Source organism: Arachis hypogaea, chromosome 12 (assembly GCF_003086295.3).
Source record: "Arachis hypogaea cultivar Tifrunner chromosome 12, arahy.Tifrunner.gnm2.J5K5, whole genome shotgun sequence".
In the NCBI taxonomy this organism is placed as follows: domain Eukaryota; kingdom Viridiplantae; phylum Streptophyta; class Magnoliopsida; order Fabales; family Fabaceae; genus Arachis; species Arachis hypogaea.
Genome location: NC_092047.1, coordinates 101,056,581 through 101,117,528, shown reverse-complemented (window position 1 = coordinate 101,117,528; position 60,948 = coordinate 101,056,581). Strand labels below are relative to the sequence as shown.

General features: G+C 34.6%; 5 protein-coding genes, 1 long non-coding RNA gene and 1 pseudogene across 17 annotated transcripts; 3 read left to right on the top strand and 4 right to left on the bottom strand.

Moving 5' to 3' along the window:
• Nucleotides 1-4,844: 4,844 nt before the first annotated feature.
• LOC112727909 (disease resistance protein RPP2A) lies at nt 4,845-13,016 on the top strand. Its single transcript, XM_072209576.1, is given in 9 exon segments — nt 4,845-5,502; nt 6,131-7,172; nt 7,493-7,950; nt 8,255-9,359; nt 9,606-9,884; nt 10,234-11,031; nt 11,489-11,950; nt 12,389-12,480; nt 12,786-13,016. Coding segments are annotated over 8 exon segments (4,647 nt in total). The 5' UTR covers nt 4,845-5,044; the 3' UTR covers nt 12,434-12,480; nt 12,786-13,016.
• A 98-nt stretch (nt 13,017-13,114) lies between these two features.
• Nucleotides 13,115-14,348, bottom strand: LOC112727910 (uncharacterized). The gene is made up of 2 exons (XR_003166037.2): nt 14,140-14,348; nt 13,115-13,838 (listed from the first exon to the last, which is right to left on the bottom strand). It is a non-coding gene; the product is annotated as an uncharacterized lncRNA (long non-coding RNA).
• Nucleotides 14,349-15,816: 1,468 nt separating this feature from the next.
• LOC112727908 (pentatricopeptide repeat-containing protein At2g17525, mitochondrial-like) lies at nt 15,817-17,962 on the top strand (annotated as a pseudogene).
• A 3,630-nt stretch (nt 17,963-21,592) lies between these two features.
• Nucleotides 21,593-27,878, bottom strand: LOC112727907 (uncharacterized). 10 transcript variants are annotated; one of them, XM_072209571.1, is made up of 6 exons: nt 27,512-27,872; nt 26,891-27,427; nt 25,243-25,313; nt 24,753-24,796; nt 24,569-24,663; nt 21,593-24,473 (listed from the first exon to the last, which is right to left on the bottom strand). In XM_072209571.1, the coding sequence occupies exon 6, from the start codon at nt 24,387-24,389 to the stop codon at nt 21,714-21,716; it is 2,676 nt and encodes an 891-aa protein (XP_072065672.1). In that variant the 5' UTR covers nt 24,390-24,473; nt 24,569-24,663; nt 24,753-24,796; nt 25,243-25,313; nt 26,891-27,427; nt 27,512-27,872; the 3' UTR covers nt 21,593-21,713. The 10 variants fall into 10 exon arrangements, with proteins under 10 accessions (XP_072065672.1, XP_025633622.1, XP_072065671.1 ...); XM_025777837.2 differs by having other exon boundaries at nt 21,593-24,444; XM_072209570.1 differs by having other exon boundaries at nt 21,593-24,444; nt 26,891-27,174; nt 27,512-27,782.
• Nucleotides 27,879-34,418: 6,540 nt separating this feature from the next.
• LOC112727906 (uncharacterized) lies at nt 34,419-45,201 on the bottom strand. Of its 3 annotated transcripts, none has more exons than XR_011868793.1 (19): nt 44,770-45,125; nt 44,081-44,308; nt 42,012-42,150; nt 41,345-41,496; nt 40,948-41,031; nt 40,778-40,840; nt 40,406-40,537; nt 40,051-40,257; nt 38,971-39,090; nt 38,516-38,565; nt 37,867-38,026; nt 37,314-37,451; nt 36,581-36,703; nt 36,391-36,489; nt 36,044-36,142; nt 35,884-35,973; nt 35,687-35,768; nt 35,217-35,347; nt 34,419-35,134 (listed from the first exon to the last, which is right to left on the bottom strand). XR_011868793.1 is itself a non-coding variant. In XM_029290794.2 (19 exons), exons 3-19 carry the CDS (start codon nt 43,049-43,051, stop codon nt 34,988-34,990), a joined length of 1,938 nt encoding a protein of 645 aa, XP_029146627.1. In that variant the 5' UTR covers nt 43,052-43,103; nt 44,081-44,308; nt 44,770-45,093; the 3' UTR covers nt 34,419-34,987. The 3 variants fall into 3 exon arrangements, 2 of the variants coding, with proteins under 2 accessions (XP_029146627.1, XP_025633618.1); XM_029290794.2 differs by lacking the exon at nt 36,044-36,142 and adding an exon at nt 43,031-43,103 and having other exon boundaries at nt 44,770-45,093; XM_025777833.3 differs by lacking the exon at nt 36,044-36,142 and having other exon boundaries at nt 44,770-45,201.
• A 6,659-nt stretch (nt 45,202-51,860) lies between these two features.
• Nucleotides 51,861-54,821, bottom strand: LOC112730364 (uncharacterized). Its single transcript, XM_025780451.1, has one exon. It carries the CDS (start codon nt 54,819-54,821, stop codon nt 51,861-51,863), a length of 2,961 nt encoding a protein of 986 aa, XP_025636236.1.
• Nucleotides 54,822-56,433: 1,612 nt separating this feature from the next.
• Nucleotides 56,434-56,919, top strand: LOC140176820 (uncharacterized). The gene has a single exon (XM_072208372.1). It carries the CDS (start codon nt 56,434-56,436, stop codon nt 56,917-56,919), a length of 486 nt encoding a protein of 161 aa, XP_072064473.1.
• The last annotated feature ends 4,029 nt before the right edge of the window (nt 56,920-60,948 follow it).

Sequence of the window (60,948 nt, the reverse complement as noted above, 5' to 3'; positions counted from 1 at the left end):
AAGGCTTCTATTCCTTCTTTCAACTACCACATTTTGTTGAGGTGTTCTAGGACATGAGAAATTATGAGCAATTCCAAAATCATCACAGAATTTTTCAAAATTTTGATTTTCAAATTCCTTTCCGTGATCACTTCTTAAGTGGAAAATTTTCAAATCTTTTTCATTTTGAATTCTTTTGCAAAGAGTTGAAAAAACATGGAAAGCATCATTCTTATGAGCTAGGAAAAGTACCCAACCGAATCTAGAGTAGTCATCCACCACAACCAAACCATAATGTTTACCTCCTAAACTTTGAGTTCTTGTTGGACCAAAAAGATCAATATGCAACATTTCTAATGGCCTTTTGGTGGAAATTCCATCTTTAGGTTTAAAAGAGGATTTTACTTGTTTGCCTAGTTGACAAGCATCACAAGTAATATCCTTATCAAATTTAATGTTGGGAATTCCTCTCACCAAGTTCTTTTTAACAAGTTTAGAAATTTGGTACATGCTTGCATGACCCAATTTCTTATGCCATAGCCATTTTTCAGATTCAAGTGAAGTGAAGCATGTTACTTTTTGATCTTTTAAATCCTCAAGAGTCAATCCATACACATTGTTACATCTTTTGGCTTCAAACAATATTTCACCAGATTTTTTACAAATAACTAAGCAATCCAATTTTCTAAAAATAACTTCATACCCAAGATCACATAATTGGCTAATGCTTAGTAAATTGTGTTTCAAACCATCAACAAGAAGAACATCATTTATAAAAGAAGAAAAACTTTTACCAACTTTTCCAATGGCCACTATTTTTCCTTTTCCATTATTACCGAAAGTGACAAACCCTCCATCATATTTATCAAGCTTGATGAAGAAGGTTGTTTTTCCGGTCATATGCCTAGAGCACCCGCTGTCCATATACCACATATTGTCCTTTTGCTTAGATGCTAGGCAAACCTACAAAATAAGCTCAAGTGACCTTAGGTATCCAAATCTTTTTGGATCCTTTCACATTAAACCATCTTCTTTGTCCCAATCCATTATAATAAAAAACAATTTTACAAACTTTGTTTCCAATCATTCTTTCACCAAAGAAACATTGAATGGGAAAGTGGCCATTCCGGTCACATAATCTACAAAATCTATGAGTAGCTGTTTTCTCAAAGCTTGTTGGGTTTTGAAACCTTACATCATTTGAAGATGATGCTATGTTTGCAAAATAAGGTTTTTCAACAAATTTTGTAGCTTTATGAAATTCCAACTCAGCTTTGTCATAAAGAGGTTTTTGACTAGCCAATAGTTGATTTAAATTTTCTGAACTTTGAGCAAATGTGGCTAAATCTTCTTTAAGTCTTTTTACCTCTTTGAGCAGCTTTTCATTTTCTTCAAAACAGTTAAGATATGCAACCACAGAATGTTGTTTTTCACACCTTTTTATTTCTGCTTTCAACCGCTTGTTTTCTTCAACAAGATCAATAGTGGTTTCATATTTTCTCAATTTTTCTTTTAGAAAATCATTTTCAACTTTAAGAATTTCAATTTGAGACTCAAGATTTTGGTTTTCAAGCAAGAAGCATCTTATTTTTTCAGAAAGATGATCAATCATGAGATGAAGATCTTCAGTGTCAGGGTTATAAAATACTACCTGCTCAACATGATCAGCCATAAGACAAGTTTGAGACTTGGTTTCTGATTCTTCATCTTCATCCGAATTGTTCTCCAAGTCTTCCCATGAGGCCATCAGTCCTTTCTTCTTTTCCTTCTTTGGCTTCTCCTCCTTCTTCAGTTTAGGGCAATCAAATTTGAAGTGCCCAACCTCTTTGCAGTTGTAGCAGATCACAGTGCTGGAATCTTTCCTTAGTTTCCTTGAACCGCTTCCTTTGCTCCTTTCCGTTAGCTTCACCATTTTCCTGATTTTTTTTGCAAACAAAACAAATTCATTTTTAGAAGAATAATCACTGGATTCATCATCCAGGGGGTCAGTAACAGATTTGAGAGCTATTCCTTTTCTTTTAGTATCTTTTTTCAAATATGTATTTTCAAATGCAAGTAAATTTTCTCTCAGATCATCATATGTCATGGAATCATGCACACTACTCTCAGATATTACTATTGCCTTAATTTTCCACTCTTTTGTGAGACTTATCAAAATTCTCCTCCCAAGCACAGATTCAGAATATGTGATTCCCATAGCATCCAAGCCAGTGATGATGACATTGAATCTTTTGAACAACTCGTCTATAGATTCTCCTTCCTTCATTGAGAACATTTCATACTCTCTGTTTAGTATGTCTATTCTGGTCTTCTTCACTAGAGTTGTGCCTTCATGAGTGACTTGTAATTTGTCCCAGATTTTCTTTGCTGTTGTACATCTTGATACCCGTTGGTATTTCTCGAAGCTGATTGCACAGTTAAACAAGTTGACAGCTTTGGCGTTGAGCTCCACCTTTTTTCTGTCTTCTTCGGTCCAGCTGGCTTCACCCTTGAGTGAAACCACAGCATCGGCTCCTGTAGTGGTTGGAAATTGAGGACCTTCTAAGATAATTTTTCAGAGTCTGTAATCTACTGATTGGACAAAAATCTTCATTCTTTCCTTCCAATAAGTGTAGTTCTTTCCATTAAAGAGAGGAGGTCTGTTGCTTGACTGCCCTTCCGTCAGAGTGTAGGTCACCAGGTTAGAACCACTGTTTTCTGTCATCAGGATCTTTTCTCCAAGCTGCAAAGCTTGATCCCTTTGAGACCAAGCTCTGATACCAATTGATGGTTTATCAGTGGCTAAGAGAAGGGGGTTGAATCTTAGCCACTGATAAACCATCAAATACTTATCAACAGCATCAAGTGAACTTCAATAATTCACAAATGAACCGAAATTAATTCAAATTTTAACTTTAAATAAACTAAAAATTAAACCAAAATTATTTAGTGATGTCACCAGAAAAAATTAAAACCAATAAATATGTTAGCAAAATGTTGGTGTTGTTGGTGATGATGATAACGAAAGAGAAAAATAACGAAAAAGAAAAAGAAAAAAAATACGCAGCATGAGGAAAGAAAAAGAAGAAGAACAACGGTCTTTCATATTAGAGCACAAAGAGTAACGTTGGAGATTTTGAGCACGTGTACACGCTCTTTTAATGAGAGTAATTTTTGTTGGTGTTGGGTCTATTTGGTTGAATTTGGATGATAATAAAATTTGGATGTGTAGCAGACGGTACTAATAATCTATTCTTAATATATAAAAGTAGATACATAAGTTTATCCATATTACTTTTAAGACATTTTTCTTCTCCTACTAATGCCATGTCAGCAACATCGCTTACTTGGCAAAATTTTAGAATCAACCACTCAGTTTTTGCCAAATCATCTATTATTTCCAAATCAGCAAAAAAAATATACAAAAAATAATACAATAATTACCATCGGCAATAATTAGAAATTAATAGCGTCTAACCAAATTTGTAACTTACAAAGACATTAAATCCATATTTCTATATTTAATACAATAAATTTATAATTCTAATAATTAATTTATTAATTTCTATAAATTACTCATTCAATATAATAAACATCCATATTACATATGTCATAATAATATTATTAATCATGATAAATTTTACGTTACAAATATTCAAAATCCATACTATTTGAACTACTCATATAAGTTTCTTATTATTATTCCTTCAAATAACATCAAATTTAGCACAAAAAATTTATTTTCGAACTACACACCATCTCAAACTTACTCAATGGAAATAATTATGTTGAATGTGAAAAGTGTAAGAAGAAAGCATATGAAAAAGGAGATAACTACATTTGTGGCACATATAATCAAACACCACACTATCCAACAATAAGGTAATTCTATATATTTTTCATAATCTCATCTATTAAATTATTAGTTACTAACTCAATACTTATTTTAGGTTCGAAATTCAATTAAAGGTTTCAGATCAAAGTGGTACAACAACTTTTGTACTATTTGATGGCGAAGCAAAAAAATTGTTGGGTACAACTGTTTCAAATCTAATGACACTCCAGAAAAGTAATGATATTGAAATACCATCCCAGTTGAAAAATTTGTGCAACTTCACTTATATTTGAAGTCAATGTAAATGATTTTAATCTTAAAAAATGTTCTAAACAATACACTCTTATCAAAACATTTGTTCCAACAAAAAATATTGAACCTTAACACTCATTACAATAAATAAAACAGGTAATACTAAAAAAAACACTTATTTTAATTATTTTAGACATCATTTTTATTTCTAATTTAAATTATTCATTGATTATAGGAACTAACTTCGCCAACACTAATATCATTAAATGAAGATCACATACCCATCAAGAGATTAACGAAAAAGAAAACTATATAAATTCAAGACACATATTTGGAAAAAGAACATACTTACAAAGATGGAACAAACAACACAATAAAAAGTGCATATAACTCAACAATTCATAAAGAACATGTCTTTACAAGAACCTACACAGAAAGAAAAAAGTAACAACTCTAACAACAACCAATAAAAAAAAAAGAACGAGCACCACATAAGAAGATTAAGTTCATCAACTAAAACAAATACAAAAATTAAATCACTAAATAAAAATATCATTTTATACATACAACTCTAATATCTAAATTTTTTGTATTACAAATTATTTTAATAAAATATCTTTTAAATTTAATTTTAATTTACACATTTAATTTAATTCTATAAAATATAACAAATTTTAATATTTATTATATACTATCATTAATTTACCTCTCATTCTAGTAATAATAAATAATGCATACGTACATAATGCGTACATGTAATATTAATGTGTTATAGAGACAGCATCGCATTCCCAAGTCCGAACCGTGTCATAGTGAGTACTGAGTAGTGACTTCTATCATTGACTTGATTTGCTTCACAAAGAAGGTATCAAATCCCGGTTTACTTCTTCTCTAACTTCCTACGAACTGACAAAAGATCTTCCAGCCTCCTCCATAAGCCTCCTAAGCCTCAGCTTGTATATGTTTGAGTGAGAGCATCACTTTTAACCAGTCGCTGCTATGTCTTCCCAAAACCAAGAATATGATGCGTACATTAGTTCCGGATTGCAGTTCCTTCATCCTTTTATTTCAGGTCTCTATGATGCACTCAAAAGTGTTGGACTGCATGTTTTAGCAGACGGCACCGAGCCCAAGACTAATAAACTTTTATTATCTGGCGCAATCGAACGATGCAGAGTTTCTATCATAGTTTTCACAATAGCTTATGCTGAATCAACCTTGTACTTGCAAGAACTCGTGAAAATAATGGAGTGTCATCGGAGGAAAGATCAGAAGGTTGTGCCCGTGTTCTATTGCTTAGATCCCTCCCAAGTATGCAATCTGAGCGGTTATTTTGGGGAGATTTTGTCGCGAACTCTGCAAGGAATCTCAAGGGATGAACACAGGATGTTGAGTTATGAGGCCGCCCTTCTTCAACAAGCTGCTTCCATTTTACCCAGGTTTCTTCCAGATATCTGGTAATTAAATTCTCCCATGTTTTTTAATGCTCTGATCTTTATTCTTGATGAGCCATGACCTTTTGAGTATCTTTGGCTTGTTGGAGACTAGAGTGGAACGTGATTTTGTCATTCAATTCTTATCCTGTTCCTCTGATAAATGTGCATATTGATCAATGTTTGTGAAGGTTCCAGAGACTGAGAGGGTTTGAAGAGAGTTGGGAGAGAAAACAAAGATACAGAGAACGAGTAAAACCAGCAATACCACGTGACTAACAAAATTTATTATTTTTTTGTTAACATTTGACTAATTATAGACTAAATTCTAAACCCAAAAATCTAATTGTATAAAAAATTAAAAATAAAGTGTTGGCCCAAAGTATCGGCTAATATTGATAAAAAATGTTGGCTCCTAACATTTTTCATCTGTTGTTGACGATGACTATTGATGAAAAGTGATTGATACAAGTTAGGTACTTAGTATTTATAGAGGGATTAGGGTGCTGCTAACTAACTTAACAATGGCATAACTACCTAACAGCATAGTGACAGCTATCAATATTTCTAACAAACTTTCTAACTTAACCAATATCCCTAATCATTTGTATTATTGGTTAATGATTATGCTTTATATTTATATTTTTTTCAGGAATAACAGAAAAGTTATGAGCGATATAGTTGGACATGTTACATCCTTGATAGATTCAGCGAAATTATTCATTGCGAAGCATCCGGTGGGAGTAGACTCTCGTGTGCAAGATTTGATTCAACTCTTAAACAATCAGAAAGCAGATGGTGTCCTCATAATAGCAATATGGGGAATGGCGGGAATAGGTAAAACTACAATTGCCAAAGCCCTCTACAATCAAATTAGCCACAATTTCGAGGCGAGGACATTTGTCCCAGACATCCAGGATAGCATGGCGGATTATACAAGGAGGCGGCTTCATTTCATTTTGAGAGACCCATATGAAACACAAGCGCATAACTTTGACTCAACAAGAAAGTTATGGTGGGAAGGACTTCGTTGCTTAAAGGTACTTCTTATAGTTGATAATGTGAGAAGTGACCTAGAGCTGGGGTTTTTGGCAGTAACTCGTGAAAGTTTTGGTCCAGGGAGTATAATAATCATCACGACAAGAGCTAAACACGATCGACTTCATGAGATTGGAGTTAATCATATATATAGAGTGAAAGAAATGGACTACAACGAATGTGTTGAGCTTTTTAGTTGGAGCGCATTCAACAAAGCCACTCCTGAAAGAAGTTTTTCTGGTCTTATTAATTATGCAATTGAATATTCTGATGGACTGCCACTGGCTCTTGTGTGTGTTGGCTCTGCTGTATCTGAAAAAAGTATACAAGAGTGGGAGAATGTATTGGACAGCTTCAAAAGATTCCCCTTTGAAGATGTATGGCAGGTTTTAAAAGAAAACATATTTTCTGTTGGATCTGAAGAAAAGAAAATATTTCTTGAACTAGCTTATTTGAGTCATCTCTTTATTGGAGTGGACCGAAATGATATATGTCAGATATTACAAGGAGCTGGACATCACGATGCATCGAGAGCAATTAAAGGGATTGAAGAGCATAGTCTTGTGTGGTTTGACAAGGACAAGCTTCGCATGAATCGTTTACTACAAGTCATCGGAAGAGAAATGTATATGAAGGAATCATCGATTGAGCCTCAGGTTTGTAGGATGTTATGGTTTATGAGCACATAAATATAAATTGATTTATAGTTGCCATTTGTTTTTGAAACTCTTTTTGGAACATAACAAAGAAAGAAAAAGAATTGCAACTCCCTTAATCCTGGTGCGTACTGAAAATCAGCCACGAATCAGCCACCCGTTTTACCAAAATAAATTCATTAATAATAAAAATAAATTTTTTAATATAATAAATTGTTAAAAAACTTTTAATTCAGTTTATAGTGTATGCTGCATAGATTTAATACTTCTCCGAAAGTTAGTTCAGTGTGTTTTATTTTCACATTTAAAAACTTATGCAGCAAAGGCCATATGATGTATTCTTGAGCTTTCGAGGCAAAGAAACTCGCTCAAAGTTCATCTCACATCTTTATGCCTCTCTTGAAAATGCTGGTATCTATGTTTTCAAGGATGAAAACGGGCTAGCAAGAGGGGAAACTCTCTCAATCTCGCTTCTGAAAGCAATTGAAGAGTCTAAAACTTCTATCATTATTTTGTCACCAAATTATGCATTTTCAAGATGATGCTTGCAAGAGTTGGAACACATCATGCTCTGTTGTAAAAACAAAACTCAAAAGGTGCTGCCAGTATTTTACCATATAGATCCCTCGGAAGTGCGAAATCAAACTGGTAAGTTTGGACAAGCTTTTGATAACCTTATGAAAAGATATCCGGATAAAATAAATGGCAAGGAGCAGAGTTGGAGGAAAGCGCTCCGTGAAGTCGGGTGCATTGCAGGGTTTGTCATCCGAAAATCCAGGTAAATTAATTAATATACTTTACATTTTGGAGAAATCTCTATTCAACAGATGTTTAAATATGTAAAGTTTTTTTTAGCAAGTTTGTATAAATTCTAAATTTTGGAATTGCATATCAAAATTCTTTTTCTTTAACTTCTATATAAATGCCTATGAAATTCTTACTGATATAATTCAACTTAATTTTGTCTAACTAGCATGTTATTTACTTTAAGCAACATTATACTTACAATGAAACTAAAACAACTTGAGAAAGTTGTAAATCTTCTCCTACTGTCTGTATAATCTCTAGTACCTATGGTGCAGGAATGAAAGTGAGGATATTAAGAACATTGTTGAACATATTACTCATATGCTGGACATGAAGGAACTGTTTGTTGCTAATCATCCGGTAGGAGTTGAATCTCGTGTTGAAGAGGTGATTGAACTGTTAAAAGACCAGCAGCAAGAAAATCCTCTCCTACTTGGTATATGGGGCATGGGAGGGAGTGGTAAAACAACCATTAGCAAAGTGATTTATAATAAACTTTTCCGCAAGTTTGAAGGTCGGTGTTTCCTCCTAAATATAAGAGAAGTTTGGGATCAAGATAATGGAATTCTTTATTTACAACAGCAACTTCTTTCTTCTATCTTCAAGACAACGAAAATAAAGGTAGAAAACATTGAATCTGGAAAGTCAATATTGGAAAAAAGACTTGGCCAGAAAAAGATTCTTCTTGTACTTGATGATGTGGACAAATTGGAGCAGCTAAATTCTTTAGCTGCAAGCCGTAAATGGTTCTGTCCTGGTAGCATAATAATCATCACAACAAGAGACGAGCATCTTCTACGTTGTCTTAGAATTGACAAGTTATATAGTATGAAAGAGTTAAATGACAAAGAATCCATTGAACTTTTTAGCTGGCATGCATTCAAAGAACCATGTCCAAAAGAAGAGTTTGCTTCACTTGCTAATGAAGTTGTTTCATATTGTGAGAGATTGCCACTGGCTCTTGAGGTAATTGGGTCACATCTGTTTAATAGGAAAGTATATGAATGGAGGAGTGTTTTGAATAAACTCAAAACTATTCCAAACAATGATGTAAATAAGAAGCTTAAAATAAGTTTTGATGGTCTAAGTGATGATAGGGATAGAGAAATATTTCTTGATGTAGCATTTTTCTTTATTGGAATGGACAAAAATGATGTAATTGATATATTAAATGGCTGCGGGCATTAAGCTGAAATTGGAATGAATGTTCTTATGGAACGATGCCTTATTACTGTGGACACCAAGGGAAAACTTGGCATGCATGGTTTGCTGCGAGACATGGGAAGAGAAATTATTCGCGAGAGTTTGCCAATGAAACCTGAGGAACGTAGTAGGTTGTGGAATCCAGATGAAGTGCTTAATGTATTATCAAAAGACATGGTAAGAATTTCAAGTATGTTTTCAAATTCATACAACAACAATGATATATTGTGGAAACTTTTGTTTCATCCTTTTCAATTATATTTTCAAACAAGGGAGTGGAACTTCAATTATATTCTATTCTCTTGAATTTTTATGATTCTACCTGATTGGAGTTTTAGTTATTTGACTCTTTTTTTTCAATTTTTTAGTGCTCTTTTAGCTACCCTTAATCCAATTTTACTTTTTGGTTCCTATAATTTATAGGGAACAAAAGCTATTGAGGGACTTGCTTTGAACCTACCAAAGTCACTGAATCCAACCCACTTAAAGACAGAAGCATTTAAGGAGATGAAGAGACTCAGATTGCTTCAGTTTGCGAATGTGCAACTTGTTGGAGACTTTAAATTTCTTTCGACAGATCTTCGATGGTTGTGCTGGCATGAATGTCCTCCAGAATATACAATTGCAAACTTTTATCAGGGAAATTTAGTTGCCATTGACTTCAAATATAGCAAACTCAACCTAGTATGGAAGAAGGGTCAGGTATAAATTCTGAGTTTTATTTGCTTTTGTGGTTGAACATAGCAAACCTCAAACAAAGAAAACTTCAAGAACAAGTGAGAAAAACAAAGCTCATGATCTTTTTAGACATGTTGAAAGATTGGAGAGCTTTGCATTTTTATAGGTGTTTGTGTTGTGTTTTGTTTTTTTATATGGGAACCCTATTCCCCCACCTTTTCTGTATTTCTGTTTTCTCATATTAATGAAATTCTTATAAAAAAAGTATATACCTATTAACAAATTTCTAAAAACAATTCAAGTGAATTTTCATATATTCAAATCTAGTTTTTTTTTTTTAGTTCTTGAATTCATCTCCTTAAAATTCTTGCAGATGATGAAGAATCTAAAAATTCTCAATCTTAGTCATTCTCAACACTTGACACAAACTCCTGACTTTTCAAATATGCCCAATCTTGAAAAGTTAATACTCAAATATTGCCCAAAGTTGACTTCGGTTTCTCATACCATTGAACATCTCAAGCAAGTTCTTCTAATCAATTTGAAAGGGTGTTCAAGGCTTCGTGTACTTCCAAGAAGCATCTACAAGCTGAGATCTCTCAAAACTCTCATTCTCTCAGAATGTTCATTGATTGATAAGCTAGAGGAAGACATAGAACAGATGGAATCATTGGCAACTTTGATGGCAGATAAAACTGCCATAACACAAGTGCCTCATGCACTACTAAGATTAAAGAGCATTGTGTATATTTCTTTGTGCGACTTTGAAGGATTATCGCGCAATGTATTTCCTTCAATCATTTGGTCATGGACCTCTCCAACAAATAATTTCTCACCCCAAGTGCAAACACTTTTGGACTTGTCAAATCTTGTTTCCTTAGTAGTCCCAAAAAGAAATTCTCAAGGCCTATCATCCATTATCAGAGACCTTCCACAGGTTCAGAATGTTAGGATGGAGTGTGGCTCACAACTCCAAATAACAGGAGATGTAGCTTCAGATACTTGTAACGTCACAAACTGCAATGAAATGATAGTGTCATCATGTGCATCATCAGTTGGTTGTTGCAGTGAAGGTGATGTTGCTGAATTAGAAAATTCCTTGAATTCAATTTTAATCCAAATGGGAATGAATTGTTCTGTCACAAAGGCACTCAGAGAGAATATTTTGCAGGTTTGTCTATATCATTGTTCTATCATTTTATTCTTTGTTTTTTGTAACTCTTGAGATAGAAATATGCTAAAATAGTTGTATATCATCAAAATAGTTTATAATTTCTTTCCTTTTTTATAATTCTTTTAGGTATTTCAAAATATTGTTGGAAATGCTGACCATTGAAATTCATACATGCTAAAGCTATTGGATCACCTTTTAAGATCCATGAATTTATGGGTCTTTAATTATAAATGAGTAAACCACCACTAGAATTGTATCTCAAAGATTTTCGATGCCACAAGAAACTTTTTCTTTTGTTATTTTATAGCCTATTTTGTCAACATCAAAATCCTTAGGATACTATTTTGATGTTTTGCTCATACAAATATATATTATTCACTTATTCAAAGTTAACTCATGAAAGTTACAACTAATACTTAAACTTTGAATACTAAAGTATGTTTTGATTATGCAGAAATTTAATGCCAGAGTACCTGGAGAATGTTTGCTTCCTGGCAATAAGAATCCTGATTGGTTAACATTCAGTGGAGAAGGTTCTTCTGTAATTTTCGATGTCCCTCATGTGAATGGATGCAAGTTAAAAACAATGATGTTGTGTGTCTCCTACTCTTCATCTCCAAACATCAAAGCATCTGAAGGCCATATTATTAAAAATCTGTTTATCATAAATCTCACAAAGACCACTCATTATCTCTACGATGGAGATACATTGGCTTCACTTAGAGAAGAGGAATGGCATAAAGTGATTTCAAACCTTGAAGCTGGAGACAAAGTACAGATTGTTGTTGTTGCTAGGGTAGGAATCATAGTGAAGAAGATAGTGGTTTATCTCATATATGGTGAACCAATTGATATTGTTTGTGGTTATGATATGGTAGCAGATGGAAATGTCACTGTTCATGGTGGAGATGAAAAAGTAAGTGATAATTCTCTAGGTATCTAGAAACGTTATTTTAAAACATGAAATTTATGTCCATATTATGTTGCAGGCTGATTTTGATAGAGCTTTTAATATCTGTTTTATATTTGACTCCTATACTTTATGTTACTATCTTTAAGTTTATCAGGAGTGGTTCTACTATTTTGAACTTCAAATTAAGTGCTATGAAATTATCAACTTTTAGAAAGTTTTTCTTGTTTAGAAATGTAAAAGCACATTTCTTCCTTTTGCCACCTTATATAGTGTGCTATTACTCATCTATACTATAAAGCAAGTATGCAATTATTGAAACTTCATATTCAATCACACATTAGTTCTCTCCTCTTTTACTTTCTCTCCATTTGTATGCTTACTTTTTGTTCATTTTCTCTGCTGATCTGTCTATAAAACTAATGTTTATATATATTTTTTCAGAAAAATTCGAAGTCACTTGGAAAACGAAAACTCCAGAGAGTGTGATCACCAAAGAGTATTGTGTGACTTGTCAATTTGAGTTGAAATTGTGGGTAAGTGTAGTAGGCTAAGAAAAGTAAAATTTAATTTGTTGCCTAGATCTAATTATAAGTTTTCCTTCTAACCTCAGATATCATTTTTTAAAAAACTTCTGCACATACTTTTCCCCGAACAATGTTTCAATGCACGACACTCTTAAAGGTTTTAGAAAATTTTATGCTTATTGATTTCTATTAAATCTATATCATTAAATGGTTTTAATTTATCAGGCACCAAGTTAATAATTCATGTAAGTCATTCACTTTTTCTGGTACCCAACTTTACACAAACTGTTTATGTAATGTGAAATTGATGACAGGGATGTAAGTATTGGCTCCAGAGAGGATGCAACAAGAGGTGCAGATGACTTTTAGGATGCTATTAAGTAGTAGAATACATTTTAATGATAGAATCAAAAGATCTTATTCAAGTCATGTCTGATTAATAATCTAAACTTTTCCACCCAAGAAGATTGAGTTCTACATACTAATGAGTATAAAGGAGATTGTTTATATCTATGTATAGCATTTTACTATTCATGTTTAGATTATGATCCGAGGCTCTATAAATAAGGTATATAGTTCAAAAACCCTTGCAAAAAAGAAAAAAAAAAAAACTTTTCTTCTTGGTTGAAAGCTCTAAGTAGTCTCTGTAAACTTATAATATATGAATGAATCATTTTAGTTGACAAATTGTGAATCTTGAGCCAAATTAGTTCTCACTAAAGGTAATATGATGGAAAACATTTGAACCTTTGAAGTACTAATAATATAACCTATAGTTGACAATGTCACCTGCTTAAAATTAAAATTACATTAATCAGCTCTTTCTGTTGGTATTTCTTTTTTTAGGTGTACAACAAATTAAAAAAAAAATTGATAGATATATAATCTATCTTAAGTCTTGTGATAACAAATATGTTGCACTTGATGCTCAGGCTCTAACCATCTTATATAACCTCTCTGCTGTTTTAAAGCATCATATCCAGCTAGTTACATAGTTACCTGATATCTGAATTGTACTTAGCTGAATCTCCCAGTTCCTCTGATTAATCTCATGATGGAACCCATCTGGCTCTATCTGATGCCTTGAAAGATCCCATTTTCATAATAGTTGTTCTCACCTTATTTTTAGAAACATTTTTAAGAAGATTTCTACAACCAATTAGGGGAGTTGCTGCTCTGCCAAGACTTGTAAATCAATCGGTTCAATTGATGAGAATAATTGTTGGAAGAAAAGATTGGCTTCTCTCCCTAAATCTTCAGATTCGGTAGACCAGGATCCATCTTAAACAGACCACCTCTAACCTCATGAGGGTATAAGACACCATTAAAAATTTAAAATCACCAATTGCCAGACAAGGAGGCATAACCTGTAATGATAAGGGAAAAAAAGGAGAGTAAGATGTTGCCATAAATGCTCTCTTACTTGAGGGATTGGATTTCCATTACTGGTTGGACATAACTACTTCAATGTAACGGAATCAAATTCAACAATAATTGCTTGAAAAAAAGAATCAATGAAGTGGACAGAGAGCTTAGTTGCAGTTGTCAGAAACCAAATTCCACACTTTTTGGAACAAACTATGGGTTTCTAAAACCATAAATATAGACTGTTTATATCTCCTAATTAGCTCTTTATTGAAATGAGAGATAAATTCATCAAACTTCTACCTTTTTTGTTCCAAAATGGTTTGCTCCATTGTCTCCTTGTTGACCTTGTTATCCTGATGTCCATGTTCTCATTGTTGCTATGTTTGGCTTCATCAAATTGGTCGCTTTTAGCATTGTCCACGCTTCCATTTGCATAAATAGCCAGGTCAACAAATTCATCACCTTCCTCAATTGTGTCACAGTCCAAAATGAGCTATGACCGACACTCTAGGAAAATAATTTCATAGCAATATAGACTCAAATATAAGTTGAATAAAAAAATTACAAATATTTTACAAATTCTAAAATAAATAATTATACATTTCTAACAAAAATTAAGATAATTAAGAATAGTTAGATCCTGCTTGTAACATATAGAAGGTTTAATATTATTTTAATGTAGGTTTAATACTAATTGAAATTTTTCTATTACGTATTTTTAGAAATTGATAATTGATTGTTGTCATGTATTTTATATTAATTTAGGTTTAATACTTGTTAATAGATTCTTTTATATAAAATAGAGAAAATTTCACTTCCTTCTCCTACAAGATGCTAAAATGACACTTTTTTTCCCTCTATTTATAAAATATACATTCTCCTCCCTTATAACTTTTAAAAAACTTTCTCTTTAATCCAATTTAAATTTTTTATGTTAACTAATGTTAACTTTATCCATTTTTTAAGAAAAAATAAATTATTTTTTTAAAAAATACCCTTTAACAAAAATTATAATTTTTTCTCATTAAATTTTGCTTACTAAAATATCTTTTAATAAATTATTTTTTTATTGATTAAATTATATTTTTATCAAAATATTTTTTAAAAAATTTAATAATTAAATTATTTTTTTTTAAGCTATCTTTCAATAATTTTTTAATTATTAAATTATGATTTTACCAAAATTTTTGTTAACAATTTTTTTATATTTTACTATTAATTTTTTTATATCAATATATATTATTTTAAGATTATTTTTCAATATCAATATATATTAATTGTTATACATATTAACAATGGTAAGATTTTTTTATTTAATGTTAAAATAATATATATTGATATGAAAAAATTAATAGTAAAATATAAAAAATTATTAACAAAAATTTTGGTAAAAAATCATAATTTAATAGTTAAAACTTAAAAAATTATTGAAGGATATCTTAGAAAAATATAATTTAATTATTAAAATTTTTATAAAATATTTTAGTAAAAATATAATTTAATTAATAAAAAATAATTTATTAAATAGTATTTTGGTAAGTAATATTTATTAATAAAAAAATTAAATTTTTGTTAAAGAATATTTTTGTAAAAAATAATTTTTTTTAAAAAAATAGATAAAGTTAACATTAGTTAACACGATAAAATTTAAAATAGATTAAAGATAAAATTTTTTAAAAGTTACAAAAGAGGAAAATGTACCTTTTATAAATAGTGAAAAAAAATGTTATTTTAACATTTTGCAGAAGATGAGAGTGGAATTTTTTCTTTTATTTATGTAGGATCGATTTTATTGATTCAATAAATAATTTATCAATTGAACTAATAAACTAAGAATCTGACCGATTTTTAAACACCGATTTGATTCTGACAACTATAATAATTAGTTCATTACAACATGAACATGGTACAATCTTGGATCTAACACTTTAGGCCATTGCCTAAATGGGATTTTCATGGACCAAGTTAAAAGTTAAAACCATTATAATCAAATCAAAGTTACTATCTTTACATAACCCATTTCCAGAAACAGATTCATTTACTTGAAAGGTAAAACCTTTTGTGAATTTTGTTGGCCCTTTCAAATAATGCCGCCCCCAAAGCTCTACAACGCATTGCAAAACTCTATATTATCCAAATCTTTCACTCTCATGCGTTTTCTCACCTTCCAAATTCGTTCACTTTCATCAACTTCTTCTGCTTCTGCTCCTGCTACCCCATCACAGGACCATGTCTGCCACCTAATTCTTGAACAGAAATCCACTTCCAAGGCCATTGAAACTTTCAGATGGGCCTCCTCGCTACCCAACTTCACCCACTCTCAATCCACATACCGTGCCTTGATCCATAAGCTATGTACTTTCCGCCGTTTCGACAACGTTAAGCAACTGCTCGACGAAATGCCTGACTCAATCGGCATCCCTCCTGGCGATGAAATCTTCGTCACAATTGTCCGGGGGTTCGGCCGTGCCAGCATGACTCGTGCAGTCATCAAGGTCCTGGACTTGGTGTACAAGTTTCATAGCAGCCCTTCCTTGAAGATATACAACTCCATTCTTGATGTCCTTGTGAAGGAGGACATTGACATAGCTAGGGAGTTTTATAGGAAGAGTATGATGGAGTCGGGGGTAGTCGGGGATGATTATACTTTTGGGATCTTGATGAAAGGGCTCTGCTTGACCAATAGGATTGGTGAGGGCTTTAAGCTCTTGCAGATGATAAAGTCTAGCAGAGGGGTCACACCAAACACTCTGATTTACAACACCTTGCTTCATGCACTTTGTAGAAATGGAAAGTTGGGAGGGCTAGAAGCTTGATGTATGAGATGGTGGAACCGAATGATGTCACGTTTAACATTTTAATATCCGGGTATTGCAAAGAGGAGAATTTAGTTCAGGCTTTAGTGATGCTGGAGAAGAGCTTTGCCATGGATTTTGTTCCTGATATTGTCTCCGTGACTAAGGTTGTGGAAGGTCTTTGCAAGGCCGGCCGTGTAACGGAGGCTGCTGAGGTTTTGGACAGAGTTGAGTGCATGGGGGCTTCACTTGATGTTGTGGCTTATAACACCTTGATAAAGGGGTTTTGTGGAGTAGGAAAAGTAAAAGTTGGGATTCATTTCCTGAAGCAAATGGAGAGTAGAGGCTCTCTTCCAAATGTAGACACCTATAACATACTCATATCTGGTTTTTGTTATTCTGGGATGTTAGATTTGGCCTTGGATCTTTTTAATGACATGAAAACAGATGGGATCAGATGGAACTTTGCTACATTCGACACGATAATTAGAGGGTTGTGTTCAAAAGGAAGAATCGATGAAGGTTTTTCAATTTTGGAGCTGATGGAGGAAAGCAAAGAAGGCTCGGGAGGGCACATTAGTCCTTATAATAGCATAATATATGGTCTATTCAAGCAGAACCGTTTTGATGAAGCAGTTGAATTTCTAACAAAGTTAGGAAAGATGTTTCCAAGAGCTGTTGACAGAAGCATGACGATTTTCGAACATTGTAAGCAGGGGAGTATTGACGATGCAAAGAGGGTCTATGATCAGATGATTGATGAAGGTGGAGTTCCAAGTATTCTAGTTTATGATTGCCTAGTTCACAGATTATCTGAAAACAGTTGCGTCCGAGAAGCAGTTGAGCTGATGAATGAAATGATTGCCAATAACTGCTTTCCAGTTCCATCTACATTTAATGCAATCATTGCAGGTTTTTGCAGACAAGAAAAAGTTGAAAGTGCATTGAAGTTCATGGAAGATATCACTGCAAGAGAGTGTGAAACCAATGCAGAAACTTATGGTCCTTTGATTAATGTTACATGTAAGAAGGGTGATCTTCAGAAAGCCTTGCAACTCTTCCTAGAAATGGTAGAAAAAGGCATCATTCCTAACTATTTTATTTGGAATTCACTGCTATTGAATCTAAGCCAAGAAAATTATTTCAAAAATAAGAATATGATCAACATACATGACCTACTATAGTACTATTTGTTTTGTTTCCTCTAGTGGTTTAAAATTATTGCATCATTTTTTATGCAATCAATAGCATTTTTTATTACTAGTTTTGATGTTATCGAGATGCATTTTTATCTAGATCCGTAATACTTTTAATGTCACAAAATGCAATGAAATTGTAGTAACATCAGGTGCATCAAATATCTCAAGAGGGAGTACCTCATCAATACATGGTTGTTTTAGTGAAGGTGACATTATTGAATCAGAAAATTCCTTGAATTCAATTTTAATCCAAAAGGGAATGAATTGTTCAGTCACAGAGGTACTTAGAGAGAATATTTGCAGGTTTGTCTCTCTATTTATTCTATCAACTTGTTCACCTGATTAAAACTAAACTGTGTATAACACTTAAAATTCCAAAACTAAAGAATGTTTCCATTATGCAGAAATTTAGTGCCAGAGTAACTCGAGATTGTTTTCTTCCTGGCAATAGGAATCCTGATTGGTTAACATTCGTCGGTGAAGATTCTTTTGTAACTTTCCATGTCCCTCAAGTGAATGGGTGGAAGTTAAAGACAATGTTGTTATGAATAGTCTATTCTTCTTCCCCAAACAATGTACCATCACAAGGCCCTATTGTCGAAAATCTGTTTATCATAAATCACACGAAGACCATCCCTTATGTCTACGATGGAGATACACTGGCTTCACTTAGAGATGAGGAATGGCAGAAAGTAATATCAAACCTTGAAGCTGGTGACAAAGTGCAGATTGTTGTTGCTGGGTTAGGATTCACAATGAAGAAGACCAGTTTATCTCATATATGCTGAACAAGTTGACCAAACCAGAGAGCAACAAGGTGAAGGTATTGTTTCTGGTGATAATATGGTAGCAGATGCAAATTTCACTGTTCATGGTGGAGATGAAAAAGTAAGTGCTAATAGTCTAAGTATCTATAAACATTATTTTGAAATATAAAATTTATTTATGTCCATGTTATCTTGCAGGCTGAATTTGATAGAGCTTTTAAAGCAAAATTGCACTTCATAGACCTGATTAATATATGTTTTCTATTTGACTCCTATACTCTATGTATGCTATCAGTTACTACCTGTAAGTTTATCTTGGAGTGTTGCTACTATTTTGCACCAAATTAACTGCTACTATTTTAGGATGCTATTAAGTAGCGCTTTAATGGGAGAATAAAATAAATCTTGCTCAAGCCATCTCTGATTAATAGTCTAAACTTTTCCACCCAATGAAGATTAAATTCTGCATAATAAGGACTACAAAGGAGACACTGCAGATCTCTGATCTTTATAGCATTTTACTATTCTGTGTTTAAATTATGTTTGATGCTTTCTATATAATGAGAATGAGACCCGCGGACTCAAATAAATAACAGTAGCGATTAATAAATATTATAAAATAAATTAAAATACATAATTATGAATATGAATAGAAAAATATTTTTTGAAATAATAAAAATTTAATCACAAAAATATACATCGTAAATCTATAATTATTTATATAGTGTCTAAGATTATCTTTACCAAAATGCTATATATACATAATTAGTCATTAAATTTACATATAAATATTTGTATAAAGATGTGATTGATCTTGGTTATAGCTAACGGATCACTTGGTATTTTGAGCATTTTTCTATTCCCCTCCTATCTTCAAAAGGTGCTTAAAGATGTAAATTTTTTGTGCATGTTTGTTAAAATCTAAACTTAGCAAATGCATACTAAAATTCATTTTCTTTAATTCATTCCTATGTAAAAGCATACGAAATTCTTACTTGTATATAATTCAACTTAATTTTATCTAATTTGCATGTATTTATTTACTTTAAGCAACATTATACCTACAAAGTAACTAGAACCTATAACAATTTGAGAAAATTGTAAATCTTATTTACTGTGTGTATAATCTCTAGTGCCTACCGTGCAGGAATGAAAGTGACGATATCAAGAACATTGTTGAACATGTTACTCATATGCTAGACATGAAGGAACTGTTTGTTGAATGACAAAGAATCCATTGAAATTTTTAGCTGGCATGCATTCAAAGAACCATGTCTGAAAGAAGAGTTTGCTTTACTTGCTAAGGAAAAGTTGTTTCATATTGCGAGAGATTGCCACTGGCTCTTGAGGTGATTGGGTCCCATTTGTTTATTAGGAAAGTATATGAATGGAGGAGTGTTTTGAAGAAACTCAAAACTATTCCAAACAACGATGTACAGAAGAAGCTTAATTAAGATAAGTTTTGATGGTCTAAGTGATGATAGGTATAGAGAAATATTTCTTGATGTAGCATTTTTCTTTATTGGAATGGACACAAATGATGTAATTAATATACTAAATGGTTGTGTGCATTTTGCTGAAATTGAAATAAATGTTCTTATGAAAAGATGCCTTATTACTGTGAACACCAAGAGGAAAGTTGGCATGCATGGTTTGCTGCGAGACATGGGAAGAGAAATTATTCGCGAGAGTTTGCCAACAAAACCTAAGAAACGGAGTAGGTTGTGGAATCCAGAGAAAGTGCTTAATGTATTATCAAAAGACATGGTAAGAATTTCAAGTATGTTTTTAAATTCATATAACAGTGATATATGGCGAAAATTTCTGTTTCACCCTTTTCAAATATATTTACAAATAAGGTCCTGAATCTTGATCAGTCCACCTGTTTGTAGTTTCTGTTATTTGACCTTTATAAATTGTTTAATGCTCTTTAAGCTACCGTTAATTTAATTTTACTTTTTGGTTCCTATAATCTATAGGGAGCAAAAGCTATTGAGGGACTTGCTTTGAACGTTCCAAAGCTATTTGAGTTTTATTTACATTTTGTAGTTGAAAAAACATAAATAAAAAAACTTCAAGAACAAGAGAAAAAAACAATGCTTAGCATTTATTTGGAGTAAAACTCATGATCATTTTGGACATGTTGAGAGATTGGACAGCTTTGCTTTCTTTTTTTATAAAGGTCTTTGTTTTGTGCTTTTACTTTTCTATAGGAGAAATCTAATCCACCACCATTATTTTTGTCTGTTTTTTCTCACCTTTATGGAATTCTTATTTTATCTAAAAAGAAAAGAAAAGCACACCTGTTTACAAATTTGTAAGAATAATTTAAATGAAATATCACATGTTTACATCTATATTTTTCAGGTTCTTTAATTTTTTCACCTTTAAATTCTTGCAGATGATGCAGCAGCTAAAAAATACTCAATCTTAGTCATTCTCAACACTTGACACAAACTCCTGACTTTTCAAATATGCCCAATCTTGAAAAGTTAATACTCAAATATTATGCTTTATATATAATGTATATAGTTCAAAACCATCGCCTTGCAAATTTGTCTGTTTTCTCGGTTTAAATAAAGCTCTATCTATTACCTGTAAATCTAGATATATGAATAAGTCATTTTAGTTGACAAAATTGTCAACCATAAACTAAGTTGGTTTATGTTATAGTCTGACAATTTAACATTTTCGGATTTCATTTCCTCTAACACAAACCAAGCTCCAACCCAACTCTCCAGCCGACCCCTGCCTCACCGTCCTCAATTTTGAAAATGCACTTTACAAAAGTCAAATATGTTATTGAATTCTAGTATCTGTTAGTAAAATATGAGGAGCTAAAAGATAGCCCATAGCCAAGTTAAAGCCATAGTATGGCAGATTAAGAATCACTAGATGTGTTAAAGTACTAAAAAGATCCGCCTGATTGTACCAAGAAAATTATGAAAGCTGACCTCAAACTTGCTTCAACACCCAAAAAGGGAAAAAGGTATATACAATGCATCGCATATTTGATATTTTCCCGAAGAATCAGCCAAGAGCATATTTTTCAGAGGATAAAACTCATTTACGTTTATCTATGGGGACAAGGACAAAAAATGAAGGAACACCTGTTAACTACCACTTTCAAATCTAGATTGGATACAAAACTCCTTATACAAATCAAAATGTTGTTCCCATTTTGACATATGTTTCTTCAGTAGATTACATGCTTTTAAACCTTGAGGTTCAGAGATTTCCAATGGAGCATGAAGACTCAACTCAACAGGGCAATGATCATCAAATACCTCTTGTCCAAGAGGCTTTGTCTGCTCCCTGGACTTCCGGACATGGAATATAAATGTATCATAAATTTCAGCACTATAAACAGAGTCCCCTGTAACAAAATCTTGGGCACAGCAATTGAATGCCATTGGCCGATATGAAAAAAAAGATTTTCCTTTCAACGAACCATCCCAAGCTTCCTCTTGATCATCAGAAAGAGATATCTCCGTAGAGCAATCAGTTGAAACAGTTATGTTACTAGCCACCTTCATTACTTCATTGTACTTGAGGCCAAGCTCTGCTTCTATGGAAAACTCGTCATCTTCCAAATTTGAGCACCCGTTGTAAAATTCATTTAGCACAAGTAGAAATGGAAATGGCCTAACTGGACCCACAATGTCATCATTGTTGTGGTGTGAAGATTTCCGTAAGAAGAATGGAGGCAACTGAGGAAGGTCAGGTAAAGCTAAGAAATCTAAAGCTATCTTATGCTTGTTTACAACTTGTGGACATTGAGAATAATTTAAAAATGCCAATTTTAACACCTCCATAGGCAAGTCAGCCCAAAGTCTCCTTAAAGCAACTTCATGAAGGCTTGTTGGTGGTTTTATATCTTTGAAGACAGCAGCAGTTGCAGCAGATGATCTTAACCGACCAAACCCACAAGCATTTAATTTCTCACACAAAAACTCATGCACTTTACTCGCATAAGATTCCTTCTGTCGAGTTTGCATGTGACTCTTTTCTAGTTTCCTGTGTAGCAATTTAGAAAGACTATCACCAACATATGCCTGAAGGTAAGCCAATTTTAGGTGATGAAATCTTTTTGGAAATTTGTATTCCTCCTCACTGAAGGGATGCAAGTGTTTGTCCAGCCATAATTCTTCTTTGTGGCAATGATCTAAGTTCCTAGTTGGAGCCCAACAAGCATGATATCTTTGCAATTCAAACTTTCCAGATGACAACAGCCTTATCAGTGTAAATCCACCATTTTCATCTGATTCACAAAGTAGGGCAGCCAGGTCACTGCTTAAAATTCCAAAACCCAAGACAATCTCTTTCTTCAGCTGCCAATCAATCCATTCAGGAAGAGCGTCCTTTGACAGCTCTTCCCTTAAGAGACAATCTCCACAATGACACTTGCAGCCAGATAAATCAATATCAGACGGAAGCTCCCAGGCACAGAATGCTTTGTTAATATTTGAAAGCTTCGAAGCAATATATCCTTTTCGGAATGGCAATTCAGGTCCATAACAGAAGAGATTAAACTCACAATTCCAAAATGATCCCAGTATAATGCAATATCCAGACTCAGAAGCCAACTTGAAAGCATCTTCCCTTGAGTTGGACCTCAAGGTAGACAAGCTTAGCACAGTTACGTAACAAGGCTCATCAATATTATGCATCCATTGTAACACTGGCATCATAGGCTTCCTCACATCAATGAGAAGTAAAAGACTGCTAGAAGCCACTGCGCAGAAGAAATGGTTAGGACCTGCCTTTGACAAGGCAAGAAACTGCTCGATTTCGCTTGGAGCATACATACGCAACATATCAATCTTCATTAGGCAACTCGCGTTACATTCCTTGGATCTCAAGTCAACTAAGAAAACAGCATCAGAGCGAGCAACCACCAAAATCCGAGGATGCCAACTAAATTCACAGCTCACCCACACACAATCACTACAATAACCCGAATCATTCCACAGAACTTTCAACCTAGTCCCCTTAAAAGAAGTACTCGAACCGTGATAATGAGACTCCAAATCAAACAAGAACAATTGACCACTTTCTAACAACACCACACTCTCTTCCAATATATGAGGGCTCCAACAAGCATGAACAACGGAAGAACTCTTGAAAAATTTACCGCCCACATATAACATAACAGGCCTATCGAAAATAGAGCTATGCTTCACAATGAACCAGTGCACAGAATAGAGAGTACAAGCCGACAAATACCCAATAACAGGAGAAGAGGAATCATAACCCGAATAGGGAGGAGGTTCAAGAATAGGGTTCACCAAAATTTTCAGTATACGGTGAGCAGAGGAGGATCCCATCTCCGCACGGAAAATATCATCGTTTCCGTCAAGGTGGACTTGCAACTTGGAGTCTGTGACGGAGAGCATGAAAAACCCGATTTTGTCATCGTTGGGCCCAGTGGGGAAGAAAACAATGGCAGTTCTGCGATCTGGATAAGTGAGGAGGTGGAGACGGTTAGTAAGGAAATAGGAGGACGGGGAAATGGCATTGTTTTGGGCGAAGGAGGAGAGAGAAGAAGCAGTTGAAGGGAGGAGGGAATGGGAAGAGAGAAAACGGGAGGGTGAGAGAATGGGAGGGAGGTGAAGGAGAGAGGGGAAGACAGAAGAGGAGAAGAGAGGATTGAGGGAGTTAGTGTCAGGGTTGAATTTGAGGGGGCCTAAAGTGGTAGTGGTTGGTTCAGAAAGGAGAAGAGGGGCGACGGTGGAGCCACCAGGTGTTCCGATTGGGAAGAAGGACCTCCATTCCTGTGATAACTCCATTGTTGATTATTATTCATGAATCAATTTTCAAATTATTCATCGTCTGCACTGAATGCTGCCAATTAAGAAGAAACTTGATCATTTCTGCCACAAAGCATAGGAATAATATATGACAGCAAATTCCAGAATAGAAATGGTGTTATGGGTGAAAAAGTACAGGAGGTAAGAAGATATCTTACCTTGTCAGAAGCATGGAGTATGTACCGGAGAGACTGAGAAAGAGAGGGGACCTTTGCCGTCACAGGTTGGTGGTCAGGAACTGGTGGAGTGGCAGCTGCAACACCAAAGCAAGATGAGTGAGTAATATCTTACCTTGTCAGAAGCATGGAATGTGAACCAGAGAGGCTGAGAAAGAGAGGGGACCGTTGCCGTCACTGGTAGGTAGTCAGGAACTGGCAGAGTGGCAGCTGCAACACCAAAGCAAGATGAGTGAGTAATATTTTATATTTCAGTAGCAAAGGGGTAAAAAGGAAAATGAAGCAACAAAGCAAAAGCTACATAACACAGTGGTGAGAGAGACGAAGCAACAAAGCAAAAGCAATATTTTATATGATAAATTACATGACTTGCATTATTTGTACTTTCTCTTGATCCACCTCTCGTATATATCCTCCCTCATAATCTATAATCCCCCAAACAATAAAATCTCAGTGTGATCACAAGGTCACGGATTCAAGCCATGGAAACAGTCATTGATGTAATTATCAAGTTAGACTGCGTACATTACACTCTTTGGGTGCAGCCCTTCCCCGAACCCTGCGTTAACGTGGGATGCTTGTGCACCGGGCTATCCCTTTGCCCTTTAATTAATCCTGGCAACAAAACTAGATACAAGATAGGTAGAATCATGTACCTTATAGCAGAGATGCTTTCACATCCAAGCAGCTCCTGAAGCTTTTCATCGCATAATATCACCCTTCCTACCTACAAACAAGTGTAAATAAAACAATCAGCTACCATCTTAAATAATTTTTTATTTTATCTTTAGTTTCCACCTTCCACCACATGGTTAAGATAAATCCAACTGTACAATAGATTTTGGTTCACCTACTGCTACTTAAAAGCAAAGATCTATTCTTTTTTCTTCTTCTCCCTTTATTATTCTAATATAATAAAAAATAAAAAAAATAAAAGAAGTGAAATGATTGAATAGTTCAGAAATGCCTCCCACATGCTATTAAAGGTTGAATCCCTTCAAGGGATATACAAAGATCAATTATGCCAAATACATAGCAAAGAAGATAAAAACATAACCATTAGTATTTTGCTTGAACTCAATGACTCTTAACCACACCAGGTTCTAAACTTTTACCCAATGATTCAAAGTTCAAACTGAGAACTTTTGACTCATTTAACTAAACTGATGAGTGATCAATTTAGTTTTAAAGCAGAAAAGAAATACGAAAAAGAAAAATTGTAAACCAGAAAAGGGGTGAAAAAATTTCATTCATCAGCAACAAGTTTTCTCACAATTAGCATAGTTTCTTTTTGCTTTGACATCATAAAGAAAGAATGAAAGATGTTCACCTTTGACTTAAGAACAAGAACACAAGAGTTTAAGACTTAAAACAATTTCAGAGAAACTCCCCAGAGATATGAAGGGAAAGTATGTTTTGAACTCTGATGCCAAAACAATAAAATAAAAAACAATTTCAGAGAAACTCCCCAGAGATATGAAGGGAAAGTATGTTTTGAACTCTGATGCCAAAACAACAAAATAAAGAACTCGTGAAACAAATCAACTCAATTATACAGCTAGAATAAATAATGAATACTAAATCAGAATTGGAATATATAAGTTCTTCAAAATATTTTTCTTGAATTCTTGTCTTCTTCACATAAATCTTAATCTGAATTGTGAATTTTCAGAGAAGCAACACATGTCTGCTTAAGATTTATAGTTTCAAGAAGCTGCAACAACTCCTAGTCCTACAAGATTAGCAGTAAGTTGAGTGAAAATGCTTCAAAGTACTATTAAAAAAATTTAAAATCTATAGATAGAAGCTTATTATGCCATTGTTGTGAAGAGTAGATAGACATATAAATCAATTACCATAACGTTTATTAGGATTTAGTGACTTATTACAAGTAACCTTCTTTGGATTGATCATGTTAGTATGTATCTAGTCTTAGCTTTCTCAAGGTTCAAGAACAAACAAAGGCTTGCAAAGCACTCAAGTTCTCCATGAAAATCATGCAAACCAAGAAGAGCACTTAGCAGGTTAAGAAAAACCAGAGAAAGACCAGGAAAAACACATATCAGAGACGCACATATGTCAAGACAATCTGCCATCTAGAAACTAAACACCACATAAGTCGCAACACCTTTATATATATTATCACAATCAAGTAGACAACAATATCACAATAGCAGCAGAGACAGCTCAATGTACATACAGAGAATAAAAAGTTTGCAAGGAAAGAAGGTTAAATAGGAACATGAAATTGGAGAGAGAGAGAGAGAGAGGGGGGGGGGGAGGAGGGGAGGGAGGGAGTGAGACCTAAGGCAGTGCGGAAGAGACAGTTGAGCTTGTCAGCAGCGGTCAGGAGGGCTGACTTCATCCTCCTCGTGGGGAGTAGAGGTACGGCGACAGGAAAGGATTGAAGGCTAGGCAGAAGATGAGCAAGGCAGGATGGCATAGAACACGGCGAAACGGCGATGCAGAATTGGTGGCAATGTCGACAGCGAGAGTAAGCTGTGGCGGCAGTGGCAAGAGGACCACACTCTGTGAGCAGCAACAGGGAAAAGGCTCAAGGCTGGCGCAAAGCTCCGGCGACGGCAAGGCTAGACAAATACCAAGTGAGGACCAGAGAAATAAAGAGGGAACACAAAAACACAGTGATTGAGAAGAAATAAAGAGGAAGGAGGAAGAACAGAAGTCCCATCCTGAATCTAGTTAACTAAGTGCAACAAAACCAATAGTTCAATGATTCCTTAGTCACAACGCTAACATCAAAAGAGAGCCAACCAGAACCAACTTGAGCCAATCCCATGGTATAAATCAATGCTCGCTTAACTCAATTTATCTATTCTAAACCTACATTAAAACAGCAACAATCAACTACTATAAATTAATATAGAATAAATAAAAAAATAAAAATAAATAAAAATAAAAACTCACCTGTACACTGCAGAAGCAGAAGCAAAGTCACGGCAGAGAAGGCGGAGGCAGAGAAGCGAGCCACGGCGGAGCACACTGCAGAGGCAGACGAGGCAGAGAAGACAAGCTACGGCGGAGCCAAGACGGCTGAGACGACACAGACGGAGTAGAGCAGAGGTACGCAGGGACGCGGAAGAAGCAGAGGCAAGCAAAGACTAAGGGCGCACATACAAGGCAGAGGAGCCGGCGAGAGGCGCGGAGATGAGGCGGCGACCGTGCAATGGCGGTGAGTGAGGTACAGAGGTGAGAGACACCTTAATATATGAAATTTGGTAAAGAGGACCATCTCTATCACGAAATTTGAAAATGTTAAAAAATTATTGATTTTTTATTTTAATCGTGGATAATATATATATATAGGGTAAAGTATACTTTTTGTCCTTGAAGTTTGCTAAAAGTTTCAAAAATATTCCTAAGTTTTGATTTGTTTCAATTTTGTTCCTCAAGTTTTCGATTTGCATCAATTTTATCCTTATTACTAATTTTTTGATAATTACTATTTTTCTTTCCAAATATACCCCTCCCTTATTATACCTATCATCATCATCATCACAATTCTCTGTCTCTCTTTCTTTCTCTCTTTTCATCTTCACTGTCCTCTCCATCTCCATCATCATCACAACCCTCTGTCTCTCTTTCTTTCTCTCCATCTCCATCACCACCATCTCTGTTGAGCTCCAATTTTCGATGACCACCACCCTTTTTTTTTCTTCGCACAAATCCAGACACAACGAAGCCATCGCTCTTCCTCCTTCTCTGTTAGCAAACAGAGAATGAGATGTGGGATAGGTTCTATAGAACCGGTTTTTGGAGGAGTTCTTCTCGCAGGATCCCTCTAGCAATGCTCTTACTACTTTTCACTCTCAATATGTTCATTGAAATTTCAAAAAGCATGCATTTTTGTCCAACAATGAAGATGTAGTCTTTTCTCTCATCCTCCTCTTCTTCTTATTTTCTCTCTTTTTTTTATTTTTTAATTTTTTTTTGGGAGAAGGGAGGAGGTTGGAGTATGATCATGGTCATGATGATAAATTTGTTTGTTTTGGATGTTGGTATTTTGAGAAATAAGAAGTGTGTTGAAATGAATCATGTTTGGTTATTTGTCATTTAATTTTTGTGTTATTAATTTTTCAATGAGATATAGTACGAGTAATATTGAAAGGAAAAAACTTTGTTGTTGGGGTCAGGGTTTCAGGTTAGTGTGGCAACAAAAGGAGTTTGCTTTGCTTTGTGTGAAATCTGGAAACAAAAAAAAAAAGAAGAAACTTTGTTGTTGGGATAAGGGTTTCAGGTTGGTATGGCATCAAAAGGATTTTGCTTTGCTTTGTGTAAAATATGGAAACAAAAAAAAAAGATATTAACCCAATTAGTACTAATAATTAATGAGACTGAGTTTGCTAACAGAGAAGGAGGAAGAGCGATGGCTTCATTGTTGTCGGGTTTGTGCGAAGAAGAAGAAAAATGGTGGTGGTCATCGAAAATTGGGGCTCAACGAAGATGGTGGTGATGGAGATGGAGAGAAAGAAAGAGAGACAGGGGGTTGTGATGATGATGGGAGTGAAGAGAACGGTGAAGATGAAAAGAGAGAAAGAAAGAGAGACAGAGGGTTGTGATGATGATGATGATGATAGGTATAATAAGAGAGGGGTATATTTGGAAAGAAAAATATTAATTATCAAAAAATTAGTAATAAGGGTAAAATTGATGCAAATCGAAAACTTGAGGGACAAAATTGAAACAAATCAAAACTTAGGGATATTTTTGAAACTTTTAACAAACTTCAGGGACAAAAAGTATACTTTACCCATATATATATATAAAGCTATTTTATATTAAATGACTTATATAATAATAATTTTATTATCATAAATGTTGAATTGAATAAGTCATAGTAGCTCTTGATTTAGAATTAAATGAGAATAAAGTCATAGATACTATTTTATTTAGTTGTTAAGTTTTAATAGGTGTCATACTTAAATATAAATAGTGATTTAAAATTTTGGTCCTCAAGACATCAAAGGTGTCTCTAAAGCTCATTTTTCATGAGTGAAGTTGTAATTTAGCATTACCAAGGATACAGAAGGTTATAGTTAAGTAAGATCAAAGAACCAAACTCTTTTAATCATACTTATGAACATAGTTGTCAGAACCGAATTAGTGATCGAACCGGTCAGGTCACTAGATCACTGGATCATTGAGTCACTGGTTGAACCGATTGACCCAGTCCTGTGTAAATAAAAAACAAAACATAGTCAAAAATTTAAAATTAAAATTTAAAATACATATTTTCATTAACATTTTAAAAATATCTAGCTATTCTAAAACAATATGAAATATGAACAATAAGTATTTTGTTAATTTTACTCTATCATAAATATTTTTATTTAGTATTTTATAACTATTATTTTCGAATTTTAATAATTTATTAATTAGTTTATATCTATTATACTATTATATACTACAAGTATTTATTGAAAAATAATATAATAGATATTATATAATTATAAAAAATAAGTAAATTTACAATTATTGTTAAATAAAAAGTATAATTAATTTAAGAATGAATTAGTTTATAACTAAAATTAAAATAAATAATTTGCTGAAAGATATTTATATGTATTTTAATTTGCATATATATTAATAACAAGCTTGGTGGTTGTGACTATTATTTTTCTCCTTGACGAGGGGGGTTCCAACCCATCTTCCACATTTTGGGAAAATTTTAAAATTCAAGCGGTTCAGTCGAACCGATCTTACTGAGTTTGACCGGTTTACTCTGGATTTGACCGATTCGTTACCTTATGCAGTCTAATCATCAAACCGAATTGGTCTAAGGTTCAATTCATCTGTTTTTCAGTCGAATTGGTTGGTCCGCTCCGATTTTAATAACAATGCTTATGAATTCTAGTACACTTCTACATCTAAGTATTTCTTTTTCAATGATTTAACATGGATAGTCTGACACATCTATTTATAGAAGAAGATTTGTACCCATAAAATATGGGTTTCACACAATAAAATTACTTAAACACTAAAAACTCCAAATTACCTTTATCTTCACTACTATTACCATCGTCCCCCTCTCTCTTCGCATTCCCTTTTTTTATTCTCTACCTTCAAAAACCTTGAACTTGCTGGACTCCCTAAAGCATTGTCGCACGACCTCCATCAGCCACAGCTACTTCAATTCACAAACCATCAATATCGTCGCGCGACCTTCATCAGCCACGACAAGCCGACGTTGCAGAGCGTGAGGACACGGTCTTCGACGAGAACTAGACTCCGTGGCTTCGCAAGAAAATTGGAGGAGAATTTCATCCACGCGTAATTGTTGTCGCCAGAGAAGTAGAGGGTGGGAAGTTTGTTGAGGACCATCATCGATGACTTCAACACCTAATTCTGCAATAGTACCCTTCATCTCTTCTCTCATTTTCTGTTACTCCTTCATCATTGTTGTTGGTGTTGCTGTTGTTGTTGTTGTTGTTGTTGTTGTTGTTGTTGTTGTTGTTGTTGAGAGAGAGAGAGAGAGAGAGAGAGAGAGAGAGAGAGAGAGAGAGAGATGTTTAATGTTTGAATAATTTTATTATGTGAAACTTATGTTTTATGGGTATAAACAGTAATTTTCTTCTTCTATGAATAGATGTGTTAATGTTTTCAAAATATGCATATATAATATTTTGAGTTTTTAACATTTCAAAAATATTTTTTAATATCATTTCTCTATTAAAATTAATAATAAACGATTACTTAATCTTTTTTAAAAATAAAATTTGTCTGTGTCTTTTCTAAGTTTTTTACATAAACAAAATAAATATAAAACAAAATTACGCAATAACTCCAAATTAAATTTGGTTGCCACATGTCTTTTTTTATTATGTAAATCGTAATTTAAAACGAAAAAATAATATAAATCGTAATTATAAACCATTAGAATGAGATTTGCGTAATGTGCTATGTGCGGGACAGTAAATTAATAATAGTATATAATAAATATTAAAAATAGCTATGTTTTGTATAATTAAATTAAATATGTATAAACTAAAGTTAAATTTAAAAGGTGTTTTATTTAAAATAATTTGTAGTACAAAAAATTTAGATGTTGGATCTCCACAACATGACTTTCAACACAATATTTCTAAAATTATTAGTATTTTGTTAATAACTATATATGTAAATAAAAAATGAATTATTTGTATATTTTTTGACTCTTTAAGTATTAATTTCATTCTTTGTATTTTTGTGGATTTTCCTTTCACATCTACTTGTTCTTCTTCTCCTAATGCATGCAGTTTTCAATGACATTTATAATAAAAAGAATAAAAATGTGTAGATTTTTTTTTTGAATAAGTTATTTTTAATAAGAATAATTGAAATAGTATAAAATGAAATTACCTGTTAATATTTTTATTTGACCCACTCTGTTAGATAATGTCTCAAGTGATCTAATTCAAAATAGTGTTAGAGAATGTTCAAAACTGGATCTTTAATTTTTTTTTTTCACAACAGTTGTGAGTAAAAAGTTTGATTTCATTGTATCTTTAATTGGTCTATACAAATCATTTGCATATTCTATTTTCAAATTTTTTATAGTATAAACTTTTCCTTCTTGTAACAAATATTTGAAGTTATTCATCATATTTTTCTTCACAATTACATGAAAAGATATTTTCTACAGTAGTGTTAGTAAATCATAGTTAACAATTAGTTAAAAAAAAGAATTACATTTGTTTTAAGTTATTAGAAAAGGAACAATGAATAGCATATAGAAAGAAGTATAATTGTAACGATATTAGAATACAATTATATATAAAGTATTAGAAAATAGGCTTTTTTATTTAAATAAAATAATAGAAGATTAAATTTATGTGAATCCCCTAAATAAAATTTTAAAACGTGAATCCCCTAAACTATATAATATATAAATCGTCTTAAGATGATGTGAGTTAGATAATGCATGAAACATGTTACCCTAAGACGATTTATGTGCATTTGTTCAATAAATTTCATGCATAAATCGTCCTAGGATAACATGTTTCATGCATTATCTAACTCACATCACCCTGGAACGATTTATATATTATATAGTTTAGGGGATTCATGTTTTAAAATTTCATTTAGGGGATTCACGTAAAATTGATTTTCTATTATTTTATTTAAATAAAAAAGCCTAGAAAATAATATAAAAAGTATAAAAAGCAAAAATAATTAAAGTATTTTTTTTATAAATTCAATTTAAAAATACAATAAATATGTTTGTTTTGTACCTTTCCATCTAATATAATCATTTCTATGCAAAGAGATTCCTCTTCATTTGTGGGTGTTAATGTTTTTTATAAACGAACCATGCGATTTTTTATAAACCAATTGTCTGTTTGTTTAGTGATATTATCCAAAGAATGATGTTCAATTGAGTATGTTTGTTTAGTGATATTGTCCAAAGAATTATGCTCAATTGAGTAAGTTTGAGATGTTGTGTAGTTCGAAAATAAATTTCTTTGTACTAAATTTGATGTTATTTGAAGGAATAGTGATAAGAGACTTATATAAATAGTTCAAATAGTATAAAATTTGAATATTTGTAACCTAAAATTTATTATGATTAATAATATTATTATGACATTTGTAATATGAATGTTTATTATATTTGATGAGTTATTTATAGAAATTAATAAATTAATTATTGGGGTTATAAATTTATTGTATTGTTTATAATACAATAAATTTATAACCCCAATAAATTTAATGTCTTTGTAAGTTACAAATTTAGTTAGACACTATTAATTTTTAATTATTGTCATTAGTAATTTTGCACCCTAATTTACATATATTTCTATTACTTGTATATATATTTTGCTGATTTGAAAATAATAGTTAATTTGACAAAAATTGAATGATTGATTCTAAAATTTTGCCAAATAAGCGATGTTGTAGAAAAAGAAAAATATCTTAAAAATAATGTGAATAAATTTAGCCATCTACTTTTGTATATTAAAAATAGTTAAATTTGAGAGCTAAGTAAAGAAAGAGTAAATAGTAGTTTTTATTACGAAGACAAAAAGAAATTAAATGAAAATCGTGATTCTCTTTTACTGCATATAAAACATTGCTTTAAATTTAAACTATAATTTACTGGCCAACAAGCCATAACTCAATGGTATTTATTCCTTATTTGTCTAGAGGTCTCGGATTCAATACCAGATGTAATAGGCTAATTTTTTTTAGTAGAATGACTGATATATCTCAACATTATAAATTTTTGTATTTTTTAAACTTGTGTAAGTATTCAAATAGAATTCTTGGATTTGTGTTTAAAAAAAAAGTTGAGGTACACAAGTCAGACTCGTACACAAGTCAAAGACCTCAGATTATTATTTTAAAATTTTTAAACACAATTCGAAAGATCTTACTATAAAAATCAGATAAGTCTGATTTCTATACCACCCAAAAATCGTTATTAATCCAATATCAAAAGAAAAGTGGATGTAATGACCACAAAAGAAAAACTACGATTTATTCTATCTTTATAAATACATATTTACACCACTTGGTATTAAGAGATTTGCTACGCTTTACTTTTGATTGTATTAAGATATTGTTGCATATTATTAAATATCGGTACTTTAAAACTATTTTTAAAAAAATTAATCAACAAGGCACTTATTTAAACTTCATTTTAATCTCTTCATCAGTAGCAAGCGTTTCCGAACAGTAAAATATGTTGATATTCAGGAGTATTTTCTTTAAAAAGAAATTTTTTGATCCAGAGATTCTTGCCAAACTGTTGCCCAGAAAAACAAGAGCATTAGTAATTACTTTGACACCTATTAGACAGGTAAACTCCCATAATTTGAGTGCTGGGCAAAGCATCTATCCATCCAAGTGCAAATAATACAACTCTGCATTAAATTAGAAATAGCAAAGTAGTGACCTCTCAAGTGCTAACGAGGGAGGAACCATGAGCTGGATAGTTTCCCAAACAATGGAAGGCCTGTTACTTCTGAACACATTAATATTAACATACTGAAAAAGAAAATCTAATAAATGTAAATGAACTGACCTAAGAAACGGCTACACTTTTTAACATTATAATATCACTACTACTCAAAAGAAAAATTAATAATATACATTGATATCCTAAGCCTAACACTATACTAATCAGGACAACCATAGGAATGCATTCAACGCTAGAATTTGAGGCGGTACCAACTACCAACTGCATCATACAAACTCATCTGCACTGCAGTAATTACCGCAACGCCTAAACTAATTACATACTATAGATCTAGCAACCTTTGAATAGCCAAAACCAATACAACTTCAGACCATCAGTGGATAGACCTGCTGCTGGTTTCAACTGATGTCACAAAATAACATCCGACTCTCATTCTCATTCTCCCACCAGTGGAAAAATTGAAGGCACAATACCCAACATGTGCCTCACCGATTTCGCCTTGCCATAATAGCATGCTGAGTGGCTTTACTGTCGGCTTTTATACGGTCAGCATACATGGGAAGGCGAATTATCTCATTTATTTCGTTCAACAAGTCCTCCTCAGTGATGTTATCTTTAATACTTCGCATAACCTGCAATAAATTGCAAGATGGCTGTAGGCAAGAAAGACGATAATAAATTGATGAAGTTGGAAAATGGGTGTCAATATAGCACCTTCCTGTATGTATTAAACTCGTTCGGAGTTGATTTATCTGTCCTCACTCGCAAGAATACCCATTCCTGATTATCAGAATTCCAAGAGCACTCTATGATCTTTCCAGAATAATCAGCGGGATCTGAATCATCTGCAGATTTTAAATTTAGAGTCAGCAATTTCAATTAGTGCAATTGAAAAGAATAGGGCATAAGCCACCCACTTTTAACAACATAAACAAGTAGCAAATCATGTACAGTATTACTAAAGCATTATCTCCCCTCCCCACCCCAACCCAAAAACAAAATTTGTTGACACGGAATTGGCATGTAGATTGTAGAACACTTCAGAAAACATACAGATAACACCGTCATTACTTCGTTTATTTCCTGATCACATAGAATAGTGATGTTGATGAAGCATGAGTGAAAAATCACATATCAACTTATGATTAGTCGAACAAGCATAGTCAAGTAAAAAATTGACTGACCTCCAAATGCAACCCGATTCCCATCCATTAGTTTCTTCTTTCCACGTTCATAGAGAAAAAGTAGCTGGTGATCATCATCGACCTATCAACATGGGCAGCTTAAATTAGTTGGAAGCATCAGCAAGTCAGCAACAATAAATGACCATGTAATAATTGAACAATATCCAACTCCACAATCACTAATGAGATTATACAACCTCAAAGAGAAAATCCACTGAATTCAGCTCCGCATATTTCCATTTTAGCAGGCCCTCATGAGTTCGTGGTACATATGGATCGTCCCAGCCCTGATCATTAATATTGTCAGTAACAATCTCCATCAATCTAGAATCATAAGGAAGAAGTAAGAAAATATACACATGGATTTTCGAGGATAATGAATGGCCCTATGTAACTGGACTATGTGGTAGTCTAGGAACATGGTCCTCTTCATTTTCATTCCCTCCCAAACTTTCACTGAACATCATATCAGATTAAGCTATATCAGCCAGAGACATTTTATTCTCATTCTAACACTATCGAAGTATGTCCTAATGCATATATCTTAACAAATGAAGCAATCAAACAGGATTTGAAGCAAAGAACCAAAGAGCAATATGATCCAAAGTAGTTTAATTGCAAATTTGGTATCAATATACAAGCATAGGGTTCAGGATAGAAAATCTCATTCTGCTCTTTGGTCCCTTAAGATTATCAAAACCTACCTGAAATATGAGACCATCTGCCTCATGTGAAAGCTTTTTAATGAATTCCTTTAAAAGCTTACTGACAGTAGAGAGCAACCAAAAATCTTTCCTCCTCACCTGAACATTTCAAGCATATCAAAAATGCAACATGGGAAACTAACGTAAATCTGAACTGTTCTAGGCTAAATTAAATGACCAAAATAAATACCCTAAATGGTTCCAGGTCATATCTGTAGTAAGGGTTCCTGCTCTGGAAAATATGTTGCCTTTCCGTATTTCTAGGTTCAATTACTTCTTTCTCAAGCATCTTCCACCGTTCATAGAAGGGTCGCTGCATCAATTGTTTGCCAATAATCATACACAGCTAGGTACAACTTGTATCACAGAATCAAAACTAAAAAGAGAAAACAATAAACATGGTGGAGGCAAATTATTGAAAGAAAAACTCGAAGTTCAAATTATGTTTCATGAAAGCATATTTTCCACCAACATGTTTTATTGACCCATACAGAGGTTACTCATCCTGTGAAGAAACAAAAAGGAACCAGACACTCATGCTAATAAGACATAATGTTCATCAGAACCAATTTAATTGCTTAATCAACATAATGCAAAGAAGAATCTCTTTTCGTCAGGCAGCATTTAACTTGTTTCCTGTTGATCCGACTAATAAAAAAATTGCCAAGAGTAACAACTAAGGACAAGATGATAGGTTAGACCCAAATGCAGCGAAAATATATAAGAAAATGGAGAAAGGAAAAATGGAAGAATGAATTATTTAGGTTTGCTAAACATTTGTCTTAAAGAAAAGTTGAGACAAAATATATATTAAAAACAAAAACTGTATATGACTCCCTACCATGAGAATAGATTGAATAAAATTAATCAAAAACAATGGACATCATCCGGCATTACTTTGAGCAATTACAAATGCACCAAACCTCTATCACTGATAAATGGTTGATTGCCATCAGATCATATATAAGGTATCTTCTCTCCTGCTTATGTGAATCTGGCAATGTATCTATAATCATCTCACCATCAAGTAATGTGAAGTGATGGGTCTTCTCGCCCAAACCCTTAGAACCCAAAAATATAACATAACAGTTTTCATTAGTTTCTTCTTTTGCAATGAAAGGATTTTATTAAAACGAAGAGAGGAAGAATACAAAGTCATGGGAGGACAATATCCTCTATAAAAGACCAAAAGCTTACAACTTTTTCTCTTTTACATTTTTTCCTTTTTGGGGTGGGGGTTGTGGAAGGAAGGGGAGGGAGGGGAAGATCAAGGAGGAATCAAGAAAAAATAGCTTTTCAGTCTCCCCACATATTGGACAGAAATCATTTGAAAAGATTAGGAGCTTTATTTGTAGTATACTGATTAATCAGTGATGATGGTACTCAAATGTCAAAATCTATTTCATAAGCTCATATATATATATATATATAACAAAAAGCAACAACAACAATAACAACATAGAGGAGTATACACACCTCTGTACCCCTGCAGGGAAACCTCATTTGGACCCTTCGAAAGTTGAAATTTCTATCAATTAAGTAACACCCATCCATCGTTATTAGCATCATATATCTTGTACCATCAGCTTTCCATGTTGCATAATAATAACGTTGTCGTAACAACTGCAAATTCTCCCTACATAACAATGATACAAAATTTAATGTCAACAGATAAAACTCATACATGAATAAGAAACAATGTCTTAAACAAAACCTCTTGAAACCAATTAAGACAATTACAAAAATCTGCGAAATCATTGAAGCTCAAAAAACTGACAACTTTTCCAAGAGATCTAGTTTAGATACAATAATAAAAGATATTCCAATTTTAATGATGGGACAAAAGCATCCTCACGGATTTGTACAATTCTCAAAATAAATAATAAATAATTGATCATTTCACACAATATCCCCTTTGACAAGCATTAATAACTTCCATAGACAAACAAGATGAAGATGCATGTAAGCAAGAGAATGAAACCATGATGCACAATCATGAAACAAGACATAATAACAAAAAAAGTATTACAGCTAAAACAAATAGCAGTCCTTGGTCTAATGTTTATAATTATAACATACCAAGATATGATAAAAGAAAATTATTAATGGCTCATGTAAGTAGTACCTGTTAAGAGAAACTGGATGTGAACCTGGAAATTGTGCATGTCCCCTGGGCTGCAAAATATAAGAGCTGAATGAAGTAGGTGACTAATCCCAAAGGAAGTATGAAAAATCCATAAAAGTAGCTAGGAATGTCAATAACCTGGCTAAAATGAGAACTTTTTACACAATAAGACCAAAGCCAAAGGCAAGAGAAATAGCAAGAATACAACAAATGCCTTGAAAACACAAGACATGTCCAAGCACATCAAAAGGCAAGCACAAGGCACAGCAATATGACAATTGACAAGCATAACACACAACTAAATGATAAAGTAGCAAGCAGCATATTAAATGACATCAACTTTATTAAAATGTAATTGAATAAGAATGTTTAGCTGCACCGAAGCTAAATTAAAACATTGATTCCAAAAATGAGCTCGAAATCTAAGCAGTAGACTCGGGGGATGGAAAACCTACCCCAACACCCAATTTAAGTGTTTGATAACAGAACTGCCGGAATGCATCCTGCTGATCAGAAGGTATCTCATCTCCCAAAACATCATCATTTGTCAACCGAGTGTCTGTCTCATGGTTCTCCTGATAGAATGAGGAAAATTTCAGGATTTAAACATGTAACGTGGTTGACTCTACTATTTCCCCATGAATATGAGTATAACACTATTAAAGAAAAAGATAACATAATTATACCAAACCAACATTCAGGAATGTCAGGTACCACAGATATCTGGCCTGATGCAAATCTTAAAATTGCCAGACCGCACAGGCAAACACAGACAGACATAAAGAAGTTAACAGTACTAATTTTTCTTCAAATGATACATTTACCTGTCACAGATATGACACACTAGCCAGCAGTGAAAATGGGCATTATTTTTAAAAATAAAATAAAATAAAAAATAATGAGGTGAAAAAAAGGAGTTTTTTTTTTCTTTTTGTTGGACTCATTATGTTCTCTTTTTATTCATGTTAAAGGAATTCATTAGAGCAAAAAGTATGGTAGGACTCAAGGATGACAAGTACCAAACAAGAACAGAAAAAGAAATTCAGAATGCAGCAAGACTTACTTTTTGTTTCTATGTGGTAATTTAATTCACTGTGTATTAAATCATTCCCTCTATTCTGAACATTACCTCAATATTACTTCAGTGAGGTGAATATATCTAAATTTCTATCCTATAGTATTTGGTTCTGGTCCAGTTATATCGTATGGAGGACGTAAAATAGGCATTCAACAACAACCAAAGAAACAGCAAAACCAGTACACTGCCACCAAAACCTTCAAAGCACCACAATGGAAAGGACAAGGTGCAATCAATATTGATCAGCAACTTCAATCAACTTCTTAAAAACCTGCAACTTTCCCTCATAGTTTTTAAGTGCCACTTAGGACTTATCTAAGAAAATTTTAGATTCTAAATGCGTTCCACGAGACCAAACATAAAATAGGACTCAACACACCAGAAGATCAAAAAGTAATCATGTAGCATAAGATGATAATACAAGCAGAAATACCAAAATTCAATATATTATCCATACATTCAAATGGGGGACTGGTTCTCCATCATCATCATCATCTGGAACTGCTTCACCGTTGAGATCAAGTTCAGAAGATCTCTTCCATTCTGGAGTAGGAGGACAATTTACCATTTCAGGCTTTTTTTCATGATAAAATGCATATAATGCATCAATGTAATCAGGTTTGTAGATTCCTGGAGGGCGTGCATCAGAAAATATTTTTATTGCCTACAAAATGAACAAATCAAAACTCTAAATACATAAATCAAGCAACATTTGAAAAAGACATATTATGCAAGAGAGAGAGAGAGAGAGAGAGAGAGAGAGAGAGAGAGAGAGTTACAATTATAAAATTACTGCATAACTGATTACTGACCTGAGTAACAGACATTGATGTAGTACGCATTAGATAATGGATAATCATGTATCCAGTACGATTATGTCCATGAGTACAGTGAACAAGTATATACTTCTTTGAGTGTTTTTGACGTGATACAAATTGTGTGACCTGGAAATTTAAATTATCACTGACAGATTAGACAATGCCATATTGATATGAAATTTCTTGCACACAATTTTGTAAAAGAAAATGTCAAAAAATTATGTAAGCCATATTGATATGATAAAATAAGGATATTAATTTGAGTAAAAAATGAATCACTGATGAATCCTAGAAGAGGACATGAAATGCATGCCATGTTCTTTTAAATAACTTGAGATGACTGCAAAAATATGATCAAGAACAAACCTCATAGACAAATTGATTCACAGACAAATTATCAGGTACCGAATCGCGCCCCCTGCATTGGATCTAAAACACAACAATCTTCAAATGTAAGAAGAAAGTGGCATCACAGTTTTAAGCCACAAAAGATTGAAAAGCATTGAATTGGCAAGCAAAACTTGGCCACTACACACCTTTACATGCTTAATACCCTCTTTCTTTAAATCTGACACTGGATAGTACCGAGTAGTATTTGTCAAATCAATTACCAAGCCAAGCTGCAAATAAAGAGAATCATATGTAAATAAGCAGCATATTTTGTTAAAAAGATTTTCCGGATGAAATCAAGCATTCAATTTCTTTAATTTAGCTGCTAAAGACAAACAGCAGATATTGTAACCGAGTAAACAACTAGATAGACTGATACAACAAAAGTATATTTTTCTATTTGCTGAAAATCCAGAAACTATTTTCCTTCGAGTACTCCTGCACCTCAATTTAAAGTTGAAGAAAAACGCAAAAAGGAACACATGAAACAGAAAAACTAAAATACAAATGGATAGTTGCAGTTTTGTAGAAAACAATACTTACTTTTCTCCCTAAGACTCTCATCTGATGTATCACTTGTTTAAATGAGTATCTTTTACCAGGAGCAATGCAGTCGTTGAATGATTCACCAAGTGGAACCTTAGAAGGTATCATACCAAAAATTTCCTGGCCAAATGAAGGGCAATCCAACCAACCTGCAAGTAAAGAATAAAATGACAATATTTTGTTGTCACATACAACCATCTTTTTTTCTTTTAGATGAAATACAACCATCTTTATCTTGATTTCTGACATAAAATGTACTCCAACAACCTAAAATATGACTGAAAGAAATAATAAGTAGATATCAATCTGCATTTTATAAGATAAAAAAAAAAATCTTCCAATACCATGCATGTGTGCGCACTACACACATAACACATCATAAATCTTTTCATTTATATTTAACCAAATTTACCATTTACAAAAAAAAAAAAAAAAAAAAAAAAAGGAAACTTTACATGTGAAAATCATCGATGATAAATAATAAAACCCAGTACAAGTCTACAAAGTTCAACATAAGGATAACCATCTGAAGCTGACATGCAGATAACAATAGCATCATGTGACCATATTAAGTTACACGGTGAAAGTAAGAATTGAATCACATTAGAGCATTACTGTTGATCACTTCCAAGAAAGCACGTGGACCAAGGAAGGAGACCCTCACCTGGTGGAAGCCTACTTTTATCATATGATTTAAGGGCCTTAGTTTGAAACAACTGATCATATCCACGTGACTGTGATAAATGCCCAGGTCTGTCATCAGAGCGTTCTCTCTTCAATCGTTGTTTTCTCTCTTCGCGCTCCTAAAAGAAGCAATATGTGAAGAATTGCATTACTGACTAGATATTTTAAGGTAAATACGGTTTGAATAATTGTGAAAACCCAAGAAGTAAACATGTAGCTTATAAATGATTGTGCTATTGAACAACCAAAGAGAATTATTGTTGGAAACTCTAACCAGTTCTAATAGAATGTTAACATAGCAAGAAAGAAATCTTGGGATTGTAGGCTTTTTCCTTTTTCTATGGTCTCCTATGATGTCCAATAAAATTCCAAAAGATCAATCAAACTCCTTTTGCTAGAAGGCTTTTGATTAAAAGCCTAATTTTCCACCAGTAAAAAAAAGTTTTCGATTAAAAGCCCTCGTTGCATTATTTTAACTATCACATTTCATAACACAGAAAAATCTAACTCAAACTTTGAATTACTGTCATTATGTGAGAGTATGAACAGACAGAAAGATGGAGTACGCGGAGACAGTAGACGGTGGTAAGAAGATTTCATGCTAATCAAAACAAAAATTTTCTTGACTCAAATCACATGCAACATTAAACTGTTTCCAGTCAAAGTTGGACTCAACAAATTCATCTTCAATCATAAATCCTTCCTTTTGTATTGCAAGAAGTCTTTAAAGCAATTTCTACCACGTACTCGTCAAAATAATAAGCCACAAACATGCTCAACTCAACACCTTATCATGTTATGATGGCAACCAATCAAGCACATTTACAATTTGTATCGAGTATTTATGATATTAAGCCTGACTCCAGTTTCCAAGAAACCAAACGATTTATAATATACCAGAAAACAGAGCAGACAAGTACTAACATCATCACTAGAAGAATTGACCAAAACATCTGGGGAGTAAATGGATGGGATCTGAATGAACTTTCAGTCACAGACCTTAGAAAAGAAAGGACCCATGCCCACCTTAGAATAGAATGATATTCCCGAATCCTCTAGAATCTTACTTACACTAGATATAAATAGGAGAAAAACCATTAGATGTACAAATTATCAAATAACACAATTCCAAATCATGAATCGGCCAATCAGCTTTGATTCAAGGTGCTAGTGATGCAAATCGGTTAGTTGAAATGATGAGATGATAGAACTGCATTCATTGAGTCAATCATTCAATTCGATTCACATTGAATTGCAAGGTTGACATAATTCACAATCACGCATCACATGCGGTCATGCACTACACATAGGTTGGAACATTCACACAAACAAACCAGGTCTTTTGTTACCCGATTTGTAGCCCAAAGCCCACCTACATTTTTTTTTTCTTTTGAAACTATAGGCACCGAATAAAAAAGGAGACAAAACACTATTTTCAATCACACCTATTTGACCTATAACCAATATTGTAATGTAGCTTAAAATTAAAAAAATAAAAGAATGGGTCGCTCACCGCTTGGTCTTAGCTTCGTATTGATGATAGAAGATTTTGTGATTTTCCACCTTATTTATGACTTCAGTGATGACCTTACGCTATTGCTTTTGTCGTTTCCTAGTCTAGAATATTATTTTATTTATGATACGTCATGTATAATGTAAGTTTAAATTGTGCATCTAAATCTTACAATTCAATACAATTCACAATTCAATATCCCTAGCAATTCAAGTCTTTAACTGCAATTTGATAACCTTGGTGCACATAATAGTTCATTGACAATCAGTGTTATATTCAAAGGAGAGCACTTAAGCATTAAAATCCTCACTTCAGTACCCCAAAACCCTAAATAAATGTCAAATTTTAGGGGGCATCAAAAGGCAGATCACAGTCAAACCAAATGAAAATCATTTATGAACATCTATTCACAATTTCTTATCGGCATAATAAATGAGACACTAGTAAGTACTATCATAACTGTGGGAATCAAAGAAACATACACATCCATAATAAGAAAATAGAAACAGAAAATAAAAGATGAGAGGACAGGGTACCCGGCGTGCTATGTCAACTGCACTTTCAACACGTTCCTCTGGTGCATGGTACTCTTCGACAACATGTCCCTCAAAGATATCTTCATCTTCCTCAGGGACTGGCGATGCATTCAAGTCCATAGCAACTATCATCAAGCATCAAGCAACATTCCCTCCTCACCAACACTACAAAAGAATCTCAAACTGCCCACAACTACCTTTGTTTGCAAGCAAAGCAACCCTTTTGCCCTGCACCATTCAAAAATCGGCCACCCCATTCTTAAACCAGCACGTTCACAAATTTTACCAGCTTGTGGTATAAAAGTATCAGCTCAACATGACAAAGGCCCAAAAATTTTTGCTAAAATCCTCAAATACAAAATGCTCACGCAATAGTGGAAATTAATAAAATAACGCAGCTGAAAAATCAAATACTCTGCCCTCCTATGACAATTAAGCTTTTTCTCCCACCATGATTACCCCAAACCCCAAACTTTTAAGAAAATTTGGAAATAGAAACAAAATAGCGAAATCCCAGTTAGACTCTCTCCTCTGACATGCTCCCAGCTCGCAGGGGGAACACTACCATTATCGGAATCAATGTGGGAAAGAAATGAACCAAAAAATTCACATGCGAAGCTTCGAATTACGAGAGAAACAGAGAAAAGAAAAAAACAAGAGAGCGCCCAAAAAGATCGAAATTTGCAAACCTGAGCAAGCAAAACAAAAGGGAATCGTGGGCGGAACGGCGAAATTGATCGGTGCGGTGGATCACGAGGAGTGGAGAGCGTCACTGAGAGCTGGTGCTGAAACCCTAGAGAGAGAAAGTTGTGGTAGAGAGAGAAAGAGAGCAGGGTTTGTTGGGGTAGAGAGAGAAAGAACAAAGAAGTGAGGGTTGTTTGTTGTAGCTTTGTTTTGTTTTGTTTTGTTTTTATTATTAACGAACGAACGAATGAAAATGAATTGAAATTGCGAAAGAGAGAGCGCAAAAACAAAGGAGGAAGAGGGCGTGGGACGAAGAAATACGTGATTCCGAGATATCTCTCCTTTTACCCACGACTTTAATATTATTGTTAGTGTAAATTAATTACAATTTTAATGAAACTTTGAACACCCGACCAAAAAAAGCCATCTATCTCCTCGGGTATTATCTATTTACTTCTACTTATTAATATACTAAAGATAAATCTTTTTTTTTTGTTTTTTTATAGTATCCGCTAATCCGGCAGGCCAAAAATTAATTTGTCGTGGTACTGAGTTCTATTTAAGGGTTTGTCACTGGATAATTTTTATCTTTATCTTTATCTTTATAGTAATACAAATGGGGAACTCATATGCTGAAGTGGCGCTCATACGTTGAGTATGGGAATTTATTTATTTAGGTGTCGTCACTAGAAATTTTTAGATTTATATTTATAAATTATAAATTATTATTTACTTAGGTTGTTATTTTCAAATTTTAAATTATTTGTTTAGATTGTTATACTTAGGTTATTATTTTTTAAATTTTAAATTATTTTATTTAGATTGTTATTTTTTAAATCTTAGATTGTTGTACTTAGGTTGTTATTTTTTAAATTTTAAAATTTTTTACTTAGGTTGTTATTTTTTAAATTTAATACTATTTTTTAAAATTTTGCTGATTCTTTTTAGCACTACTTTTTAAATTTTTGTAGATTTTTTCAAAAAATTGAGGTACATACATAAATTTAAATATATTTACGTTAATTTAGAATTTTAAAAATTGTTAATATATTTATTTACTTTATGTGCAAATTTAATTCAAACATGTCATCCTATCCGCGTCCTTCATTAGTGGCATGAGATACATGTTTAATAATTGTCAAGATGCTATGGCAATTTGTAAGAAATATGGATATCCAGACCTTTTCATCACAATGACTTGTAACTCGAGTTGGCAAGAGATTGGCAGGATTAACAATCCAAGGAACTTAAAGGTTGAAGACCGGCCGGATATATCGTGTAGAATGTTCAAAATTAAGCTTGACATGATAATCTCAAATCTTAAGCACGGAATTCCATTTAGAGTGCTAGATGCAGGTATTGTTCTTCATCTAACCTTATTTTTAGAGAAATATTCCTTTAGATTGTTATAAAATAAATGACAAAATATTTTCTTACTTAACATATTGTTGATTTTCTATTATCACCATTAATTTATCAAAGCACATATATAAAATAGATATTTTATTTATAACATATATTTTTTTGTTTTTTGGTATAAGGCATGTATTTGGTGGAATTCCAAAAAAGAGGTCTACCACATGCTCACATTCTTTTATGGTTAAGTGGAGACCATAATATAACAACGACAACTCAATTTGATCGGTTAATATTTTTAGAGTTGCCAAATCCTGTTCGGCACCCAAAATTGTTTAGAGTTGTATATACATATATGATTCATGGACCATGTGATAGAGCTTTCTCAAAATCTCCCAGCATGAAAGATGGGTACTACACTAAATATTATCCCAAAACATTCAGTAGAACTATAGTTATCGATGTAGTGGATACCCATCATATAGAAGACGAGACACAGGAGTGATTACTGAGAAGAAGGGAATCCATATGGATAATAGGAATGTGATTCCATACAATGCATATCTGTTGATGTCTTATCAAGCGCATGTTAATGTAGAGTAATGCAACAAGTCAAATTCTATCAAATATTTGTTCAAGTATGTGAATAAAGGTCTAGACAGGATAGCAGTTGGAGTTACAAAGAAAGATTCCAGTGGAGAGGATGCTCAGGTTATTGATGAGATCAAACAATTTTATGATTGCAGATATTTGTCTGCGTGTGAGGCTGTGTGGAGAACTTTAGCTTATGATATTCATCAGAGGTGGCTTTCAGTGATGATATTAGCATTTCATTTGCCTAGAGAGCAAAATATCATCTTTAAAGACGATGACGATCTTGGAAAAATCGTGGAAGAAGAGGAAGGAAAATGTACGATATTCTTAGCATGGATGAAGGCCAATAAAAAATTTGAATCAGGTCAAATTTTGACATATACTGAGTTTCCAAATCAATTTGTTTATGATAGAGAAGTAAGGGAATGGTATCCACACAAACGAGGGTATTCTATCGGGAGATTAAACTATGTTCCACCAGGTACAAGTTGATCTTGCCTGTGAAATAGATCGGTTTTGATTACCCAGTATCCACCGAGCAATATAATCGGAGGCCAAACGTCCAACTCTTGAATCCGAGCTTTCCTTCGTGTTGTATGAGAGTGCGAGCAATGAAAAAGGAGGGGGAGTGTACCTGCAAAGGCACTCTAATGCTTAAGTCAGTATAGTGTTAAGTTTGAACTTAATCCAAAAGAAATGATTTACCTTCCTTTATATGAAGAACTCTTCGTCCGTTATATTCTTGGTAATAAATTGTTGGTTTCTGAAATGATTGGCTTCGTAACTGACCTTATTATGCCGTTTAAGACGTCGGTTATGATAGGAGTATTGACGTCACCGAGTTATAACTCATAAAATCCGAGCAGTAACGGTTAATGACGAGTTATGTCGTCTGCTAATAACGGTTATGAGGCTGAGTTATAGCTCATATTAATGACGACCATATCACAGCCCCCAAGCTTAGCCTGAGGAGAGTTTTTTAATGAAGCAGGTTGAGCTTTTGTGATGAGTTATAACTCGGTTAAGTGGATTACTGAGTGAGCCCCCAGTTTAACGTACTTCATTAAATGAACCTTGTTTTGAGCCACGTGGGGAATCATGCCCGTTTTTTATTGAGGAGAGAGAATGAGTGGTAGCTTCATTAATGTATTGTTGGTTTCCAATGTGCCTTTCGTCGTTTGATGTGACTGAGGTAGTGGTGTTATCTGGAACGTTTTTCGTTTTGTTTAATTACTTTACTGATTGGAATTTGGGCGTTTTTGTTTTCTGCTTCTTTGAAGAATGAGCAAGAGAGGTATGGTTATGTCTGTGTGCTTGTGATTTCTTTCTTCCCTCTTTGTTTTTCCTGGTTGCATGCTTGTTTTAGTGTTTTTGATGGGGGGTTTGAGAAGGAGAAAAAGGATAAGATAGATTGGTCCTATGACTGGGTTGGGGATGATGTGAGGTCTCAGGTGTCGTTGTTCTGTGATGAGGCTGCCGTGAAGGAAGTGGATTTGAGTAAGGTAGTGAGGCAGAATTCTAGAGTTGGAATTGAGTTACTGCCATGTAGTGTTAATGATAGGGTTTATCACCGGGGTAGGGGTTTTGAGTTTTTCTACATGCACAGCTGTGTTCTTGAAGAGCTGAGAGTTAGGTTACCATTTACAGCTTTTGAATGTCAGGTTTTGAAATAGTTAAACTGTGCTCCATCGCAGCTTCATCCAAATGGGTGGGCATTCCTTCGTTCTTTTGAAATTCTAATGGAATTTCTGGAAGAGGTGCCGTCTGTTGACCTGTTCTTTTCACTATTTCAAGCCAAGGGGGTGTGGAAAGGTGGTTGGATAAATTTCAATAGCACCCCTGGATTTGGCATTTTCAGGTTGTATAAATCTTCTTTTAAAGATTTTAAAGAGATGTATTTCAAGGTTAGGGGCCTGGAGAAAGATTTTCCTTTTTTCATAGATGAAAATCTAGCTGAGAGGTTCCCATTGTATTGGTGCTCGGAACCTCAGAACATACTCGGACCAGAGGTTATTTCTCCGAGAAATGTTTGTTTAATTGAGTTTCTTGTTGAGAATATTGGTCGGGGAGATCTAATTTCGATGTATGAGCTTCTGAAGTGGGAAGAGGATAAAGATGCTGTTTTAAAATATTTGGGTGAGTTTTAGGGTTGTTTCTGATGTGTCTACTTGTTTTCTTTGGATATCTGATGTGCTCTGTGTTTTGCAGGTGGCAAATATCCAGGTGTTTCAGCTGCGTCCTTGAGGACACGTTTCAAAAATAAGAATTTGGAGAAGGAGGTTTTATCTTCTAATGCTGAGAAAATGGCTGGGACTGGCGAAGTTACTCAGCCTCGTCAAGGTCGGAGGAAAGTGATTGCGAAAAGGAAGAGGAAATCCGAGCTTGTTGACTTATCCGAGGATTCTGGTGAAAAGGAACTAGGGGTCCCTCTTGAGGAAATACAGGCTATTATGGGTAATCAAAAAAGGCTTCATGACATTTCGGAACAAAGTGAGGGATTTTCTGTGTGGGGAAAAGAGTACCCCTATATGGCTGTGGTGGACGAGTATTGTCAATCCTCGGCTGATGTTTCTCTTGCAAAGGAGGTTGGAGACATGGCGATTGGACAGTACATGCAGGTAATAAGCGACCTTAATCTATTTATTTGTTGTTTTTGGAAGTCTTACAAACTTGGCGTATTGTTTTGCCTAGGTCGTTGGTTTGCGCCTTGCCAATCTTGGGCGTAGCCAAGAGTTGAAGTATAAGAGAGTTGCTACGGAAAAAGGAGAGGTTTCTATGTTGAAGGAAGAGTTGGTTAAGAGTAAAAGTGCTGCTGCCGAGCTTCAGGCACGGTTAACTAAGACCGAGAAGTTATTGAAGGAGACGAAAGATAGTTATGCTAAGGATGTGGAGGATTTGAAGAAAAAGGAAAGTGATTTGGCGAGCATACAATCTCGCCTAATTGAGGTTACTGCTCAACTAAAGGATGTGGAGAAGAAAAAAGCTGATGAAATTCTGGATTCTTTTGTTGAGGGGTTTGAAAGAGCTTGGTTACAAGCGAAGTTTTTGGCACCAGAAGTTGATATGTCCGGGATGGACCCTGGAAAAATCGTTCGTGATGGCAAGATGATTGAAGATGATGGTGATGTTGAAGATCAAGCAGATAATGTGTAGTTTGTTATTTTCTATGTTTGTTGGATATTTTGTTGTTTTTATTTTGTAATGGATAGCTATTTGAACTTTGATGTTTGTTTTTTGGATTGTGGAACCGGTTTGATTATGTTTTAATGGTAGTGCTTTCTTCTTAGGAAAAAGCTTTTTCTTGATTGATAGGAAGTGATTCTGAGAATATTTCATTTCTGTTTGATACGACTACCGAGTAGTGGCAGGTTGTTAATTTGGACGAGTATTATCATTGTCCGAGCTATATGGATAATAGATAGTGAATAGAAAGATAAGTCGCATAACTGAATAGAGCGAGATAAGTTTGATTATGAATTCGTGTTTCTTTTGAATACAAATTTGCAGGTAGGCTAGCCTCGTTAAAACCTCTTCAAGCAAAACCCTTTGGGACAAAAACTTGGTAGTAGGAAAAAGAGTACAAGCCTGTCCCTGACTTTTAACTATAGAACTATTTTAGGGAAGAAACATTCCAGGTATTGGGTAGGACTTTACCATCTATTGATTCGAGTTTGTATGCTCCATTGCCGAGTACTTCTGATATCCAGTATGGACCGTCCCAATTTGCTGCGAGCTTGCCATGTGAGGGTGGTTTCCAAACTATTTTCGTTCTTCGAAGTACTAAGTCTCCTTTCACAAATGATCTGCTTTTTTCTGATTTGTTGTATTGGCGGGCTATTGCGTGTTGTGCTGCGCGTTGTCTCAATGTGGCGATGTCTCTTACTTCTTCGATGATATCGAGCTCGGATCTCCGAGCTTCCTCCTTATTGCTGAGGTAGGTCCTGATGGAGCTCTGGGAGATCTCCAGTGGGATCATAGCTTCAGAACCGTATACTAGCCTGAATGGCGTTTCTCTTGTTGATGACTGTGGCGTTGTGTTATACCCCAAAGGACTTCGGGTATTAACTCAGCCCAAAGGCCTTTGGCGTCATCTAGCTTTTTCTTTAGTGCATGCAGGATGACCTTATTTGCTGCCTCAACTAATCCATTTGTTTGAGGATGTTCTACTGAAGCAAAATGTTGTCTGATTTTAAGATTCTGCAAAAAAGACTGAAATTTCTGATCGGCGAACTGGCGGCCATTGTCAGTTATGATATGGTGAGGTATTCCAAAATGACAAATAATGTTTTTCCAAATGAAGCAAATCATTTGTTGGGATGTTATTCTCGCCAAAGGTTGGGCTTCCACCCACTTTGAGAAATAATCGATCCCTACGACGAGGAATTTTACCTGACCCGGCGCCGTGGGAATGGTTCGAGTATGTCTAAACCCCATTGGTTGAAAGGCCAGCTGATATCAGAGTGATGTAGTTGCTCGGCCGGGATGTGTATTAGTGGTGCATGTTTCTGGCAGTTGTTACATGTTCGGATCTTGTGTTGGCTATCGTGGTTTAAAGTCGGCCAGAAGAAGCCGGCTCGGAGGACTTTTGATGCTAAGCTTCGTGCACCTGTGTGTGTTCCACAGATTCCCTCATATGCCTCTGCTAATGCTATGTCTGCTTCAGGCTTGTTGAGACATTTTAGCAATGGGCGAGTGTATCCTCGTCTGTACAATGTTCCGTTGAGTATTGTGAAGGAGGATGCTTGTCTTCGGAACTTTTTGACATTGTCCACCTCTTCTGGTATATTACCTGTTTGCAAATATTGTATAAAGTTGTTCCTCAAATCCTTTTCCTGTGTAACACTTAACACATTTGTTAGAGTAACACTTGGAGATGTAAGGGTAAATTGATGCAATATAGATAACTCGGATTGTGTACTACCGAGCTTAGATAAAATATCAGCCCTTTGATTTTGTTCGCGTGGGATGTGTTGTATTTCAAATTTGGAAAATTTTGAAGTTAACTTTTTAACTAATAGTAGATATTTAGATAGGAGAGGATCCTTGACCTGAAAAAGGTCGTTTACCTGTTGTACTATCAGTAAAGAGTCACAGTATACCTTTATCGCCGATATTTGGAGATCTAGACAAAGTCGAAGCCCGGCGACTAGTGCTTCATATTCGGATTGATTGTTGCTGGCTTTGAAACTAGATGTAAAGAATGTTCCAATATGAGGCCATCATCGGCCTCCAGGCGTATTCCTGTTCCACAGCCCCCATTATTGGAGGAGCCATCCACGTACAATGTCCATTGCTTTGTATGGTCTTCTTCTGAAGGTATTGTAAGTTCGGCAATGAAATAAGCCAAGAATTGGGACTTGATCGGTCCCCTGGATTCATACCTGATGTCGAACTCAGATAATTCGACTGCCCATTTTATGAGTCTTCCTGCAATTTCTGGTTTGTGTAACACCTGCCTTAATGGGTGATCTGTTCTAACATGAATGACGTGGCTTTGGAAATAAGGTCGGAGTCGTCGTGCCGAGAATATTAGAGCTAATGCGAGCTTTTCTATCCTCGGATAGTTGAGCTCGGCATGCTGGAGTGTTTTACTCACAAAATATATTGGATGCTGAACTTTATTCCTCTCTGTAACAATAACCGAGCTTATTGCCCAATCAGAAACTGATAAGTATAGAAATAAGTCTTCCCCTTGTAGGGGCTTTTGCAAAATCGGCGGTTGTGAGAGAGTTGTTTTTAATTTTGAAAAAGCTTTCTCACAATCGTCGCTCCAATGAAATTTGTTTTTCTTTTTTATTGTTTGGAAAAAGGGGATAGATGTTGAAGCTAGGCAAGGAACAAATCTGGAGAGTGCGGCGAGTCTTCCTGTGAGGCGCTGAACTTCTTTGACTGTTTTTGGGCTGGCCATGTCCAGTACTGCTCGGCATTTGTCTGGATTCGCCTCTATTCCTCTGCTTGTTAGTAGAAAACCTAAAAACTTACCCCCTTGAACGGCGAATGCACATTTCTCGGGATTAAGGCGCATGTTGTAGTGGCAAATTTGGCCGAATATTTCTGTGAGGTCGGTGACGTGATTATTTCCGATTTGTGTCTTGGCGACCATATCGTCAACATAGACTTCGATATTTCTGCCGATCTGTTTGGCGAAGACCTTGTCCATAAGACGTTGGTAAGTTGCACCTGCGTTCTTTAATCCAAATGGCATAACTTTATAACAATAGTTACCGAAATCAGTAATAAATGCCGTTTTACTTTGATCGGAGGGGTGCATGAGGATTTGATTATACCCTGAGTACGCATCCATAAAACTTAAGGTAGCATAACCTGACGCGTTATCTACTAAAGAGTCTATGGATGGTAAAGGGTAAGAATCCTTAGGGCATGCTTTGTTTAAGTCAGTGAAGTCGACGCACATGCGCCACTTATCGTTTTGTTTTCTTACCATTACCACATTGGCTAACCAGGTGGTAAATCTGATTTCTTTGATAAATTCTGCGTTGATGAGCTTTTGGATTTCCTCTAGTGACGCTCTTTTTTTCTCTTCGCCGAGTTTCCTTTTCTTCTGTTGTACTGGTCGGACTGCCGAGTTTATTGCTAGTTTATGACTGATGATTTGTGGGTCGATGCCGAGCATGTCTGAGGGTGTCCATGCAAAAAGGTCGGCTTGATTTTGCAAAAAGGTCGTGATGGCCTGTAGTTCTGATGTGTTGATTGAGGTACCTACATAAGTAAATTTGTTAGGGTCATTATGAAAATACATTTTTTGTAGGTCGTCGGAAGGTTTTGGGCGTTCGAGGAAGTCGGCTCTTGGGTCAAGGTCGGCAAGTTTCTGGCCGCTTTGCTTGATGTCGACATTGTTGACTTGTTGCCTTGAACGATTTTGAAATTTCATGCCGATGTTGTAACATTGCCGTGCTTCTTTATGATCTCTGTGGATTGTTACGACTTGATCGTCCTGCAGGGGAAACTTAACACACAGATGAACTGTGGAAACAATTGCGCCGAACTTGTTCAGAAAAGGTCGGCCAAGGATAAGGTTATATGGAATGAAGCAATCAACTACTAAATATTGAATATCATTAGTTTTTGAAAGAGGATGCTCACCCAGTGTCGTTTGTAACCACACTGAACCGAGTATTGGAACCCGTTCTCCTGAGAATCCGACCAAGTCTCCACCTGTTGACTGTAGCATGTTGTCGCTGAGCTTCATTTTTTGGAATGTGGAATAGAACAGAACGTCGGCACTGCTCCCGGGGTTCAGGAGTACTTTTCTTACCAACAAATCCCCTAGCTGAAGAGTGACTACCACAGGGTCGTCCAAATTTTGTATGTTGGAGTTGAAGTCGGCGTGTGTGAAAGTAACTTCTGGTTGTTGATTAGTCATTTCAGCATCTTGTTGTGGTCCGTTTACCGAGCATATTGTTCGGAACGATGTTTTTCTTGCCGAATTCGAGGATCCTCCGCTAGCGTATCCTCCTGAAATGCAATTAATTATACCTCGCGGTCTTTCGTAGTGGCTTGAAGATGCCTTCTCTTTTCCTCGGTTTTGTTGTTCGAAGGGATCGTTTGTTGTGGAAGGAGGGGCGCGCTTTTGGATGTGACCCCCAATGTATTTGTCAAGGTGTCCCTGCCTTGCCAACCGTTCTAAAAGGTCCTTGGCGACTACACAGTCATCAGTGTTGTGGCCGTGTTTCTGGTGGAAAGCGCAGTATTTAGACTTGTCTACATTCTTTGCGTCTTGATAGGTACCGGCTTTTCTTGGTGGCTTGATCAATTTTGAGTTCAAGATCTCTTTGATTATGTCCTCTCTCTTAGTATTGAACTGCGTATAAGAATCAAAGCGAGGTGTTAGTTTAAAATTTTTCTTAGTGCTTGAGCTCTTATCGTCTTCTCGAAATTGTGACTTGTCAGCTTTCCGAGCTTGTCTGAGCTCTTCAATATCAATTTGTCCTTTTGCTTTCTCACGAAATTCTGCAAGAGTCTTCGGCTTGGCTACTGCGATTGTCTCCTGGAACTTTCCGGGTCGAAGTCCGCTCTTGATTGCGTGTAGGTGGACCTCGGGATGGAGGTCAGGTATACTGATTGCGACCTTGGGGAAGCGGGTCATGTAGTCCTTCAAGCTTTCGTTCGGTCCTTGCTTGATAGTATTCAAGTAATCGGAGTCGTGCAAGTAAATTGCGGACCCGGCAAAATGCTCTTCAAATAACTTCGCCAGCTATTGAAACCGCGAAATAGAACCTGCAGGCAAAGCACACAACCAATCAAGTGTAGGGCCGTCTAGATAATTCGGAAAACAACGGCATAAAACTGTATCTGATGCACCATTGACGATCATTATTGATCGGAACTTCTTAAGAAACTTCCTTGGGTCTCCGAGCCCATCATAAGGTGTGAGGGTCAGTGGCAGAGTGAACCTCTTTGGCAATTCGAAGTTCATTACTTCTTCTGTGAAGGGTCCTACAAGGTCATCGGCCTCTTCCCTTTCATCTTCAGGTTGAGGCTCTTCGGCTCGGGCAGTCTCTGAGACATGAGAGGGTTGGGATTGATGTTCCTCATCTTTTGGCTGCTGACAGCGAGTATCGTTGTGCTCAATCCAAGCATGATTTATTTCAGCGATTTGGGCAGCCATTATTTGGTTCTCGTCGGCCATTCGTTGATTGGCTTGTTGTAGCTCAGCCACCATTCGCATGAGCTCGGACAGTGGAGGAGGCGGTACGTCAGCCATGGGTGTAGAAGGGGGTAATGGGACCAAAAGAAAAAATATGATTTCCTCGGCCCCACGGTGGGCGCCAATTGATCTTGCCTGTGAAATAGATCGGTTTTGATTACCCAGTATCCACCGAGCAATATACTCGGAGGCCAAACGTCCAACTCTTGAATCCGAGCTTTCTTTCGTGTTGTATGAGAGTGCGAGCAATAAAAAAGGAGGGGGAATGTACCTGCAAAGGCACTCCAATGCTTAAGTCAGTATAGTGTTAAGTTTGAACTTAATCCAAAAGAAATGCTTTACCTTCCTTTATATGAAGAACTCTTCGTCTGTTATATTCTTGGTAATAAATTGTCGGTTTCTGAAATGATTGGCTTCGTAACTGACCTTATTATGCCGTTTAAGACGTCGGTTATGATAGGAGTATTGACGTCACCGAGTTATAGCTCATAAAATTCGAGCAGTAACGGTTAATGACGAGTTATGTCGTCTGCTAATAACGGTTATAAGGCCGAGTTATAGCTCGTATTAATGACGACCATATCACAAGTGATATTTATTATATGAGAATTTTGTTAGTTGTTCAGAGAGGTTGCACAACATATGAGTCTATTAGGACAGTTAATGGAATTACATATTCTAGCTTCCAAGATACTTACTATTCCATGGGATTACTATGGGATGATAGAGAATTCATTACAGCTATCAATGAGGTAGCTGAACTTTCATCTGGTCATCAATTAAGAAAATTATTTGCAATGCTACTGATATCTAATAGCATTAGCAACTCAGGGTATGTTTAGAATGCAACTTGGGAATTATTAGCTGATGGAATACTATATGAGAGGAGAAAAGCTTTGAAAAACCAATGTATTTTACTATGTCTTTTTTTTTATATCAAAATTGTATTCTCTTATTATTTTTATTTTTATTAATAATATTAATAGTTTTATTTTGGAACTGCTTATTAAATATTTCATAAAACCACCATGTGCTTTTGCTAGGACTAAACATGACTGATAACGAATTGAAAAACCTCTGTCTTATTGAGATTGAGAAGATACTCAACAGCAATGCGAGATTTTTAAGAGACTATCAATCAATGTCATATCCTGAGATGCATGATGTTCGCTTTTTTCAGAATAAGCTAATAGAGGAGGAGTTAGCATATGACACAAATGAGTTGTCTCATACAAACTTATATACGGAACAAAAGATGACTCATGAGCAAAGGTTAGTATTCGATGAGATACCCAATACTGTTATTACAGACTCTAGTGGTTTTTACTTCGTTTATGGGTATGGTGGGAGTAGTAAGACATTTATTTGGAATGGATTTTCTTCTGCTATTCGGTTTAGAGGAAAGATTGTTTTAAATGTTGCATTCAGTGGAATTGCGTCTTTACTCCTCCCCAGTGGCAAAACACTCATTCTAAATTTTCAATACCCATTACAATTACTGATGAATCTACTTGCAACATCAAGCATGGCAGTTTGAAGGTTGAGCTGCTCATCCAAAGTAGCTTAATAATTTGGGATAAAGCTCCAATGCTCAATAAAATGTGCTTTGAAGTACTTGATCGGGCGCTCAGGGATCTTATGTCAGTTACCGATCAACATAAGACACATCAACCATTTGGTGGTAAGGTTGTTGTTCTAGGAGGTGATTTCAAACAGATACTTCCGGTAATTCCGAAAGGGAGTAGACACGATATATTGACATCAGCTATTAACTCATCCTATCTGTGGTCGTTTTGTAACGTTCTGAAACTGCATACAAATATGAGGCTTCTAATGTCTTCTTCAGATCAAGATGAAGGTGAAATGAAGAGATTTGCTAATTGGATACTTGATGTTGGAAATGAAAATATTGGTTCTGTTGTTGGTGATGAATCAGAAATTGAAATTACAGATGATCTATTTATTACAACTACTGATGACCCTCTCTCTCATTTGGTAGACTTTGCATATCCAAATTTGTTGCAAAACATGTCAGATTACAGGTATTTTCAAAGTAGGACAATTCTTGCAGCCACGCTTGAGAGTGTCAAGAAGGTAAACGATTTTGTCTTGACAATCTTTCCAAGGATGGAAAAGGAGTATTTGAGTTCTGACACAACATGTCAAGCTGATGAGAATGAAGATGTACAACAAGAGTGGTTCATACCAGAGTTCCTAAATGACGTCAAATGTTTGGGACTACCCAATCACAAGTTAACTTTGAAGCCAGGAGTCGCTGTAATACTACTGCGAAACATAGACCAGATTTTAGGTTTATGCAACGGGACAAGATTAATAGTTAACGAACTTAGCAGCAACGTAATTGGAGTGACGGTAGTGACCGATAGAAATATTGGAGATAAAGTGTACATTCCAAGAATGAACTTGATCACTTCAGATTTAGGATTAACATTTAAGTTCCAACGGAGACAATTTCCATTAACAGTATGCTTTGCAATGACCATTAACGAGAGTCAGGGTCAATCATTATCACATGTAGGGCTTTACTTGCCAAAATCAGTGTTCCCCCATGGACAACTTTATGTTGCTTTATCAAGAGTTAAGAGTCGCAGTAGCCTCAGGGTTTTAATTCTAGACGAAGACGACAATCCAAAGTCATCAACAACAAATGTCGTATTCAAAGAAGTTTTTAATAATATTTAGGTAAGAATAATATTATTTTCATTTTAATAGCATATTATGATTTACACTTTTGTATAAATATTTACTGTAGATATAACTAATTTATCTATAACTCTGCTGTCAGATTTGAGATGAAATGTGTAACAAGGAGCACAACATCATATGTCAATTGCTTTTCTAATGAAGTTAGTAAGATACTAGGTTGTCGATAAATTTTTATTAGCCTTTTGATATAAAATTTAGTGTAAAATTGACATGCTATTATTATAGTTATATATCTTCTTATTTTTTTATGTCTCCCTCCTTATGGTTCAAGAATATTATAGACTTCAAACTCTTCTATTTGCTTTTTACTTTGGATAAAGATAAAACAGAATATTCAGTACGTTTATTATATAATGACGATGATCGTGTTATACTTAACTCAAAAAATTTATGATTATAAAATATTATTTTTAATTTAACATGTCAAATTTAAATATAAGCTCGTGCATCGCACGGGTTTAACACTAGTAGATTATTGCATACACAAGGCAAAATTTGAATCCCGACACTTACTTAAACAGACTAGTGAACTAACTACTAGATCAATCTAACTTGGTTACTAAAGATAAATCTTACTCCTATCCTATAATGATAATATTGTTCACTGGCCTACTATGAGAGCCAGGTCCAAAGTGATTAAAAATTCAATTAACAATCTACAAATATTAAGAGATCAGATCTACTTTGACAGTTATGTCCGACTTGATATACTTAACTTGTATCCAAAGTTCAAACTTCATCCACTTATGCGTCCGACCTTATCTGTTCGATTTGGTATGCATAAACTTAACTGCACCTACAAATATGCTTATATATTTAAATATGAGATCTTAACAATCCAAAATAAAAGGGGCTAACCACCCCACAAAAGGGAGAGGAAGTTACAAAGTGATGTCATTCCGTCAATACCTAGCCGACCTCATAGAGGTCGAATACGACGATGGTAGTTCAACCCTACTTATCTAAATAAGTAGCTGACTCCTAAGATATCTCCTAATAATCTAGAAGCAATATCTCAACAACTTGTCTAACAAAAGGGAACGATTATCCACCATCAAAAGTGGAACTAATCTAAAAAGTGGTTATCAATTCTACTATAAATACACTGAGGTTCTCAGGTATATTCAAATCCAAATTTACTAAAAATCTGTTTAAAATTCTTGCTAACTTAAGTATTGAAGTCTCTTGTAGATACTACCCACACTTCTCATGAGAAACTCGAACAGCAGTATCTCGGCACCAATACAAGTCAGACGCGGCTTTAAATTCTCTCATAATACTTTTATGAATGAACTTTTTTCTTATCAATTTTCTCTACTTATTTAATTTGTCTGTTCTGCTAATTTTATAATTTTATTATATTATATCTTTCAATAAAATATTTGGTATTTTTTATGTTAATTGTGTAATTTTTGTGCTTTCATATGCATGCTTCATTTTTTAAAAGCGGTATTAGAACTCTAAATTAAATTTTTTATCAATTTATTTAAATATATTATCTATGAAGTTCGAAATTCAACAATTTGGAGTGCTGGATCAATTTGAAATTAATATATAAAAGGTAACCAATATATGTTTCAATACTCGACAAGTGCCATTGCTCCATATTCAACACGTTTTGCATATTCCATTTTTTAAAAGCAGTATCAAAACTCTTTTTTTTTTTACCAGAAGGAACTCAACACACTAAGGTGGAGCAGGTAGGACTAAAGGAACGCAAATAAAAACACAAGACAATAGACACAGTAAAACAGGTTATAATTCGTTGTCATCTCCGTCATTGCCATCAACAACTAAACGGATCAACACCACACCATTCTCTGTAACTCAAAAACGACCTATCATTGATTCCATCAACACTTGTCCCTGACTTTTGAAACACTCTGCTATTCCGTTCTAACCAAATGTTCCAAGTAACCGCAAAGAACCCTATTAATCCCTTTTAACTGAGTATCTGGGAACTCCTCTAGCCACTCCAAACTGACGAGAATCCTATCAATGCGGCTACAAGATCGATCTCAAAACCATGTGAACTTCCAATCAATTAGCGGTAAATCCACTAGCTGTAAATCCTGCACCAAATCTTTAAAAACTTCCGCAGTTGCCGGTAAACTAATAGCTCATTGTCTTTCCTCCAACCGTAATATCTCGTTAAAGTCTCCCATGAAACAAAACAGAACCTGACATAAACCGACAATATAGCTCAACTCCTCCCACATCACCACTTTCTCACTCCGCACATGAGCTCCATATACCAGGCAAAATGCACATTGAAAGTTATTTTTTTGTAAGCAAACCTTCATCGCATAGCCAACAAATTTTTTTATAGCAATTCGAACATTTAAACAACAAATCATCCCACTTTAATAATAAACCGCTAGAGGCACATATTGATTCCACATAATCCTAACCCACCATGTCACAACCTCATACTCGTTCTACATCAAACTTAGTCACTACCTCCCTGTTAGTTTTAATCAATCCTAGCATATTCAACTTATAATTTTTCTTCAACTCTTTCACCATACTTAACTTCTCATTCCCTCCTAATCTTCTAATATTCCAACAGCTATAAATTATTAAAAAGTATTTCTACACACCTTGTTATGTTGTTTGGGCCTGCTCCTCCTTGCTTTCTCCTTTTGTTTTGCCGTCCTTCTTTTTGCCGCAATAGCTTCATTCTGACTTTGTAAAATCGCCATAATGTCTTCTTCTTCATCATAGAAAACTGCACCAGACTCCACTGCTAACTTTCATGTTTCCTTATTTTCTGTTAACTGTGCTTCCTGTGTAGCCCTCTGATCACTATTTTAATTTATATATTCTGTTTCTGTTTCGG

Coding starts and splice junctions, on each gene's coding strand:
- LOC112727907 (XM_025777838.2), bottom strand. CDS start 24,389: ATGGAGTTATCACAGGAATGGAGGTCCTTCTTCCCAATCGGAACACCT.
- LOC112727906 (XM_025777833.3), bottom strand. CDS start 44,212: ATGATAGTTGCTATGGACTTGAATGCATCGCCAGTCCCTGAGGAAGAT. Junction 42,151..44,080: donor CAGTTGACATAGCACGCCGG/GTACCCTGTCCT, acceptor TGCTTCTTTTAG/GAGCGCGAAGAGAGAAAACA. Junction 40,841..40,947: donor AGGGTATTAAGCATGTAAAG/GTGTGTAGTGGC, acceptor GTTGTGTTTTAG/ATCCAATGCAGGGGGCGCGA.
- LOC112730364 (XM_025780451.1), bottom strand. CDS start 54,821: ATGACCCGCTTCCCCAAGGTCGCAATCAGTATACCTGACCTCCATCCC.
- LOC140176820 (XM_072208372.1), top strand. CDS start 56,434: ATGACTGATAACGAATTGAAAAACCTCTGTCTTATTGAGATTGAGAAG.